Below are 72,089 nucleotides of genomic sequence, written 5' to 3'. Positions count from 1 at the left end.
TCTATGGAATTCCATTGCCAAACTAAGCACCGGAAGTTTCTCCGCGGTAAGACGAAGTGCCCAACTTGCGGGAATCTGTTCAACACCGTCTCGGCGAAGAGAGCCCACCAGCGGAGGCTCCGCCATTAGGAGCGCCGCGGTGACGCCGCACCTCCGCGCCGCCACATGCCGCGTCGCCCCCGTCCGCGTCCACATCGCGGCCGCGCTTTACGGCGTGAAGAAGGTGGCGGTGGCGGCGCCGGAGGAGGCAACGCCGACCCTGACCGCGACACCGACCTTCACCGCGCCACTTCGGGCACCGGAGAAGGAGCCGGAGATGCAGGAGAAGTTCCTGGAGGTCGCCAAGGACTACTTCAACCAGTTCAAGGAGGTACCCGCTCAGAACCACTGGATCTGCCTCAAGAACTACTTCAACCAGAAGTGCGGCTCGGTAATGTCGCTTGTGCAGTTGCGCCCACCCCTTTCCTCTTCTCGATATCCCATTCGGTTCGTGCGCGCTTGTGATTTCTCTTGCTCGGCGATTTCTTCTGGTTCGTAGCTGTTTGGTGGTGTACTACTTAGCGTGTTCTGCCTGCGGCCTGCCTGGTTGTGACAAATTTATTTGTGGCGTTTAATTAGTCTCGTGACCAGGGTTTTCGTCATGGTGATGCCATGCTAGTCTTTGTTTTTGTGTTGTATTTTCTGCTTGAATCGAGTTATTCATTGGATTGAATCCATCGCTAGTACATGGCTACAAGCATGTCACCAATTAGTAATGTTATTTTCGGTAAGCCATCAGAAAATCGTAGTGTCCTCTCGCGATTAGAAATTGCTAGATTTCGTTGGTAGTAGCATCTATTTCTCCACGTTCTCTTAATCGTGAATGGATGATGGTGAATAGGCGATTTAACATGTTCTGAAGTTAAAATCCTTTCTGTAATTTTAGCAAACATAGTGATGCTGTTCTGTTGGAATCCATTTCTGGTAGTATTGTAGCAGCGAGTTTTTTTGGATAGTGATCAGATATTGTTGGATGGTGATGGTGTGTTTGTTTCCTAGTTTTCTTTTGAGCTTGAACTGATCATGGTGTAATGGGGAATAGGGGATTTAGCAAGTTTGTGTGTTCAAGTCAGTCTGGTCAGCAAACATGGTGTTGGTAATGTGCAAAAGTTCCTGTTTATGCGGTTGGAATCCATCTCGGGCAACAGTGTAGCGACGTTCTACTGAAGTTACTTTTTGCACATCTCTTTTCTGCTTGAAGAGGGGAAGCATGTGGATTCTGAAGATGATTTGGTTGGTGATGCTAGTTATTTTCTGACTATTTATTCAGTCCATCATGTCCAGTTTTTCCCCCTGCATTAGTGTGTGCTGATTGATTTTGAATCTTGGTATGCAAGATTCCCCTGTCCTGTCGTGCCTATTGGTCCAACCATTATTTCCTTTCTTCTCATCAAGTCCTGAATAGATTTGGTCAGGATTAAGGGCTACTATGCCCAGTAGTAATCTAGCTGGGTTCTCTGCTCTTCAGAGTCTTGTCTTGGATTTTTGTAGTAATTCTGTTAGGCTGTGTTTAGTTCCAAAAAGTGCTACAGTAGCCATCATATTGAATCTTGCGATACGTGCATGGAATATTAAATGTAGATGAAAAAAAACTAATTACACAGTTTGGTTGGAAATCGCGAGACGAACGTTTTGAGACTAATTAGTCCATGATTGAACACTAATTGCAAATAAAAACAAAAGTGCTACAGTAGCCAAATTTCCAAATTTCGCGAACTAAACACGTACTTAGTGGTAAAGATGCAATCTAATACACATCGTTTGCATTATGCTGATTCCGATTGGGGTGGGCTTTTAGTAGGACCTTTCAGGTGGCTTGGATCTCAATAGCTAATCTGTTACGGCTTATAATGCATTTCTGTAGATATCAATCCTTCCCATTGTGCTGGTTCATGCTTTTAAGACCTTTCAGTTTCATGGCTTGGATTTGAGTAGGTAAAGTTGTTAATCCTTATTATGCATTTTCTGTAGATATGGTTTGCATTGTGCTGGTTCTTCGTAAGACCTTTCAGGCTCGTGGCTTAAATTTCAGTATCTAATCTGTTACTGCTTGTTATGCATTTCTAATAGACATCTTTTTTATTGAGATGCTTCCCCGATTATGATGTGTTTTAAGGCTAATCTCTTCTGCCTGTGCCATGTTGTAGGTGTTCGGCAAGCAGAAGGTCCACTGCATGAAGAAGGTGGCGGTGGCGGCGCCGGAGGAGGCCACGCCGACCCTAGCCGCGACACCGACCCTCACCGCACCATTGCAGGCACGGGATAAGGAGCTGGAGATGCAGGAGAAGTGCTACAAGAGAACGGTGGAGGAGGAGGCGACGTTCCTAGAGATAGCTAAGGACTACTTCAACCAGTTCAAGGAGATACCCGCTCTGAAGCACTAGATCTGCCTCAAGAACTACTTCAACCAGAAGTGCGGCTCGGTAATGTCGCTTGCGCCCACCCCTCTCCTCTTCTTGAAAGGACCTAGGATGCCGCCTAGAGGGGGGGTGAATAGGCGTTTCTGAAAATTAACACCTTTAAATGCGAAAATGATTAGAAAAGGAAGTTTCCAAAATGGAAACTCCAAATAAAGAGCAGTACACCCCTCACAAGTTAACCACAGAGTATACAAGGTATAAATAATGTATCTAGAAGCTATAACCCTGCAACACAAAGTTAGAACTGAAAATAAATATTTTCAGCACAGAGCTCTAATACTGGACGTGTCCGGTAGGTATACCGGACGTGTCCGGTATGCACGGTTTCTGCAGAACAGCCCCGAACTTGCTCCCTTCGATTTCTATCTTCAAACCAAACTGCAGGTATGTACTGGAGATGACAGTAAACACAGAGAACCTGCACAAGAGTTAGAGCAACACAAATATCGAATGAAATGCAAATTGAGACACGATATTTGTTTTACCGAAGTTCGGACTCGTTCGAGTCCTACTCTCCATTGAGAGGGCTGCGGGGGACCCAGCGAAGGTCAGCCCTAGAGGGTACCATGAAGGTCACTCTAGCCGGAGTCTTTTCCAACTCCTTTTCCTCCTTCCACTAAATGATTCCGAGGCGGCGGAATCGACCGTTACAAACTTTCTGTGGCACACCACAATCTCTCGGGTGCTCTCCGGCAACGCCTAACCGTCTAGGACCGAAGAGTTCAAGAGTAACAAATGCGAATCACGAGATTGACAATATGCACAAGTGCTCAAGTGGTGGCTTGCTCTCTTTTTCAAATTATCTCTTAACCCATAAATGGATTTTGCAATTTGTATCACACACTCACTAAGAGAGGGTTTAGGAGAGTTGGCAAGGCTCAAAAACATGTGTGTATGTTAGCAGAATCAGCAGCCTCCAAAGGTGGAGGCTTGGGGGTATTTATAGCCCCCTTGAAAAACTAGCCGTTTTATAGCCGTTGCCATACCGGACACGTCCGGTATGACTTACACTGCCCCAACGGTAAATAAGTTACAGTGAAGTTGTGAGGCATCGGAACTCCTGACTCACGTTAGAACTCCCGACAGTTGGAACTCCCGACTCACGTCGGAACTCCCGACCTTCAGCAATTTTGAAAACTATGTAACTGAGTTGAAGTTAGTGAGGTGTTGGAACTCCTGATGCATGCCGGAACTCCCGACCGTCAGAACACCTGACCCTCAAGGCAGTTGAAAACTAGCTGTTGGCTTCTGGTCATCCTGACCAGGACAGTGAACCCTCCAAGTAAGTTAAAGTGCGAGATGTCGGAACTCCCGACCCTTGCCGGGACTCCCGACCGTCGGAACTCCTGACCTACGTTGGAACTCTCGATGAACCAGCCCGAGAACAACAATTTTACAGCTGCTGGACAAATACCGGACACGTCCGGTATGAATACCGGACACGTCCGGTATTGCAAGAAATCAGTTAGCTCTTTTGTCTCTCAAATACTCAAAACTCACATGGGTTGGCTTGAACACTTATGAAACATTATCTATCAACATGATGCATCCCTCTTAATAGTACGGCATACCTATCAAACTCAAGATCAAAGGAAAAATGAATTTATACCACTTGAGTTGACCTCTTTTGAATTAATGCCGTCTCTTTCAATCTTCATCAAGTAAGGGTGCTAACATGTTGATATTGATCTTTTCACTTGAGCATAGCCATCTTGAGCATGTGACTTGATTCCATTCATCAAATTTGAATAATCCCAAATGTATCAAGTCACTTCCATCAAATACTTCATTATAGATTTGATCCTTCACATCAATATGACCATCTTAGCTTGATTAGTACCTCAACTAAATGCAAGTACTTTCTTCTTCACCCTAGCTAGGTTCTTCGGCCGCCAAGCCATCGCTTGCCCTTCACCCTTGCTTAGTACCTCGAAGCCTTTTTTTGCTATCTTCACCATCTCAAGCCATCAAGTCACATCTTGTGTTGAATCATCCATTCATATGTATTGTTACCTTTTTCATTTTAATTTAGCAAGCTCCAAATATGAGACCATTCCATATGCAATCCCTCATGTCTCATTAACTAATAATCACGAGCTTGCTTTCACATAGTACATGGAAATCCCACAATAAATAAGCCTTCACATGAATTCCATTTGCATTGTTGTCTTATGCTTGAACTAGATTGTTTATACAACAATACATCATTTTGGCTTTCATTAAGTACCTATGAGATAACCTATTACCTGTCCACACTTAGCAAACGGGTTAGTCCTTTAATCACGTTGTCATTCAATCATCCAAAACCCACTAAAGGGCTAGATGCACTTTCAATCTCCCCCTTTTTGGTGATTGATAACAACTTGATATAAGCTTACAAAATGATATAAATATTTAAACTTTTGGGTTCAATGATTTATGAGAGGCTCCCCCTTAATATGTGCTTAAGATTAGAATTCACAAAATGACCTAAAATGTCAATTGCACATACTAAAACATATAGGAGACTCGCCCTAAATCATTGCATCCGTGGGGTGCTTGTGTGTGTGACAAAGTGAAGCCGTGATGCATATGACAATATATATCACACAAGAATAAATAGAAAGGCATCACATCAAATATTTTCATTCTAGCATGCATAGTCCTTATGAAAATAAATATAACACATGTAATTCACACATAGCACTCACTACACATTTTTCTCAAGTCCACAAGCCACTAATATATAAATAAAGATCATGTCTCAAGAGATACATAGATAAAGCATAAGTCTCATCTCTCACATGATACAATCTATCTCAAATCCAAGATACATCAATGAAGCTCAAAAACAAGAAACTATAGCCTGCAGTACATATCTTCAGGTACAAAGATAAGCAAATGAAACTATCCTGAAGCTTTAATCAGTCTCTCTCCCCCTTTGTCATCTATCACCACAAAGATCCAATAATGACATACTAAGGACAAAGGGGCTACAAGCTGTCACGGAAAGCTGAGATCACTCATCATCATCATCATCTCGACCAGCATCCTCGTCATCTGAGCGTGAAACACCGGCTGGACGAGAACCACCCGCACCAGATGGGTCATAGCCACCAGAGCCATAGTAGCCACCACCACCAGTGAGGTCACTCCACTAGTCTGAAGCAAAGTCGTCTGCAGTGCTGGGACATGGCTGAGAGTGAGTAGGCACATGAGCCTGAAGTGGTAGAGTGTTAGGGTGCTCAGGTGCCTACTGCTGCTGTCTCTGAAGGAATTCAGCGTACACTCTATCGTATCTGGCCTACTGCTGCTCCTCAGTCTCAGGCTCACTAGCTGCCTCATCTGATACTGGAGACCTAGGTGGCTCAAGCTCAAGCCTAGAAGCAATTTGCTTCAAAGTCCGAGTATCCTTCCTCCTAGCCTCCCTCTCCTTCTGCTGCCGGGTCTGGATGTCCCGGCACATCCCAAATATGGAGCTAAAAAGCCTATGGATAGGCGAGGGAGGACTGCCACGGCGTGAAGTAGAACGTGAAGGAGCACGTGGTGGAGGTGAAGCTCCTACTGGTGCACCACTCTCAGGTGCATCTGCCTCTGGTGGTGCTGCTGCTATTCCTGGTCCTGCTGGAGGTAACCCTGTCTTAGGCAGATCTACAACAATCTTCAGGGCCTTGTGAATCTTATCATATTCGAACATGTGCCCTGTCACCTACTCAATCATATGCATGATATAAGGAGCAAAATCACAGCCCTTGAGGGGCATCTCTCCAACACTCCTGATCTCAGACCAAATAAAGTCAAATACGCTGAAAGGCCGAGCATCAGGTGCCATCCTATGGAGTAGGTTCCTAGAATAATCTGCAATGTTGCCCTTGTCTCCACCCTTGTAGTCAATAGTCTTCCTGAACATCCTGTCTAGGTATCTGTAGGTAGGGTGAAGACCTAGAACCTTCCCCACTGCTCCTCTCTCACCACCAGGAGGATACATATATGCGAGCTGCTCAGGAGGTAACACCTACTCAGTGTGGATCCTATCCCTCTGGAGGTCATCCTCTGAGAAGCCAAGCTGAGCGGTGAAAACATCATAATCAACACTATACCACTGGCCCTCAAGCATCTAGTGCATCCGCCTCTCATCCTCCTCAATGAACAGAGTAGCATAGAACTGAGCTACTACCTCTATGTTCCAGTCATGCTGGAACTCCATGATCTCATAAACTCCTGTGCTCTGGCAGATGGCAATGGCATGATCAACTGAGGCCTTCTGCAACTCTCTAATATATTGTCAGTCAATCCACTAAGACCTGGCAATCACTGGGTTCCTGGTGAGAATCACACTAGAGTAGAAGTCCAAGTGAAAGGCTATCTGGAAGCGGTGATCGTACTAAACCTTAGGTAAGCCCCTCAGATCAACCCTTCACTCATCTCTAGCTCTCTTGGTCATACCCTTTCCCCTGAAGTCAACTCTAGGAACATAAGAGGGCACATTGGGCAAACGTGTCTCAAGGAGACCATAATGCATCCCCTGACTAGGCTGGTGCTGAACTGGAGGAACTGGCTCCTCCTCCTCAATCTCCTGCTCCTCATCTGAGCTATTACCATCTGATCCTCTGTCGGTGCTCTTCCTCTTTCTTTCTTCTCTAGACTCCACTCTGAACTCATCAGTGTCAGTGTCAGAAGAGGAGCTCCCTGACCCCTCTGCATGCTGAGCTGCTGCACTAGAGGCAGCCCTGGTAGACCTCCTACTGGTCGGCTTGAAACCAGGATGCATTTCCTATCTTGCCTTCTTGTACTTTTCAAGTGCGGGATCATGCCTGTGCTTGGACCTTAGCTCCTGTCGTCCACTCATGGCTGCTGTCCTGTATCCAAAGATTTCCATAGAATTTTAGATACATGCCCATAGCTTATTCTTGAATTGTAATTAGACATAGATTCTTTTATCCAAGGTTTTACAATCACCTCAACACACCACTGTCACAAGGTTTGCAAAACGTAGATACAGAAGAAACTATGCCTAATATATAATTCTAAGATTGGATTGAATCAAAGGAAAGCAGAGGGTTTGCTCTGCTGGGCCATACTGGACACGTCCGGTAGCATACCGGACACGTCCGATATGGGCGTCCAGCAGCCCTAACCAGGGTTCCTGGATTCAAACTGTCATGGATCAATTCTAAACTTTGGGCATTGCTTCTATATCACCAATGTAGCATATTGCCCGAAGGAATTTCAAAATCATGCATTGACCATGTAGATCGGATGAGGTCCGTGATTAGGGTACCTTGTGAGGAGAGATGAGAAGGTGATGAGAAATCCAAGTCCCTGGACCTTCAATCTTGATGCAAGCCTTCTCCAATGCGATCTCCTTCTCTCCTTTTCCTTGGTGAAATCCTTGGTCACCCTAGGTGAGGAAGAAGGGCGTCGGCTAGTTGGTTGGGAAGAAGACAAGTCTGTTTGGGCCAAAGGGGTATGCTCAGTTTTATAGCCCCGCTCATACCGGACACGTCCGGTATACGCGGGCTGGCCCAATTTATTCCAAAATGTGTTTTCTCTCTTCTAATCCCCTTTTCTGTTATTTCTCAGTCCAAAAAGGTATATAATCTTGATCCATACTGAGTATCATCACTTTCCTTATCCAATGCCATAAAATTGATTTTCTCTTTTCCAAATATTTGGCATATACAAGATTTTGCTTACTTGAGAGAGATAGAGTGAGACATAGTAGATTGTGGACTTAAGAAAGCCATGTCATGTGTGATTAGCCAATCAAACAATCAAGGAGAGCTATAATCATCACATGACAAGGCTAGGGCACAAAGACCAAGATTCAAATATTTTTTCAAATTCACAGCACCTACATATGCTAGTTATGGGTTTTGAAAAATATCTCTCCTATGTCACACAAATGCACATTCTAACATACAAAGGGCCTTAGATGCACTTACAATGCATGTATGTAAACATATACCTTTGCCTTGAGCCCACAAGAATACCACTAAGAAGATATATAGCATGATAGTCTTTATGTTGACCTTAATTGTCAAATAATCATGCTAGTTACGAATTCAACTTTTCATCCAAAGGACTACAAAGAATGCTAGATAAATTTGTTAGTCCAAAAGGTGCAAAATAGAAATTTAGCTCCCCCTAAATAAGTGCTTCAAGTAATTTGAATGACTTTCAATAAGCACTTTATTCTATTAAGAATTTGGGAGTCAATTTTCCATTTTGACCATAAATCTAATAAAATTGCCATATTTACAAGTGAGTTCAAGAGATGTTCGTAATCCACTTAGTTTTGATAAATCACAAGCTTCTGAGTAAGTTAAGGATATATGAAAATATACGGATCAAAGACTCAGTTGTAATTCAAATTTTGTTTTGGTTGCTGCAAAACCGGACACGTCCGGTATGTATACCGGACACGTCTAGTATGTATACCGGACACGTCCGGAATACAAAGAATAGAAACACTTACTTTCTGTCCCTTGCCATACCGGACACATCCAGTAGGCATACCGGACACGTCCGGTAGGTGCAGGACAGACACAATTAATTTGCTGCTTGTGATTCTTTGTTTAGCTTTATTATTTATTGTATACTAGCATCTCAACAAATAAATTACTCTACTAGAGAGCGATCAAAAGCATCATATGGCAAAGTAAAATTCCTTTTAATTGAATCTAATTAGCCACTTTCATTATTTCACAAATATACCTATTTGTGAACTATAGAACACGAAATGAACAAAGTGACTATCCTAAAAGGTTTAGGTACTTGTTATCAATGGTGAGGATGAAATATATGATATGTTCATTGAATTATCTTCGGGTTAACCATATAAGGGATTATGATAAGAATTGGTTGATAGATTGAGTGAATATTGTCAAATTGCTTGCTCAATCACCCCGAATCCTTCATATCATCACCAAGTACCTACATCATTAACCTAAGCACACTTTGGTACCCTACTCTTGTTGGGTCCTTTTGAGTTAGTCAACAAGTGCTTAGGCACCCAAATGGCTTTAGCACTAGTTTGTGATGAACACATCACCTTACTAATGCTAACTCCATTTGTGGTCTTCCTAAGCATATCATGATAAACAAATGTGTTCGGCTTAGGTGAGTTACCATTTGGGCATTCATAGCTTAGATGCCCTTTTCTTTTACAAGCATAGCATATGCGGCCTTTGTTTGCTCTATGCTTGTTTTGCTTGTATGGACATCTATCAACCTTGTGTCCCATCTCATTGCATCCATAGCATCTTCTTGTTGCAACTTGGGCTTCCTTTCTTGCCTCTTTGTACATTGGGCATTTCTTGGTAGAAGCCTTTTGATTTGCGGCTTCAACCTTGTCGGCCCAACTCTTGTGTGGACACATGGCCCACTCATGTCCATACAATCCACAACCATAGCACATCCTTTTTCCATGTTTCTTGCTCTTGGTTGGGTTGGCCTTGCTTGAGATGTGATTCTTTTGTTGGGCTTTGGAGAGAGCAAGGTTTGAACCCTTCTCAAGCTTCTTCACCATGTTATCACGGTTATCTTGAGAAGGTTGTGCTTTCTCCTTACCCTTCAACCGAATCACATCTTTCTTTAATCTTTTCACCTCTTCTTTGAGCTCTATGTTTTCTATGAGATTTAGCTCAATCGAAGATTGGCTTACTTGAGGAGCACACTCATTAGTACAAGAAATATTTAATTGAGATGGTGTACTAGTGAGTGAATGTGTGAGAGGTTGAGAGAATTTTACCGATGTGATCACAACCTCATGAGCTACCTCAAGCATGAAGCTTGATTCTACTACTTCATCACGAGAGCACTTTAGATGAACATAGTTTGCTTGTAGCACATTATACTTGCTTGATAGTTCATCTAGCCTTGCCTTGAGCTCCAAGTTTTCCTTCTCTAGTTGTGAAACACTAGAAGAGGATTTAGTAACTAAAGCATGCTCAATTGACAATTTTTCATACCTTTCACTTAGAGCCTTTAGTTCTTCCATCTTGTAGATGAGAAACAATTCTTGCTTTTGAAGTGATTGCTCTTGCTTCTCAATCTCTTCTTCAAGCTCATCATTCTTTTCAACTATCTTCATGATGATGAACTTGTCTTTGTGATTGAGATGATCAAGGTTGTAGTTGTCTTCAACTTCAACATCATTCTCATCTTGATCATCTACTTGTGCTTTCTCCTTTTCTTGATCTTTCTTGTTACTCTTCTTCTTGCTTTTCTTGGCCATGAGACACAAGTGATGAGTATCATGAGATACTGAGGTTGACTCATCACTTGGTCGCCACCGGGCTTGAGTATCGTTGCAAACAGCTGCTTCTGCTACCTCGGCCATACCGGACATGTCCGGTAGGCATACCGGACACGTCCGGTATGTGCAGCCAGACAGCAGGTCATGCGCTGCTTGCACTTCTTGCTTCGGCTCGGCACTCTTGAGGTCTTGTGAGGCTTCTTTGTTGTATGAAGACACAATGGACATACTGTCCATTGACTTGATCCGTCCAAATGAGATGAGCACTCTCCGGAGGTGGTTGTCCATTAAAGATTGCCTCATCTTGAACCTCTACACTCAATGTACTCAAAATAATATTAATAGCTTGAGCATTGAGTTGCACGCATATCTCTTCCTCTTTTGACAAATTTTTGTAGTTGCTCCAATCAACTATAGAAAGAGGTATGCTTGCATCCACAATATGCTCAACAAAAGGACTAATATCTCTAAAAGCATTGAGTACATGTATTGACCAAGTTAGAAAGTTTGAACCATCATTTTGGAGAAGCACCGGCTCCAACTTGATAGGCGTCGACATCCTTTTCTCACGGCGGTGAAGCTTTAGGTGAGAACCTTGCTCTGATACCAATTGAAAGGACCTAGGATGCCGCCTAGAGGGGGGGTGAATAGGCGTTTCTGAAAATTAACACCTTTAAATGCAGAAATGATTAGAAAAGGAAGTTTCCAAAATGGAAACTCCAAATAAAGAGTAGTACCACCCCTCACAAGTTAACCACGGAGTATACAAGGTATAAATAATGTATCTAGAAGCTATAACCCTGCAACACAAAGTTAGAACTGAAAATAAATATTTTTAGCACAGAGCTCTTATACCGGACGTGTCCGGTAGGTATACCGGACATGTCCGGTATGCATGGTTTCTGCAGAACAGCCCCGAACTTGCTCCCTTCGATTTCTATCTTCAAACCAAACTGCAGGTATGTACTGGAGATGACAGGAAACACAGAGAACCTACACAAGAGTTAGAGCAACACAAATATCGAATGAAATGCAAATTGAGACACGATATTTGTTTTACCAAAGTTCGGACTCGTTCGAGTCCTACTCTCTGTTGAGGGGGCTGCGAGCGACCCAGCGAAGGTCAGACCTAGAGGGTACCACGAAGGTCACTCTAGTCGGAGTCTTTTCCAACTCCTTTTCCTCCTTCCACTAAATGATTCCGAGGCGGCGGAATCGACCGTTACAAACTTTCCGTGGCACACCAAAATCTCTCGGGTGCTCTCTGGTGATGCCTAACCGTCTAGGACCGAAGAGTCCAAGAGTAACAAATGCGAATCATGAGATTGACAATATGCACAAGTGCTCAATTGGTGGCTTGCTCTCTTTTTCAAATTGTCTCTTAACCCACAAATGGATTTTGCAATTTGTATGACACACTCACTAAGAGAGGGTTTAGGAGAGTTGGCAAGGCTCAAAAACGTGTGTGTATGTTAGCAGAATCAGCAGCCTCCAAAGGTGGAGGCTTGGGGGTATTTATAGCCTCCTTGAAAAACTAGTTGTTTTATAGCCATTGCCATACCGGACACGTCCGGTATGACTTACACTACCCCAACGGTAAATAAGTTACAGTGAAATTGTGAGGCATCGGAACTCCCAACTCACGTCGGAACTCCCGGCAGTCGAAACTCCTGACCTTCAGCAATTTTGAAAACTATGTAACTGAGTTGAAGTTAGTGAGGTGTCGGAACTCCCGACGCATGCCGGAACTCCCCACCATCCGAACTCCCGACTTACGTCGGAACTCCCGACCCTCAAGGCAGTTGAAAACTAGCCGTTGGCTTCTGGTCATCCATACCGGACATGTCCGGTATGACCAGGACAGTGAACCCTCCAAGTAAGTTAAAGTGCGAGACGTCAGAACTCCCAACCCTTGCCGGGACTCCCGACCGTCGGAACTCCCGACAAACCAGCCCGAGAACAACAATTTTACAGCTGCTGGACAAATACCGGACACGTCCGGTATTGCGGAACCAGCAAGAAATCAGTTAGCTCTTTTGTCTTTCAAATACTCAAAACTCACATGGGTTGGCTTGAACACTTATGAAATATTATCTATCAACATGATGCATCTCTCTTAATAGTATGACATACCTATGAAACTCAAGATCAAAGGAAAAATGAATTTATACCACTTGAGTTGACCTCTTTTGAATTAATGCCGTCTCTTTCAATCTTCATCAAGTAAGGGTGCTAACATGTTGATATTGATCTTTTCACTTGAGCATAGCCATCTTGAGCATGTGACTTGATTCCATTCATCAAATTTGAATAATCCCAAATGTATCAAGTCACTTTCATCAAATACTTCATTATAGATTTGATCCTTCACATCAATATGACCATCTTAGCTTGATTAGTACCTCAACTAAATGCAAGTACTTTCTTTTTCACCCTAGCTAGGTTCTTCGGCCGCCAAGCCATCGCTTGCCCTTCACCCTTGCTTAGTACCTCGAAGCCTTTCCTTGCTATCTTCACCATCTCAAGCCATCAAGTCACATCTTGTGTTGAATCATCCATTCATATGTATTGTTACCTTTTTCATTTTAATTTAGCAAGCTTCAAATATGAGACCATTCCATATGCAATCCCTCATGTCTCATTAACTAATAATCACGAGCTTGCTTTCACATAGTACATGGAAATCCCACAATAAATAAGCCTTCACATGAATTCCATTTGCATTGTTGTCTTGTGCTTGAACTAGATTGTTTATACAACAACACATCATTTTGGCTTTCATTAAGTACCTGTGAGATAACCTATTACCTGTCCACACTTAGCAAACGAGTTAGTCCTTTAATCACGTTGTCATTCAATCATCCAAAACCCACTAAAGGGCTAGATGCACTTTCACTTCTCGATATCCCGTTCTGTTCGATGATGTGCGCTCATGATTTCTCTTGCTTGGCGATTTCTTCTGGTTCGTAGCTATTTGGTGGTGTACTACTTGCATGCTCTACCTGCGGCCTGCCTGGATGCGACAAATTTGTTGCAGCATTTAATTAGTCTGGTGATCAGGGTTTTCATCATGGTGATGCCATGCTAGTCTTTGTTTTTGGGAGGGCTACAAGTATGGCAACAATTAGTAATGTTATTTTCGGTAAGTGACCAGAAAATCATCGTGTTCTCATGCGATCTGAATTTGCCAGATCGTTGGTAGTAGCATCTATTTTTCCATGTTCTCTGAACCGCGAATAGATGATGGTGAATAGGCGAGTTAACATGTTCTGATGTTCAAATCCTTTCTTTAATTTTAGCAACCATGGTGATGCTGTTCTGTTGGAATCCATTTCTGGTAGTATTGTAGTTGCGAGGTTTTTTGGACAGTGATCAGATATTGGATGGTGATGCTGTGTTTTTTTCCTAGTTTTCTTTTGAGCTTGAACTGATCATGGTGTAATGGGGAATAGGGGACTTAGCAAGTTTGTGTGTTCAAGTCAGTCTATTCAGCAGACTTAGTGTTGGTAATGTGCAAAATTTCCTGTTTGTGAGGTTGGAATCCATCTCAGGCAATAGTGTGGCAACGTTCTACTGAAGTTACTTTTTGCACCTCTCTTTTCTGCTTGAAGAGGGGAAGCATGTGGATTCTGGTGATGCTAGTTATTTTCTGACCATTTATTCAGTCCATCATGTCCAGTGTTTTCCCCCTGCATTAGTAGACACTGTTTGCATTATGCTGGTTCCGATTGTTATGTGCTTTCAGGATCTTTTAGGCTTGTGGCTTGGATTTCAATAGCTGATTTGTTATGTCTTTTTATGCATTTCTATAGATATCAATCGTTTCCGTTGTGCTGGTTCATGGTTTTAAGGCCTTTCAATCTCGTGGCTTGGATTTCAGTAGCTAAAGTTGTTACTGGTTGTTATGCATTTTCTGTAGATATGGTTTGCATTGTGTTGGCTCCTCCTCGTAAGACCTTTCGGGCTTGTGGCTTAAATTTCAGTAGCTAATCTGTTACTGCTTGTTATACATTTCTAATAGACATCATTTTTATTGAGCTGCTTCCCTGATTATGCTTATGATGTGTTTTAAGGCTAATCTCTTCTGCTTGTGCCATGTTGTAGGTGTTTGGCAAGCAGAAGCTTGAGCCTGTGGTGAAGGATGAAACTCGGAGGTGGTGGCGAAGCCAGGAACAACAACAGTTGAATCTCATTGAAGGGGTTCTGATGGTCTATTCGTCTTGCAGCAGTTTAATCTCACTGAATGGGTTCTGATCATCGTGGGGAAACAAAATGTAAATAATCTTTCTATGCTCTCCACTGGCGCAGACTTCGAGACTACTTTGGTCTCCACAGGAACTAGTAGTATGATAGTATTATGTCACGCTAGTTGTCGTGGTAGTGGTTTGGGAATGGTTGGTCCAGTAATTCGTCATGAACCTTCTATGTTTCTGCTTCAAGTTCTTAGAATATGAACCTCGATCCATGCCTGAAATTGAATCGTTACAGCAACCATTTGCCATGATATCATACTTTTTGGTTACTATTTTTTGATCTTTAGTCCCTGTGTTCCATCTTTTCATTGAGCTACAATGACCCTTGATTCCAAGGGCTGAGTATTCCTGTTATGATTGTTGAATGATGATTAGCACTGGCTTGGTCGCTCCATAATCTGGTTCTGAAAGTCTACCTAGCAACCTTAACTCTCTTTTACCATTGATGAGTAAAAATATTCAGCAAACAATCACTTTTACAGTAACCATCAGTTGCATCACTGGGTTGATGCCGTTGATGCAACTTGCAACTGCTAACAAACCTGCAACATTAGCTTTTTTTTAGCAGAACCTGCAACATTTGGTAATAATTGTCCAATCGTTGACTAATTAAGCTCAAAACGTTCGTCTCGCAAAGTACAACCAAACTGTGCAATTAGTTTTTAATTTCGTCAACATTTAGTACTCTATGCATGTACCGCAAATTTGATGTGACGAGGAATCCTTTTTTTGCATAGTGCCAAAGTTTGGATTTTGGGGTAACTAAACAAGGGCTAGAGTAGTGTTTAGGCCCAAACGTAACACCATTGCACCACAGTGGTCCGTGGATGGTTCTAGAATTTCGAAATCCTTCCGCCCCTGCCCTGGTCGTGTCGTGCGTGACGTGGACACGTGGTCTTTCCTTCTTTCCCACGCTACAAGAAAGAAAACCAGAGGCGCCCCCGTTCCGCCTTCCCCAAATCATTTTGTTTCCCACGGCGCAAGAAAGAATAAACAAGACAACAAGCTCAGCTTGAGGGCTCCTCTCCCATTCCAATTGCCAATTCACCATCCACCGCCACGCCAGCTACCTGGCCATCGCTCTCTGGCAAGCGGTGGCGGCAGCCCGCTGCGCCCAAAAAGCCCCCCCTGCAGCAGCTTCCACCCCCCTGCCTGGCCCGGACACGCAGGCACATGCAAATACCTTTTTGCCCCCAAAGTCTACCCTTAACATGCGTTCATCTGCCCCCGTTTGCCCAGCCCACTCTCACTTTCTCAATCTTTCATTCACCAACCACTTAGGTAACACGCGTCCATGATCTGGATGGGCACCTTAATGAACTTGGGCTCACGCCTGAGTAGCCGAAATAGCATCTCCCCTTGCTCCAGCGGCGTGAGTGCCTTCCCCGGCCCGTCGATGGGCAGCACCTTGTTGGTCCTATCCTCATCGTAGATACAGTCGACAATGAAGGAGGCATGGTCCTCCTCGTTGATGAGCTTGCGGGCACAGAGCATGTCATCGCCGAACTTGATGTATGGCTGGTTGTTCTTGGCGATGTTGACCTGGCCACCGAGGTTCTTGAAAAATACCGTGGAGCGATGTTGGGCCCCTACTTTAGGGTCCTTTGTGCATTATGTATTAGTCATTGGATCAATAGCTTATATGCACAATTCGAACAATATTGATATAAAAACCATACTTTTTATTCCTAGAGGGGAAAACACATTACAAAGTTTATATTTACATAGTTGGGCCATAGGCCTTAAGATATATATTAGAGTTTTATCACAGCGGTCATACGTCGTTGTGGCTTCATTCCTACAGGCAACTTGGAGTGTGGATGTAAACCTTAGACTTATTCCTATATCTCAATCCTAACGCAGTTCCTTTGGAGTAGTCATACGGCTCCATCTTCATGTACACGTCCATTGTCCTTTTCCTTGCGTAACTTGGATAATTCCATTGTCATTATATGCTCCTGTAGCTTTCTTCCTAAAAACATAGAATGGAGAGGATTGAGTACACAGAGTACTCAGCAAGCCCTAACTTTGGGTAAAGTGGGGTGAATGGCGAAGGCTATGTGGAGGTGGTTTATGGTGGTGGAGTTGTATTTGGTGAGAGAGGGTGGAGGTGGTTTGAGTAGTATTTGGCTAGAGTTGAGTGGTATATAAATGAGAGGTTGGGCCCTAGGAGAGTATTAGTCATTCTCGCTAGTTCCCGGGGTTTATGTTGTAACTTACCAGATTAGTGGGTTCCAACTTACCAGATTATCACAATTTTCTTTCATAAAACATCTAATCATTTGAATCTCATCCCAGCGATTGCCCATTCCAAGGACGTGGATGTTCGAATAGATTTGATACACTCTGCAGAGGTTGTACAAATTTTTCCACAAGATATGCACAGTCCGACACCATCGTTATGGCTTAGATAGGCCTAACGAGACCCCGTACCCTGATGGAATGACCTCAGGCATCCATACAATACTACCACGGCTTCTCAGGGGTTGGAAATACACAAGCTTAAGATGATAACAGATCATTCAATTCAAATATTCGGATGATACCACATCATCTGATCGATAACAAAGGGGGCTCGAACACAGCCAAAACAAGTGCTTTACATGGAAGATCACTTAGCATCCATGCCAACCAGACCACGGAAGATCACCCAGCTTCCGTGTCATCTCCTGATAGTCTGTTGCCAACACCGGCCTCCTAGTAATAATTGTACTCCTACCTAACATGGTGTGAGATCAAGTCTGCCCATATAGACATGTAGTTGTACGAGTTTCTAGCTAGGTGAGATGGCAAATGAATCGGTCCTTATATGACCGAAGCGAGTATCTCCCAACAGGAATTCTCACTAGGTGATCCTGCCAAGGTAATCCATACCACGTGAATTACCCCTCACTCGTTCCCATCATAAATTGGTTTTAGTTTACTAGTTTTCATTAACCACAAGGTTCATGTCCTTTGCTCATCATATCGTAAGGTTCATATCATATCACAAATACTCATTATCGTATATCATATATGCTCATTCCATAATTATTCATCATATATCACATAAGCTCTCAGTATTGATTCTCATAAGAATATCATGAATTATGTTTATTAAATATTTAATGGAAAGTGGGAGGTGGTTGGTTTTAAGGTGGAGGTGGTGGAATAGGATATTGGTGGAAAGGTGGAAGGGAGAAGTGTGTGGGTATGGTAATTTATGTGGAGGGGATGGGACAGGGGGTGTTAGGACTTGCCTCCGCTTGCTGGCGCGTACATCCATGTTTCTATGGGTCGATTCTTCTTATTCCTATGACTGCGCTCCGCGATCCCATCGGGCTCTTTCTATGTCTTCGAGTTACATTGTCTAGTTTCGTCAAATAAAGGAACATTTCAAGCAACACATGCAAGGCAATCTCAATCATTCATGGGGTCAGTCCTAGATGGGTTGGCTCCAATTGGTTGATCGGTTTACTTCTAAGTTTATCTTTATTATGTCAATTTGAAGTAAGGGTTGGATAGAGAGACTCCTTCCAACAAGGTGTGGCTTTTACTAGTTAGGTTAGAGTGGTGTGGTTATAACCGGATCATATTATTAGGTTTCACTATTATGTGAACCTGAAAGAGAAAACCTAACCAAGTCATCGTAACGACCTGTCTGACTCCTACAGATCCACCGGGGTTTAGTAGGTTATTTAGACAGGTTCATGTATATGTATTCATATACATGAAGGTGGGGTTAAGTGGTTAGGTACGTGTATATGCATTCATATACTCATACAGAGGGGGTAGGCTTAGCAAGCTTAGGTTAACGTGGGTGGTAGCTAATGTTAGCGACACATACATATATCCATAAGTATATGCCTTGGTTTAATTAAGATGAAAAGGTGGGTTTGAGGTTAGTAATACATAGGCATGACAACGCTTACACTAGTAGAGAACAGACCTTTGATCCTCGGCCAAAATGGGCTCTAGTCCCGGAATTTTTTGCCCCCGGGACTAGAAATACCTTTAGTCCCGGTTGGTGGCTCCAACCGGGACTAAAGGTCCCTGCCCAACGGCTACTGTGCCAGACAGAGGTGGCAGGGACCTTTAGTCCCGGTTGGAGCCACCAACCGGGACTAAAGGTATACTTTTACTCCCGGTTTGTGGCTCCAACCAGGAGTAAAGGTCTACTCCCGGGTCGTGGCTGCGCCCGGGGTTGGAAAGTTACCTTTAGTCCCGATTGGATCTATCAACCGGGACTAAATGTTCTCCCTTTATAAATCGGCCGTCTCCTCCTTCCTCCCCGAGCCCGAGCTCAGCACATTTTGAAGCTCACTGCAGTAGTGTTCTTGCTTCCTCCCTCCCTCCATTGTTCCTCCATCCATTCTTCGATTCCTCCGTCGATTCTTCAGTTGTAAAGGTTACCAATCTCATACTCTCATTTTTTACCATTTTCTTATGCCATTTTATTCACTATATATATTTATGGTTCTTTATTGTGGTTTTTTTTCATTTGTAAGCAATTTGAGCTCAAAATCACTTTAAGCTTGCATATTTACATGAAAGAAGGTTAAAGTATATATAAATATAAAGTTAGAAAATAGTTAGAAAATTATAGCAAATCCTTACTAGTTGAACTTGCGGACCGTGTTCAGGTCGGCGAGGATGTTCTCTGCCGAGCGGTAACGGACGTCAAGGAGGAGCTTTGATTCTACGAGGGAGAGCGATAACGGTCGTGGAAGACCGTGTTCCCTTCCTCGTAGAATCGGAGCTCTTCCTTGACCAAGTACGGTGCCGTCCGGTGGAGAAATCCTCGCCGAGCTGATCACGTAAGCAAGGTCAACTAGTACGGATGGTTATTTATTCACATGTCCCGATATCGTCGTAGTAGTCTGTCAATCACCGTACCTAAACGTAGTATATATAAATAAAAACTTAGAAAATAGTTAGAAAATTATAGAAAATCCGTACTAGTTGAACTTGCGGACCGTGTTCAGCTCGGCAAGCATGTTCTCTGTCGAGCGGTAACGGACATCAAGGAGGAGCTTTGATTCTACGAGGGAGAGCGACAACGGTCGTGGGAGACCGTGTTCCCTTCCTCATAGAATCGGAGCTCTTCCTTGACCAAGTACGGTGCTGTCCGGTGGAGAAATGCTCGCCGAGATGATCACGTAAGCAAGGTCAACTAGTACGGATGGTTATTTATTCACACGTCCCGATATCGTCGTAGTAGTCTGTTATGTGTGTACATTCCCATTCTTCTGTTAATTTGCGGAAATATCATATGAATTACTTACCTGCCGCAGTAAAAGACGAGAACACAATGACCATTAAAAATATCATTGTTTAGAGATCTAGATAATTTTATAGTTTGTTAATTTTATTTGTTTATAAAAGAAGAAATTTATAGTGTTTAAAAAATGAGTATAGAGAGTAGATGGCAACTGCTTCCGGGTCCTCGGCCTCTCATGGGTTTCCAAAGCGACTTAGGCCGGGCCTTCCTCTCATTCCATGCGGCAAGTGTCGTGATGAGATGAAGATTGTGATGGAGTACCGAGTGAAGAAGGAGGGTCCCAACAAGGATCGTATCTTCTACAAGTGTCCGGATCGCAATGTGAGTTATTTTATCGTATTTAATGATTATGGTTAGTTTATACCTATTTTCATGATGGTTGTGATTAAAGTTCTAGTTTTTTGTTTTAATTTCAGTGGGATGGCAGTGGACGATGTTCAGGCTTCTACTGGGAGGAAGAGTATGTTGAACTCGTGCAAAAATATCTTGCACAACAGGCAGATACGGCGGCTAATGAGGCAGTGATCCATCCGAAGAAGCCCAAAGATGTTGCACAATCGGGGGATTTGTCTGTTTTAGTTGAGATTGGTCGCGAAATCCTTGTGCTCCTAAAATGTATTTTAGCTTTAGTTCTTTTAGTGGTAGTTGGGATTGTCTACATTGTAGCGATGCTTTCATAAATTTGTATCTTTTGTGGTGGCACGCATGTTGTATAAATAATTAATTATGATCTAGGTTTTAATATGATATTTATGTCATGTAATGCAGATGAGCCGTCATTGGATGTATAATGCTGATCGCCGCTCACAAGAGTTCATTGACGGCGTGCATTCTTTATTACGTGCGGCCGAGACAAACAAACGCGACGGTTTCATGTGCTGCCCATGTGCCATATGTAAGAATACGGTGGAATATCCTTGCTCAAGAACTCTTCATTCACACTTGTTCAAGTCGGGTTTCATGCCAAACTATATTTGTTGGACAAAGCACGGAGAAACCGGTGTTGTAATGGAAGAAGATGAAGAAGAACAATGGGACGACAATGATATTATTCCTGATGGTGCGTGCTTCAATGATACTGCAATGGGAGAAGCTGAAGAATCGGTAGCCGCAGAAGATGAGCCGGCTGATGATCTTTGTCAGGTCATTCGTGATGCACAAAGAGAATGTGAAAGTGAAAAGGAGAAGATCAAGTTCGAGCGGATGCTAGAAGATCACAAGAAATTGTTGTACCCAACTTGTGATGCAGGGCAGAAAAAGTTGGGAACCACACTAGAATTGCTGCAATGGAAGGCAAAGAATGGTGTATCTGACAAGGGATTTGGAGAGTTACTAAAAATCCAAAAGAAGATGCTTCCGAAGTACAATGAATTGCCCGCCACTACCTACGAAGCAAAACAAGTTGTCTGTCCTATGGGGCTAGAAATAGAGAAGATACATGCATGTCCTAATGACTGCATCCTATACCATGGCAAAGAGTACGAGAAATTGGATGCATGCCCGGTATGCCATGCGTCGCGGTATAAGATCAGGCGAGATGACCCTGGTGATGTTGAGGGCGAACGTCCACGTAAGAAAATCCCTGCCAAGGTTATGTGGTATGCTCCTATAATACCACGCTTGAAACGTCTGTTCAGAAACAAAGAACATGCAAAATTGTTACGATGGCACAAAGAAGACCGTAAGGTAGACAATATGTTGAGACACCCTGCTGATGGGTCCCAGTGGAGAGCAATCGATAGAGAATTCCCGGAGTTTGCAAATGACGCAAGAAACTTAAGGTTTGCTTTAAGTACAGATGGTATCAATCCTTTTGGAGAGCAGAACAGTAGTCATAGCACTTGGCCTGTTACTCTAAGTATCTACAACATTCCTCCTTGGTTATGCATGAAGCGGAAGTTCATTATGATGCCTGTGCTCATCCAAGGCCCGAAGCAACCTGGCAATGACATTGATGTGTACCTGAGACCACTTATTGATGAACTTCTCATTTTGTGGAATAAAGAAGGTGTACGTGTGTGGGATGAGTACAAACAGGAACACTTTGATCTGCGAGCATTGTTGTTCGTAACAATCAATGATTGGCCTGCTCTAAGTAATCTTTCAGGACAGTCAAACAAGGGATATAATGCATGCACACACTGCTTCGGTGATATTAGAGGTGTATTCTTGAAAAAATGTCGAAAGGTCGTGTACCTTGGCCATCGTCGATTTCTTCCTGCAAATCACCCCGTAAGAAAGAAAGGTAAGCATTTTAAAGGGAAAGCAGACCACCTGACCAAGCCTCGCAACCAAACCGGTGAGGATGTACTCGATATGGTCAATGATGTGAAAGTCGTCTTTGGAAAAGGACGTGGAAGCCAACCTATTCCGAAAGACGCTAACGGTCACGCACCCATGTGGAAGAAAAAGTCCATATTTTGGGACCTACCCTATTGGCAAGTCCTGGAGGTCCGTAGCTCGATCGACGTGATGCACCTGACGAAGAATCTTTGTGTGAACCTGCTAGGCTTTATGGGTGTGTATGGAAAGCCTAAGGACACATTTGAAGCACGACAGGACCTGCGTTGTTTGAGAGAAAGAGACAACCTGCATCCAGAGAAGACAGATGATGGACGCCATTACTTACGTCCTGCTAGCTACACTCTAAGCAAAGAGGAGAAGGAAATCATGTTTGAATGCTTAAACAACATCAAGGTACCATCTGGATTCTCCTCGAATATAAAGGGTATTATAAATGTGACAGAGAAGAAATTCTGTAACTTAAAGTCCCATGACTGTCACGTTCTCATGACGCAATTACTTCCAGTTGCCTTAAGAGGAATTCTACCTCCAAATGTACGTCTAGCCACCGTAAAGCTATGTGCATTCCTCAATGCAATTTCTCAGAAGGCAATTGATCCAACTGATCTAGCTAAACTACAGAATGATGTGGTTCAATGTCTCGTCAGCTTTGAGTTAGTGTTCCCTCCTTCCTTCTTTGATATTATGACACACCTCCTAGTTCACCTAGTCAAGGAGATTTTCACTCTCGGTCCTGTGTTCCTACACAACATGTTCCCCTTAGAGAGATTCATGGGAGTCCTAAAGAAATATGTTCACAACCGTGCTCGCCCAGAAGGAAGCATCGCCAAGGGCTATGGAACAGAAGAGGTCATTGAGTTCTGTGTTGACTTTATTCCCGACCTTGACTCGATTGGTGTTCCTGAATCGAGACATGAGGGGAGACTAAGCGGAAAGGGGACACTAGGGAGGAAAACATATATTGGTACGGATGATGATTATTTCAATAAAGCGCACTACACAGTTCTACAGAACTCCTCTTTGGTAGATCCGTATATTGAGACACACAAGGATCTCTTACGATCCGAGTTTCCAGGGAAGACTGAAGCTTGGATTACGCATAAGCACATGGAAACTTTCGGCGGTTGGTTGCGAAAAAAATGTCAAGGTGATGAGAGCATCCATGAGCAACTGTATTTATTGGCTATGCAACCATCATGGCATATCGTCACATACAAAGGGTACGAGATAAATGGGAACATATTCTACACAGTAGCCCAAGATAAAAGGAGTACCAACCAAAACAGTGGTGTCCGCATAGATGCCACAGACCCGAATGGGAATAAGCAGACATATTATGGACGCATAGATGAAATATGGGAACTAGAATATGCACCTACTTTGAAGATCCCATTGTTCAAGTGCCAATGGGTCAAGGTGACCGGAGGCGGAGTAACAGTAGACAACGAGTATGGAATGACAACAGTAGACCTTAGTAATATTGGGTACAAAGACGAACCATTCGTCCTTGCCAAGGATTGGAATCAGGTGTTCTATGTCAATGATATGTCTACCAAACCAAAAAGAGGGAAAAACGATAATGACTCAACCAAAGAGCCAAAGCGCCACATAGTTCTTTCAGGGAAAAGAGTCATCGTGGGAATTGAGGACAAGTCGGACATGTCAGAAGAATATGAAAAGGATGACCGAATTCCGCCCTTCAAAGTGAACAAAGACCCTAGCATCTTGGTAAATGATGAGGACACTCCATGGTTACGAAGCGATCATAACCAAGGGACATACGTAAAGAAGAAGTTCACTGCTGTGCCCACTTGATGATATAGTGATTTAATATAGTGTGTGTTTGAGATATTATGTAATAATTGTGAATTCAGATGTTTATTATGTCATATTTCAAATTAAATCAATGTTTGATTTGGTGGGATTTCTCTCTCAAAAAGGTAAATTAGGATACTGAGTGATGAAAAATTAAAATATTAACGTTAAAATGATGTGAAAACAAATTTCCTGTCCAAAACCAATAATTTTAATAATTTTAATTAAACACTACATTTTTGCATTAACGAAATAATAAATATTAGTTACATTATGTTTTATAATTCTAACAAAAATAAAAAAAGTTAGGTTATCGATTTTTCCTATGTGCAATAAACAAAAATAAAATTCATATTTTTAACAAAATAATTTTATGCCTTTTATTTAATTTACTATGTATTTAATAAAAACTATTGCATTTCTATTGTATTTAACAAGACTATTGCTTAAAACAGGAGGGAAACGAAACTGCAGGCCACCTTTACTCCCGGGTGGGAAGCCCACCCGGGAGTAAAGGTGGGCTGCAGTTTCGTGGCCCGCCAAAAAAAAGCCTTTACTCCCGGTGCGTGTTACCAACCGGGAGTAAAGGTATACCTTTACTCCCGGTTGGTAACACGCACCGGGAGTAAAGGCACCTTTACTCCCGGTTGGTAATACGCACCGGGAGTAAAGGGTTTTTACTCCCGGTTGGTGGCTGGCACCGGGAGTAATTCTCCTCTGCTATATAACCTCCAGCGCCTGGCAGATCGATCTGCTCGTCTTCTTCCTCGTCGAACACCGCCGCCCTCTTCTTCGACCTCGCGCCGCGTCCGTTCGCCTTCCGTGACACCGGCGCCGCCGTCTTCTTCCTCGTGCGGCCTCCACCGCGCGCGCCCGTGCCCCTCCTCCGCGCTTGCCCGTGGCCCTCCACCGCGCCCTCCTCCGCGCCCGAGGCCCTCCACCGCGCGTTGCCCCACCGCGCCGGCCCTCGAGGCCCTCCAGTACGTACACTGCCGAGCTTCGAGGTGATATATTCGTCGATCTCTTTGTACATTCGTCCGAGCCCTCCACTGCCGAGTTATAGATCACGTCGAAAACTACAACTTTGGTGTAAGCCATGTGTCAACGGTCGAGGTCGATTGAAAATTCCAAATTTTGAATCACAAAATCTGTAGAAACTAAAAATGAATATTTGGAACTCTAAATGATTTTAAATAAAAACATATCTTAAGGCAAGTTTTGAATATTTGGAACTCTAAATGACAAGTATAATTAAGGATCACCAATGAAATTACTTTAGAAATTAATTAGATCGATGTAAATCCATGGCTTGTATAATAAACACGCTATATATTATTTGGAAACAACGCTACGAACCATCCGCTAATGATCCAGCCCATCAACCGCCATATATTCATCACTATATGATATGCCATTATTTCAAGATGCAGTTTCAATAGAAGAATTTTTTCTATCTTCATAGATCAATGTTTGTTAACGAAATTTTATCCAAATATATTCATGTAGGGTCTTTTTTTTTGAAGGATTTGTTGTAGGATATATAATGGTCAAATAGGAACTCAATTTTGATACCCAGTTTATAAACTAAGCGTTTTTTAGTTTATCAAAAATATCACATGTTTCTTCATTTGTGAACTTTGAATATACAGATATAATATATTAATGTTGCTAAAGTAATATGAGCATTACATATTTTTTTCCGGGAAGACTATCTTCAAACTTTATATCATAGCATCAGAGATCGCCTGTAGAAGAAGAAAATAAATTCTTATCATTTCGGAAATAGTAATGGTTATATGAGCAATAAGACACATATACTTACATTTCATAATGACTTATACTTATATTATTAACATAGAATTTTCTCATATGATGAATGACTACATGGTTGATCACATGGTACATAGGATCACAACATCACGCACCGACACCGCCCCGGCCCGCCTCACGTCGTCGTCGTCGTCAGCACGCCGGCCCGCCTCACGTCATCGTCGTCAGCACACCGGCCACCGCGCCGACACGTATATATACGTCATTTGTATTCATATGCATTTCGTCCATGCGTTTCTATGTATACGGCGGAGCACCGCCGCCCTCGTTCACCCATGTGTACAGACATATATACGGCGGAGTGGAGCACCGCCACTCTTGTCACACCGCCCTTTCTCGTGCCCTAATTCGCCCTAGTACCGACGTAGTTCGTCCTAGTGTGGCGAATTGCGTCCGTGATCGAGGGGCAAGATTTAATAATGCATATTGTTTGTAGATTTTACGCATGTAATAAGCAAAGATTTGACGTACTATATATTGGTTTTGTTTTTTGAAGCTAGATGGCCGACCCGAGAAATATGGATGAGGAGGAGTTGATGATGAATTTGATCAACACTGGCACTCAAGTTGCCGGCGATGATGGTGCTAAAAATAACGTGCAAGAGGATGTAGATGACGGGAGTCAGTACTTAGCTCTTGAACAAAATGAGCAACAACATATTGGCCAAGTATATATTTTTTATTATTAGCTATATATATATTATCATATGTCTTATGTGTGCTCATGACATTAAAAATAATGTTTATGTTTTGTAGCCCTCTGGATCGACATCAACAACTACAACGAAGAGTAAAAATGTTCGAGGTCCCAAAAAGCCATTGGAGGGTCGCTTCATCATCTCGGAGTTCAATGTGGATACAGGAGAACCGGGGGGGCCGAATAAAATGAAATTTGTGCACCACTGTGGTTACCTTGTACGGGACCGGCTCCCGATTAGTACCCGTGAATGGAAGAAGAAGACCAATGCTCCTCATATCAGTTTTGTCTCCGATCGTGACAAGGCGTTAATTTGGAATGATGTCTTGGTACATTTCACGCTCCAAACAGATGATTATGATGATATAATAGATGGTGATGAATTGAAGGAGCGAGTTAGGGATTGGGCAATGAAGAAGATGGCCACCCAGTTTCAGACTTGGAAGAAACACCTATACACGACGTATGTCAAGAAGAACATAGCACCAGATTTTACTGTCCCAGGCCCGATCTCAAAGCAGAGGCCCTATTGGGATGAGTTTGTACAGTACAAGACTTCAGAAGAGGGTGTGAGTCGGGTGATAAAGAACCAACGTAATGCCCAACAGAAGACATACCACCATACCTTGGGATCAGGTGGCTACCCGACTGCCATTAAGAAGTGGAACAAAATGGAAGCAGACCTTCTTGCCAAGGGTATCTGACCAGAATCACTCGAGTGGGGAGAACGTGCAAAGAATTGGTTTTTTGCTCATGGGGGAACACTAGACCAGGAGACAGGGAAGTGCGTTTATGGCGCAAGACTGCAAGAAGCAGCAGAAAGATTGTTTTATGCTCAGAGAGCTACTGCTAGTGGTGCGTTCAGGCCCAACAGAGAGAAGGATGAGCTGACATACGCCATCGGGACTATTGAACATGGTGGTCGAACTAGAGGCAAAGGAAGTGTCTCGTGGGAGCATGGATTCCCTCAGGACAGACCTTCCTACAGAAGTCGCCAGAGAAAGAAGGAAGAAGAGGCACACCGGCTCCAGAGGTTGGAGGAAGCGGTGCGTGAAGCACAGGAGCGGGAAAAAAACCTTGAAGCGAGAATGCAGGAGGAAATCAAAAGGCAAGTGCAAATAGCAGTGAGTGCAAGCAAGCAGGCATCAGAGCCAGGAATCAACATTAGCCAATCTGTTCAGTTGAAAAGCAGCTGCGCTTCCACGGAGATACCAAATCAAGGGGACATAGGACTGCGCTTCCCTGTGGATGACGTCACTGAACCTTGTACAACGTGTGAGCTACACATTCCGAAGGAGAATTCCACAATCAAGGTGGCTATCGGTCTTGTTAATCCTATCGACCGAACCAAGACACCAAGGATTCATGGGAATATAATCCAAGAAGGATATGCCACCATCTCGGTAGATAAAGCTGAAAAAGGTTTTAGTGATTTGCCTCTTGACATTCCTGGAGGTGATGGCGAGAAGACTCTAGGAGAAGCGGAGAAGACATTCATTCTATGGCGCAAGCGCTACATCATCATTCCAGGGATGTCGGCTCCACCTCCTTCTGAACTACCTCACCATAGGTACGTGCGGATGAAAACACTACATCATTAATTTGTATTGGCTTAAATAATTAACAATCTGCTCATAATAATATGTCATTCCTTTTTTTGTAGCAGATCCTCCCCCAACCTAAATCCAATTGTTCAATCGCCAGATCATCATAGTGCTCTGTACGATGACATTGTGTTGGAAGACGAGGCTGCATCCACACCCTCTCCAAGGAGGTCTCCAACGCCACAGCCGCCACCTCCAAGGAGGTCTCCAACGCCGCTGCCAACACCTCCAAGGAGGTCTCCAACGCCGCTGCCAACACCTCCAAGGAGGTCTCCAACGCCTCCCCCGCCCCCGCCTACCAAGAAGCCTAGCAAGAGGCCAGCCCCTCAAACGAAGAATCAGTCCCCGCCTGCAAAGAAAGCCACCGTGAAACCAAGGGCTATTCCCAAAATAATATCTGAAGAGAAGGAAGAAGGAACTGATGCATATAAAAAAGACATGTCTAGATTCTATGACAAACTTAAAATGAATCAAGAAGCAAGGAGAAACCCAGAGAAACCGTACTTCTTCGTAGCTCCGGATATTTTAAGAAAAAAGGTGACTTCTTACCAGCATCAACAGCGGGAATCTCGTAAGCCGTCCAAATCAACGTTATCAGACTATGACCGCACTCTCACCAAGTCAATTGAGGCGGCACAGAAAAAGAAGCGGGCAGGGAAAGGAGTTGCCCAACTCGGACAACAAGTGCACCAATCAATCCCCCCGCTAGTTGTTGGTAATGAATATGGTTCGAATTTAGGATTAATGCATCAGGCAAACATACCTCCGGATGTCGATTTGGATCACCTTGGTGAATTTCTTGATGAGACTGGTCTCGACCTTTACCAGATGTTTGGTGATGGAAACATTGAGAGTGCGGCGGAGGTTGATATTTGGAAGAAAAAATTTGTACTAGGCCAGAGTCTATACAACCCTCAAGCCTTATCTGATCTGGGGACGCAAATGTACCTGCTAAACAAGTGGTACATGCAGGCGTCTACCAGTGGAGACTTCTGCGTTGGTGTCAGAATTAGAGACGAACAGTGGTTCCGTGGCGATGATGTTATGTATGTTGACTTTGCAGAATTTCATCAACTATGCCACCTTACCTCTCTGGACAAAGTTATCATTAGCTGCTATTACCTGTAAGTAATAATTCTTTCGATCTATTATTAAACTCATCATATGTGTGTATATGCATATAAATTATCCTAACAAGTACTATATATATGCAGATTTACAATGACAGAGCTCAAAAAGGAAGGCTGCAATGAAATTGGTTTTGTTGATCCCCATATAGTATTCAAAGACCCAATTACTCCAATGACTAATTGGAAGTCTGAGTCAGAGAGTAACCTCATGAACTTCTTAGTGAACCAACGCCACAAGAAGGATATACTCTTTCCCTATAACTTCAAGTGAGTGTTAATCATGTCGATCATAGCCTTAATGGCTCATATGTTGATTCTAGTTAATTAATGAGTGTTATGCGTTATATCCTATAAACACATGCAGCAATCACTGGATATTGATGGACATCGATCTGGTGAAAAGTCACTTGATAATCTATGACTCGATGAGAAAACCACAACAAGACTACCAAGATATGATAGATATTATCCAGAGGTAATTTCGGGATCTCTAGCAACTATATATACACACAAACATGATGATTAACTATATCTGATGACGTGGCAAATTTTTTATTGGGCAGTGTTTGGAAAACCTTTATTGAGAAGCAACACATGGAAAAATGCAAAGCGCCACTGAATGTAATCCCATTGAAAGTAAGTCCCCTGAATCGCATCATCTTTATTAATTAAACATATAGCTTTCACCGGATCACCAGATTGGATGACAAATCTTTTTCTCGTAAAGTGGTGTCTGAGGCAGGAACAGGGGAACAACTACTGTGGTTACTATGTTTGCAAGTTTATCAAGGTGCTCTCCCAAAGAACTCCTACAGAGAGACTCAAAGTACGTTAAAAATACACTATATATTCATTTAATTATTATTATTGATTGTGTTACTATGTCTTTATATATATATGTACATATATTAATTTATTTTCCTTTAATTCAAACCTGTAGACTCGATGGTTGGAGGAAAAGGTCATACGGCAAGACCAAATCAAAGCAATTCAAGAGTCTATAGCCGGATTTTTTAATGAGCAAGTCATCGATTCCAAGGGCGAGTTCTACTTCGACCCAACACTGCCATTGAAGCCAAGCTAGAGGATGAGAAGAAACTTGTTATGTCACAACAACTATAATGCAATCTTTTGTAATATATGCACATGAAATAATATAATGTAAAATACACATATGCATGCATGCATGTAAATATATATATGATGCATGCATATATATATATATATATATATATATATATATATATATATATATATATTTCTATGCTTGAATTGTGTGATTTAATACGTTCATTGTGCTTGAACCGAAACATACTATATGCGCATATAAATGTATAATTAGCAGCGTACAATACGACTTCGAAAACCTATTTTGAAAAGAAAACAAAAAAATGAAAAGAAAAGAAAAAAGAAAAAAACCTTTAGTCCCGGTTCGTATTACCAACCGGGACTAAAGGTGCCGGCCATCGTGGCATGTCAGGAGGCACCTTTAGTCCCGGTTGGTGTTACCCACCGGGACTAAAGGTCCTCCTTTAGTCCCGGTTCCTGACCCGGGACTAAAGGACCCCCCCTTTAGTCCCGGATGCTTGCTCCCGGGTGGGGAACCGGGACTAGAGGGGGTTCCCCACCGGGAGTAAAGCTCGGTTCTCTACCAGTGTTAGTACACATATATGTGCGCGTATATATATATACTCACCAGGCATGCCTATGCATGAGTGCTATCTATTATGCTATGTGTGTGTATATTCGAGTATTTACGTACGTGTTAAAGTGTACGCGTATACGCGAATATATGGTGCTAACAGGCGTTAGTGGATGGGTGTAAATATGGGTTATTGTTAATATAAATGAAACAGAAAACAAACAACTAGAATTTAAATGGGCACCAAATGATAGAGCAAAGGATATGAATAGACAGGGCTTGATTTTTGAGGATTTTTGGTGGAAGAATCATGGGATTTGGATTTAGGGTGGAAGAGATATGATTTATCAAAGATTTAATATGAGACGATATTTGGAATATATTTTGGAAATTATTTCTGGAAATTAGGGTAATGAAAATGATTTGGAAAGGCTTGGGTAGGTTCTGGGGTGTACCTAGTTTATTTAGGAATTTTCTGTGTAGGTAAAATGGAATTTAGCCTCTCTGTGTACACTCTCGGGGTGTACCTAGCATTTTTTCCAGCACAGGGGCTGACCTATCGTCCCCAGTCGGATGCGGGCCTGGCCTGGCACTGTTGTGTGAACCTGGTCCGCACTATGCCGTGCACCCGTTCTCTTTTCCATTGGTCTATGTGAACCGTGTCCATGTAAAATGGGGGAGAGTGGATGTGGGTTTGCTATGGCTGCCGTGTGGGGCCCGAGCGGTGACGTGGTGCCTCTCCATTGGCCAAAGCGACGTGGCCAGGTAATCGACTTCGGATGCCGCGGCCGTCCTCATCCATTCGGAAGATGGAGAGGAGAGAGAGAGGGCGGGAGAGGGAGAGCAGAGCAATCAGAGATGGAGAGACAGACCAGAGAGAGAGAGAGAGAGAGAGATAGCAGATGGAGAGAGAAGGAGAGAGCAGAGCGGCGGCGGGGGCAGGGAGAGCAGAGCGGCAGCGTCGTGGCGCTCGGCCTTAGCGCGGAGTCGCTCGGGAGGCAGGGCGGGCGTAGCCTTATCACCGGCGGCGTTGGGCTCCAGAACTCGGCGCGCCCGGCGAGCTCGAGTGGCTGGAAGAGGAAGTAAAAGGACCGAGCTCTTCAGGCCACGGCGAGTCCACCGGCCGGCTATTTATAGCCGAGATGAGGCGATGGTAGTGGAGATATTTTGGGCAGCCATGGTAGAGGAAGGCGGTGGCGGCAAAATATCTCGGCGGTCGTGCTTCACGTGCTCGGATGTGGTGGCAGCGGGGTGTCGCGAAGGTTCGGAGGGGAGGACAGGTGGTTCCTTTTAGGATAGTTAGGCCCAATGGTCTAACTGGGCCCTGTTCTCGTGCCCTGATCGGGGGCGCCCAATCCTACATGGTTGGTGGGCCCCCGTCGCACAGCGCTATAAAGAAAGGTGGGGGCCGGGGCTCGCAGTACGAGGTTCACCGCGCCGCCAGTCACCCCACCGACATCCTAACCTAGACCCGATCAAAAGAAGGGGCGCTGCCAGCGACAGGAAGCACCACCGACGCCGGCAACACCATCGAGATGCACACGCCGCCGCCGAGGACGCCACAACGCCGACTCCCTCTCCACCAAACGTCGCTGCCGGCGCGCAGATGGCGTCCATCAACAAAGCCCCGGCCGGAGCTTCAACAACTACGGCATTCGATGGTTTGCTACCTATCACCTCTCTCTCTCTCTATGTGAAACCCGAACATCTATTACTACAATGCTAAGTATCCCGATCCGATGAATATGCCTAAACCGAAAGCTAACAATGGTACCAAAGCCGTGGTTCAACAAGAAATCAGATCGGGAAAGTGAATCCGACCGATCTGATGCGGATCGGGAAAGAAAATAGAAAACCGAACCCTAAGACCTAACCCTAATTCCCCAAATCAAATCTGAAGAAGGGATTGAAGAAGGGAAAAGGGGAGGGTCGGATTCCGAGAACCCTAGACGCAAATCCGAAAGAGAGAAAAAGGGGAAAAAGAAAGAAGAAGGGTCGAACCCTAACCCTAATCCCAGTTTTTCCATTCGGATGAACGAAAAGAAAGAAATAAAAAGCAAAGAAAACGAATCGGCAAGAACAAACCCTAACCCGAATCAGCAAGAACAAACCCTAAACCTAACCCTAGTTTTTTCCCCATTCGGATAAACCCAAAAAGAACAACTCAAAGAAAGAAAGGTTAAAGTAGGGGTAGGGTTAGGGTGCGTCGGATGAACTTTCACCGGCGCGGAAGAAGAAGAGCCGAACCGGTTTTTCGCCGGTGCAGGAGAAGAAGCGCCGATTCGGCTCGCTGCTCGCTGGGCTCAGCCAAGGGGCACCGCGGCTAGGCCACTCGACGGCGGCGTGCTCACCTGTTGGGGAGCACGCGCGTCGGTGAGGGGGCCGGCGACGGCGCCATGGGAGTGCCCGTTCCTTCGCTCTCGGTCACTTGGTTGCGCTGCGACTGAGAAAGGAGAAGAGAGAGAGCAGTGAGGCGAAGAGAGAGAGAGACCGAATGAAATGACCTAGGGTTTGCTCGATCGGGCGCGGCATTGCGGGTTTTATACTCGGCGAAACGTGCGCCTGGCCGTCGGATCGAGACGGACGCTCGAGATGCGCTGGGCCAAATCGAGGCCCAGGCGGGAGTGCGCTGCCGAGGCGCTTTGCCAGCCCAGGCCCAGGTTGCGGCCTAGGTGCGGCCTGGGCGAGCGCTCGGACGCTGGGCCGTCTTGGGCCGCTGCAGCGCGCGATGCTGGCCGGGCCGCGCTGCTAGGCCGAGCCGGTTTTTCAGCGCGGTTTGGGCCGCGCTGGGCTGAAAATGAAAGAAGAAGAAAAATTTTTCTTATTATTTTCCAGGAGCAATGTGAAATGCATATTTTGATGAATTTGAATGATTTTGATACAATTTTCTGTGCAAATTTTATCCAACGATATTTTGCTCAGAAAACAATGAATTTTTTAGTGCTTCTGGAAAATAATAATATGAAAGATTATTAAAGTTTCCGCTGTGCATGATAATTATTGTTCTCTTTGATTAAATTTGAACCAACGTGATAATTTAATTTTAAGAGAAATGAATTTTTGATAATTTTGATGCGATTATGATATTGTTATTTTCTGACCAACGTTGTTAATAACAATATTATAATTTTTGATCCATGAGAAATTGTGCATTAATTTTACTTCTGCCCAACGGTGATGTAAAATGTTTGCATGGATGAATTATAAGTTTTAATTTGACCAACGTTGAGTTAAAGCATGGAATTTTATGTATAAATGTTTCTTACTTACTCTGGTATGATTTCAGGAGGCAAATGCATTGTGAACATTGCCAACATCCCGACACTCAACGGAACCCATCACCGTGTGTGGCAGGAGAAATATGAATTGGAACTTACGTTGGGAGAGGTCGATTTTGCCATCACCTCACCGTGTCCTACTGAGCCAGAGGACCCGGTGAGAGGTGACAATGAATCTGACGCTAATTTCGCTTCTCGAAAGCGTGATCATGCTGAAATAAGAATGAAATATGACCTTGAACATAGGCAATGGACTCTCTCTAACCGCAAGTGCCTATTGGTAGCCAAAGCCACCATAGAAGAACAGATAAGGGGCTCAATCCCTGAATGTGCTACTGTTAAAGAATATCTTGAGAAAATCAAGAGTCAGTTTACTGGGTCTACCAAGGCCATAGCAAGTTCACTGATTAAGAAGCTTGTGAATGAGAAATTCACTGGTGGTAGCATAAGAGAGCACATTTTGAAGATGAACACTACGGCATCCAAGCTAAAAGAAATAAATTTGAAGGAGGAGGATTTCCTGATTCATTTGATTTTTGCTTCTTTGCCAAAAGAATATGACACCTTCATTGTGAACTATAATATGCAGCCTGAAAGATGGGGCATAGAAAGACTCATCTCAATGTGTGCTCAAGAAGAGGAGAGGATAAAGTCCTCATAAGGTGAATCTGCTCATTTTGTGAAGGACAACAAAAGAAAGAACTTTAATGGCAAGAATTCTAAACCACAAGGGAAACCTAAGTGGGATAAGACCTCTTCCTCCAGTTCACAGGGAAAGAAACCCCAGGATTCTGAGAATCAGCAGTATGGTGGAGCTGAAAAAGATCAGTGCAAGCACTGCTTCAAGAAGAGACACTACAAGAGGGATTATCCAGACTTCCTGAAATCTCTGCTAAAGAAAGGTGATGAATTTATTACATTTGTAGATGAATCCCTGTATTTATGTTATGATAAATCCACTTGGTGGATTGATTCAGGAGCAACTACTCATGTTGCAAATTCTTTACAGGGGTTAAGTGGGACGAGAACCTTGCAAAGAGGAGAAAGAACGATTAAAGGTGCAAATGGACTGCAAGCCAATGTTGAAGCCATTGGAGATTTTTCTTTAGAATTGAATAATGGTTTTGTACTTAGACTAAAAGAAGTACTTTATATTCCCTCTTTGCGTAGAAATTTGATAAGTGTTTTGAAACTTGATGATGATGGAATTGATTGCCATTTTGGTGATGGCAAGTGTAAGATACTGGTTAATAATAAATGTGTTGGTCTTGCCTTCCGACAAGACAAGCTTTATTTATTATCTCTTGCTGAGAATGCGAACAATGTATGTGATGAGAATGTGAATGATTCCCCATCTACGGATGTAACTAAGAAGCGGAAGAGAATTGATACTGTCTCTTCGAAATTATGGCATTGTCGCTCGGGCCATATTTCGAGGGGAAGAATGGAACGATTGGTTAAGGAATCAATTCTCCCGCACTTAGAATTTTCAGATTTAGAGCAATGTATTGATTGCATCAAAGGAAAATATGTCAAGAAAATTAAGAAAGATGCCAAACGAAGCATAGGAATTTTAGAAATAATCCACACAGATATATGTGGTCCTTTTCCTGTGAAAAGTGTGGATGGTTATGATTCATTTATAACATTCATAGACGACTACTCTCGTTATGGCAATATTTATCCAATTAAAGAAAGATCGGAAGCATTGGATAAATTCAAAATATTTAAAGCTGAAGTTGAAAATCAGCACAATAAGAAAATCAAGGTAGTACGATCAGACCGAGGTGGAGAGTACTATGGGCGACATACCCCATATGGCCAAATTCCTGGACCATTCGCAAGGTTCCTACAGGAAAATGGCATAGTTGCTCAGTACTCCACACCGGGGGAGCCTCAACAGAATGGAGTGGCTGAAAGACGTAACCGTACCTTAATGGATATGGTAAGAAGCATGATGAATTACTCCACATTACCGATTAGTTTATGGATGGAGGCACTGAAAACCGCCATTCACATACTTAATCGAGTACCAAGTAAATCGGTGCCTAAAACACTGTATGAATTATGGACAGGAAGGGAACCCTCACTTAACCATTTGCGTGTGTGGGGCTGTCCAGCTGAGGCAAAAGTGTTTAACCCAAACATAGGAAAGTTAGACTCCAAGACAGTCAGCTGCCATTTTATTGGCTATCCAGGAAGATCGAAAGGATATCGCTTCTATTGTCCTGACAGACATACGAAGATTATAGAAACAAGACACGCTGTGTTCTTGGAGGATAACATGATCAGGGGGAGCATGGTAGCACGAGAAATCAGCCTACAGGAGAAGCGGGTACATGTACCCACTCCAATGGTTGAAGAACCATTCTTCACGCTACCTGCTGCTGTTGCACCGACAGTGCAGGACACTGTAGTGCCAACACCTGTTGCAAGTTCTCCCATGGTGACAATGAATGAACATGAGGAGCCTATCCTTGAGGAACCTATAGAACCAAATGTTGCACATGAGAAAGAACAACAACAGCCAAATATGGAACAAGTGCCGGAGGCACCTAGAAGGTCTCAAAGAATAAGAAGATCAGCTATTACTGATGACTATGAAGTTTATGAAACAAAAGAATGTCAGATGGGGGATGATCCCACCTCATTTGAAGAAGCCATGAGAAGCGACCACTCATCAAAGTGGCTTAAGGCCATGGAAGATGAATTGAAATCAATGAGTACCAATAAAGTTTGGGACTTAGAAAATATTCCTAAAGGAGCCAAAATAGTAGGCTGTAAATGGGTCTATAAAACGAAATATGACTCCCAAGGGAATATAGAAAGATTTAAAGCATGACTTGTGATGAAAGGCTTCACGCAAAGAGAATGGATTGATAACAATGAGACGTTTTCTCCAGTCTCATGTAAAGATTCCTTTAGAATTATAATGGCACTTGTAGCCCACTATGATTTGGAGTTACATCAAATGGATGTAAAGACGACTTTCCTAAATGGGGATTTGGAAGAAAATGTTTATATGGCACAACCGAAAGGTATTGTTGTAAAAGGAAAGGAAAATATGGGATGCCGCCTGAAGAAATCAATCTACGGATTGAAGCAAGCTTCAAGACAGTGGTATTTGAAGTTTGATAGAACGATAAAAGGTTTTGGGTTTGAAGAAAATATTGAGGACAATTGCGTTTATGCAAAGTTCAGGAATAGAAAGTACATATTCCTAATTTTGTATGTGGATGATATCTTGCTTGCTAGTAGTGATATCAATCTACTAATGGAAACGAAGAAATTCTTGTCCTCAAACTTTGATATGAAAGATCTCGGTGAGGCCTCGTTCGTTTTGGGAATAGAGATTCACCGAGATAGGAGAAAAGGGGTTATAGGATTATCGCAAAAGGCATACATAGAAAAGGTCCTAAAGAAATTTAGTATGCATGCGTGCAGTCCTTCACCTGCTCCTATAGTCAATGGCGATAGATTTGGGGAACATCAGTGTCCCAAGAACCAATATGAAATTAACCGAATGAAAGCGGTACCGTATGCTTCAGCTGTTGGAAGTTTACAATATGCTCAAGTGTGTACACGCCCTGACTTAGCTTTTGTTACCGGGTTACTTGGCAGATATCAAAAGAATCCAGGAATTGAACATTGGAAATTAGTGAAGAAAGTCCTGCGTTATTTGTAGGGTACGAAAGGCCTCATGCTTACGTATAGAAGATCTGATACCCTGCAGATAGAGGGGTATTCAGATTCTGATTATGCGGGAGATGAAAGAAAATCCACGTCAGGATATGTATTTACTCTCGCAGGAGGGGCTATATCGTGGAAAAGCTCCAAACAAACCATAACTACATCCTCGACAATGTATGCCGAGTTTGTAGCATGCTATGAGGCAAAGGGGCAGGTGAATTGGCTGAAGAAATTCATACCCGGATTGAAAGTGATTGATGATATAAATGAACCACTGAGATTGTATTGTGATAACAATCCAGCGGTACAGTACGCTCACAACAATAGGTCAAGTGGTGCTGCCAAACACATTGACATAAAGTACTATGTTGTGAAAGATAAAGTTCGGGATCATATAATAAATCTTGAGCATATAAGTACAGAGAAAATGCTCGCGGATCCGCTCACAAAGGGCTTATCACCCAACATGTTCAGAGAACACGTAGCCGGCATGGGTTTAAGGGAAAGCCTATGATTCCCGAACATACGAAGGGCCCAAAGAAAGTTTACATTTCAAAATGGAGAAGTGTATTGTGGTTGTTAGTCTAACGGCACTAATTGCTGTGACGATGGGACAGTTCTATGCACTAATCTGTGATAAAATAGGATGGAAGCAAGAAAAATATGAATTGAAAGTTTTGAGTATGAAATTAAAGAATGAAGAATAGATGAGAGATCAAGGGGGAGAATGTTAGGATTGATCTCCGACCAGTTAGACCCAACGGCCTAACTGGGCCTTGTTCTCGCGCCCTGATCGGGGGCGCCCAACCCTACATGGTTGGTGGGCCCCCGTCGCACAGCGCTATAAAGGAAAGGTGGGGGCCAGGGTTCGCAATACGAGGTTCACCGCGCCACCAGTCACCCCATCGACATCCTAACCCTAGACCCGATCGAAAGAAGGGGCGCTGCCAGCGACGGGAAGCACCACCGACGCCGGCAACGCCACCGAGACACACACGCCGCCGCCGAGGACGCCACAGCGCCGACTCCCTCTCCACCGAATGTCACTGCCGGCGCGCAGATGGCGTCCGTCAATGAAACCCCGGCCGGAGCTTCAACAACTACGGCATTCGATGGTTTGCTACCTATCACCTCTCTCTCTCTCTCTCTCTCTGTGTGAAACCCGAACATCTATTACTACAATGCTAAGTATCCCGATCCGACGAATATGCCTAAACCGAAAGCTAACAGTTCCTGCACCCTTATCTTCTCCAGCGTCGGGACGAGATGGTGGCGGGCTCGAGGCGGCGCATAACGACGCTTGATTTCCGTCGCTGCCTCCTGGGAAGACGAAGCTGACAGTTGGGTCCCGCACGTCTGTGGGGGAAGGTCGGCTGACAGCCGGGGACGCGCTGTCTATGAGAATAGAGAAAGGGAGGCGGGCGCTCCTGCTGGGCCTGAGTCGCCGATGCCGGCCCAGGCGGGGAAGGGAAGAGGAGTGGGCCGCTGCGCCAGAAAGGAGGGGAGTCGCCGCTGCGCCTGGCCTCGTTGGGCCGAAGGCCCGGCGCTGGCCCATGCGAGGAAAAGGGCAAAAGAGAAGAGGCAGGAGGCGGGCCGCTTCACGGGCCAGGAGGAAGGGAGAGAGGGATTGAGCCCGCTGACCATTTTCCTTTTATGATTCAATTTACATTTTTCCCCGAATTAAACTAGGCCTTATTTGAGTTGGATTCAAGTTTGAATTTTAAGATGATTTGATGCTAAATGGTTTGGGATAAATCAAGGATGGTTTTTGTGGAGATATTCAAGGGAAATGATCAAGGAGTTTTGGAGAGAAGCCCTGTTCGGCTTACCCCATATTCGACTTGTTCAGCTTCTTTTTTCAGCCGGAACAGTGTTTTTCTCTCACACCAATTCAGCCGGAATAGTGTTTTTTAGCCAGTTTCAGCCAAGTTTCAGACCAGCGAACGGGGCCAGAAAGTCAAGGAGAAGTACTTTGCGCCAATAATAAATTCTAGGGCACACAAACATATAATCAATCAAACAAGCATTTCAAACATTCAAACATAAATGCACATGATGCGTTTTGATGCAAGACTTTTTGGTAAAGATTTTTAAAAGGGTTTGTGGAGATATATCTTCAAATAATTTTTGTAGAAAATAAATAGTTAAGGTTTTAATTTGTTGTAAATTTTGAAAAGTTCAATTTTTTAGTGGTTTTTATTATGATGTAAAACACGGGGTGTTACAAGCGCATGGTGCTGTAGGTGAAGGCAGGGTCCTGCACGGCCTCCGCGGTCAGCTCCTCCTTGAACTTGAGCTTGGCGCGCTGGAACTCGAGGAGCGACTTCTGGATGCAGACGGCGGAGAGGAGCATAAAGTGGGCGGCCCTAAGCCCACGCGCGGCCTGGAGCGTGGCACGATACTCGACGCGCCATGAGTCCTACACGCTGTTGCCATAGCTGGCGAGGTAGCGAACCGTGGTGTGGATGGGCCCGTGTGGGGCTAGGTCCGCGAGCAGCACGGTCGGGTCAGTGACATCAAAGAAGACGACACGGGGGGGGGGGGTAAGGTCCGTGATGACGTCGTCGGGGGAGTTGCGGCCGCCGATGCCGCTCCAAGATGGGCCCATGGTGAGCACGCGGTGGCCCCGGTGGAGGATCTCTTGGACGTGGTAGCAGTCAATGTAGATCTCTTGGACGTGGTAGCAGTCAATGTAGCCTATGGAGCCTATGATGAGGATCATGGTCACTGAGGCCGGCTGCGCATGGAAGGGCTATGTTGCCGGAGTAGGCGCGGGCGGTGAGGCCGTGGAGGATTCGAGGAGTGGGCCTCGACGGCGGGGAAGAGAGTATTTGTGCGTGCCTGTGTGTCAGGGCCAGGCCAAGTTCCACACTAGCGGGTGAAGTGGCGTGCCACGTAAGTGAAAAATGATAAAAACGCAGGGGAGTTACTATTTTCGAAGGCAATTTTGTATTTACCCATCTAAAGCTGGTAATCGAAGAGGTGGTCTCCCTCTTTTTTTTCCGACCGTACCATGTGGTACGTATTTCATTAGAAGGAAGTAGAGTTTTCAAACTTACAACATGAGGTGTCCTCCCTCTCGGTGGCAATTATTTAAAAATCCCTGTCAGTAAGCTACCTATCTCCGTGGAAGATTTGCATTGCTGCGCGCTCGCGAACAAATCACCCAGCAAGTGCCAGCACGTCAAGCTTGACCGCGCAGCAAGCATCTTGCACCGATAAGAGCAGCAAGTCAGCACGAGAGGACAGTCGCACAGTGCTCGCTCACCATGTGCTGAACTGCTGATCGAGTTCACAACTTCACACTAGCTAGCTCCGTGACCCTGCCCGACCATGGCCGTCGGTTTCGCCGTCGTCAGCCCCGAAGGCGGGGAGGACGCACGTCAGTACGACGGCAGGGTCACCGCGTTCGTGGCGTTGTCGTGCGTCACGGCGGCCATGGGCGGCGCCATCTTCGGCTACGACATCAGCACGGCGGGCGGCGTGTCGTCCATGGACGCGTTCCTGCGGGAGTTCTTCCCCGACGTGTACCGTCGGATGAAGCGCGCCGCGGGCGTCAGCAACTACTGCAAGTTCGATAGCCAGCTGCTGACGCTCTTCACGTCGTCGCTCTACATCACCGGCCTCCTCACTGCGGTGCTCCTCGCATCGTGGCTCACCGCGCGGTGCGGGCGCCGCCCGTCCATGGTCTTCGGCGGCGTCGCGTACCTCGCGGGCGCCGCGGTCAGCGGCGGCGCCGTGAACGTGTTCATGGCCATCCTCGGCAGGGCGCTGCTCGGCGTTGGCCTGGGCTTCGCCAACCAGGTATATGATATGTCTATCCATATGAATTTGTTCTTAGAATGTCATGAAAAACAAAAAATTGCGCAGCAACATTTTCCAGGCGGTAACATGACAAATCGACATGAAAAAATAATTCTTTTAACATTTTGCAGGCTGTGCCGTTGTACCTGTCTGAGATGGCCCCGGCACGTTACCGAGGGATGTTCAGCAACGGCTTCCAGTTCAGCCTCTGTCTTGGAGCTCTCCTCGCGACGGTCGTCAACTACGGCGCCGAGAAGATCACAGGGGGCTGGGGCTGGAGGCTGTCGTTGGGCCTGGCCGGCGTCCCTGCAGCGCTGCTCACCGTCGGCGCCATCTTCCTGCCGGAGACGCCCAACAGCCTCGTCCAGCAAGGCAGAGACCACGGGAAGGTGAGGGCGTTGCTGCAGAAGATCAGAGGAACCGACGCCGTCGACCAAGAGTTGGATGACATCGTCGCTGCCAACGCGATGGCGCAGCAGTGCGACAACGGCTGGCGACTGATCCTGAGGAACCGGCGGTACCGCCCGCAGCTGGCCATGGCCATCCTGATACCGTCGTTCACGCAGCTGACGGGGATCAACGCCATCGGGTTCTACGCGCCGGTGCTGCTGCGCAGCATCGGCATGGGCGAGAGCGCGTCCCTCCTCTCGACCATCGTCCTGGTCGTCGTCTCCTCCGCCGCGACGTTCACCTCCCTGTTCGCGGCCGACCTCTTCGGACGGCGGACGCTGCTCCTGGCCGGCGGCGCGCAAATGCTCGTCTGCGAGGTCCTCATCGGCGCCATCATGGCCGCGAAGCTCGGCGACGAGGGCGGCCTCAGCAGGGCGTACGCGCTAGCCCTCCTCCTGCTCATCGGCCTCTACTCCGCGGGCTTCGGCTGCTCCTGGGGCCCGCTGAGCTGGCTGGTGCCCAGCGAGATCTTCCCGCTGGAGGTCCGGTCGGCCGGGCAGAGCATCACCGTGGCGTCGGGCTTCGTGTTCACCATCTTGGTCGCGCAGTACTTCCTCGCCATGCTCTGCCGCCTCAAGGCGTGGCTCTTTTTCTTCTTCGCCGGGTGGATCGTGGCCATGACGGCGTTCGTGTACCTCTTCTTGCCGGAGACCAAGGGGCTGCCCATCGAGCACATTGACAAGGTGTGGGCCAAGCACTGGTTCTGGAAGAAGGTTATAGGAGACCGTGAAGATGAGGCAAGTGCCAAGCTGTAAAGAAATGTACGTAGCATTCAGCTACGTACATTTGAAGCATTCAACTTCAATTCAGCCATGATTTGTTTCTCAGACAAGAATATTCAAAGTCTGATCATTTGGAAGATCTTTAGCAGTTGGAGTACTATACATTTTACAGTTCATTTGAAGCTCTTTATATTGATAGTTTAGTGAATGAAATTACGGGCATGTTTAGGAGAGCTCCAAATAAAAAAAAGATTCAGATCACTAGATCCACCATGAAGCAGCTCCACCATGGAGCTAGTCTCCCAGTAAACTGTCTTGTACAGCTCCAGCTCTGAGTTTCCTCCCCTCTAACTCACTGCCACCTGGGCCCGCTCGTCAGCTCTTCATCCCCTCTTTCCTCCTCTTCCTACATATCTGAGCAGAGCACATCAGACCGGGCAACATCCACACGGCGTGGTCACGTGCGTGGACGATGGAGCGGCGCGCATAGACGACGGCGAGGCTGGGGCCATGCGTGACGGGAGCTGGGCTCGTGCGCTCGGAGCTCGTGGCGTTCTTGGGGCGCGACATTTGAGGCCGGCCATGGTGGGGGCGACGCCGGTCTCGGTGGGGGTGGTGGCGGCGGGCACGGGTCTCGCTGGCCACAGTGGAGGCGAGGCCGGTCGCGGTAGGGGTGAGGGCAGTTGAGGTAGGGCGGGTCTCGCCGGCCGGGGTGGGGGCAGCCGAGCGCTGGCATGGGCACGGTGGTAGGCGTGCGCCACGTCCGGACGTGGAGGTTAGATGTGGGCGGCAGAGCGGCACGCGGCGAAGGTAGGGATGGGCGTCTCTGGTCGGCGATGGGAGAAGAAGAAAGAACGCCATCCTGTACTTTTGTTTAATCAGTGGCAGTGCTAGATAATTTTCTCTAATTCTTTCAAACTTGTGTTTTCAGAGTGCTCTTTGTGGTGCTCGATAAAATTCCATAGATCTGCTCCTAAATCCATGGATTTCGAGCTACACTATGGTCTATCTGCGTAGATCTAAAAGTGTTTGGCTTGAAAAAATAAATCTAAAGCTATCTTTGTGTATCTAGAGTTGCAACAATGTCTAGGTGAAGAGAGTATCTTCTTCCCATTACGCACAATACATGGAAAACGATGAATTGTGGATAATTTAAGGTTCTGTTTGGATGCACCTAACTAAATTTTAGCTAGCTAAAATTGCAAGACTAAACTTTAGCCAGCTAAAAGTTCTCCTAGCTAAATTTTAGCTAGGGTGTTTGGATGCTTCAGCTAGCTGAGTTGAAATAGCTAAACTCAGTTAAATTTTAGCTGGTCTTTTAGTTAGGACGTTTGGATACTAGCAGCTAAATTTAGCTAGCTAAAATTTAGTTAGTACATCCAAACAAGTGCTAAGTATGGAGCAATAAGAACTCCTCACTTTTCAGATATCTTTGATGTGGACAACAATGACGTGAACATGGTTAAATGGTGTAAACTCTTGCGACTAATAAGTCAAGAGCCGCCATGGAAAATTCATACCAAAACGCATATAAAGAAACAAGATGCAGACGGCCGGCACATGCTTTGCAAAGCTCCAAAAGGGCACATCACATCGAAGCTTGACCGGATGGCAACAGCAGCCAGCAACAGCTGGTCAACACAACACCAACAGCATGGCCACACCAAGGTTCACTGACCAAGCTCTCACCTTCAGCTAAGCTAACCGCCGCAGTGGCGAACCATGGCTGTCGGTCTCGTCGATGCTGGCGGCAGCGATGGTCGTCAGTACGGCGGGAGGATCACCGTGTTCGTGGCGCTGTCCTGCGTCACCGCGGCCATGGGCGGCGCCATCTTTGGCTACGACCTCAGAATCTCTGGTACGAATACGACCTCAGAATTTCAGATTCATGTCCCAGAAACAACTTGAAAAGTCGTTATGAACAACTGGAAATATCATCAAGTTTTGGTTTCCGAAGTGCCGATCGATTACAGGATGTTTTGCACAGCACAGGTGGCGTGTCATCCATGGGGTCGTTCCTGGAGGAGTTCTTCCCGGACGTGTACCGGCGGATGAAGGGCGACGTGCACGTCAGCAACTACTGCAAGTTTGACAGCCAGCTTCTGACGCTCTTCACGTCGTCGCTCTACATCGCCGGCCTGCTCACCGCGATGCTGCTCTCGTCGTGGGTCACGGCCAGGCGAGGGCGCCGCCCGTCCATGATCATCGGCGCGGCGGCGTTCCTCGCCGGCGCCGTGGTCAGTGGCGGCGCCGTCAACGTGTACATGGCCATGGGCAGGGCGCTCCTCGGAGTGGGCCTCGGGTTCGCCAATCAGGTCAGAGTCGCCGACTACAAATTCCCCTGAATCTGATGACGAAATTTGGTGATCCTGCAATATCCAGCCCTGCTGAAATTTTGCAGGCAGTGCTTTTGTACCTGTCTGAAATGGCCCCAGCACGATACCGAGGAGCATTCAGCAACGGGTTCCAGCACAGCCTGTGCCTCGGCTCCCTCGCCGCGAACATCATCAACTACGGCGCGGAGAAGATCACCGGCGGCTGGGGCTGGAGGCTCTCGCTGGGACTGGCTGGCGTCCCCGCCGCGCTCTTCACGCTGGGAGCCGTCTTCCTGCCGGAGACGCCCAACAGCCTGGTGCAGCAGGGTGAGGACCGTGGGAGAGTGCGAGCGCTGCTGCAGAAGATCAGAGGCACGGACGCCGCCGCCGCCGTCGACGCGGAGCTGGACGACATCGTCGCGGCGAACAGCGCGGCGGCACTGGGCGGCAGCAGCGGCGGCCTGCGGCTCATCCTTTCGCGGCGCAGGTACCGGCCGCAGCTAGCGGTCGCCGTGTTGATGCCGGCGTTCACGCAGCTCAACGGGATCAACGCCATCGGGTTCTACGCGCCGGTGCTGCTCCGCACGGTGGGCATGGGCGAGAGCCTGGCGCTGCTCTCCACGGTCGTCACGGTGGTCATCTACACGGCGTCGACGGTCGTGTTCATGTTCGTCATCGACCGGTTCGGCCGCCGCACGCTGCTCATCGCCGGCAGCCTCCAGATGAAGGTCTCCGAGGTCCTGATCGTCGCCGTCATGGCCGCCAAGCTGGGCGACGAGGGCGGAATGGCACGCGGCTACGCGGCGGCGCTGTTCGTCCTCATCGGCGTGTACGTGGCGGGGTACAGCTGGTCCTGGGTCCCCATGACGTGGCTGGTGCCCATCGAGATTTTCCCGCTGGAGATCCGGTCGGCGGGGCAGAGCATCACGGTGGCGTCCGGGTTCGTGTTCACCATATTCATCGCGCAGGGGTTCCTTGCCATGCTGTGCCGGATGAGGGCCTGGCTCTTCTTCTTTGCGGGGTGGATCGTCGTGATGACGGGCTTCGTGTACTTGTTCTTGCCGGAGACGAAGGGGATGCCCATTGAGCAGATTGGGAAGGTGTGGAGGGAGCACTGGTTTTGGGGCAGGGTTGTGGGGTCAGATGAATCGCAGGTGACTGATAAGCTGTGAAAAGAACTGAGATAAGAACGTTCAGTAATTAAAGGGTTCAAACATGAAAATTTTAATAGCTCAGTCTTGTGACAACATCTCAATCTATCGTCTTGCACTACTATAAAAATGATTTTAGAAAACAACTCTTGATTTACAGAGACGGATAAAAAACGTCCATGTCTCCTAAAACACACCATTATTTTCGGAGACGGTTAACCCATTTATGAAGACACTAAAAAATTACAGTATTCGAAAATAAGTTAATAGAGGATGGCCCCTGAAGAGGTTAGTCCTAGACCTCTTAAAATAAGGCACGTCTCTGTTAAAGCTCAACTCACCTGTCCCATCTTAGCATCTCAGTAATAAAATGGTTGCAACCATTGCCCACTCATTTCTCTCCCACCTAACCAGCCATCGCAGGTCCTCCATATCTCCAACGCTGCCTCCCTCTCTCACCCGCAGTCTCCTCCCCATTCTCTCTCTCCCCTCTATTCACTGCCCCTTCCCTTCCCTACCTTTTCCTCTTCGCCTCCTTCGTGCTGTGGATATAGAGGAGGCTTGGCTGAGGGCGAGCCACGGCGGTGCGTCTCATGCCCGGCCAAGGGTGAGGTGTGGAGGTGGCTTGGCAAAGGGTGAACTGCAGCAGCGCGGATTAGGAGGTGACCCGGCCAAGGGCGAGACGAGGTAGCCTGCATGGTAGGGATCTAGAGATGGCCTATATATAGTTGAGGGCGAGTTAAGGCGCGGTGGTGTGGCACATATCTGTAGGAGGCCTAGCTGAGGACTTGTTGAGGTGCAACAGTGAGGCACGACCTAGGGAGAGGTGACGGGTGGCACCCGTGCTGGTAGGTCTGGAACATGCTTACAGAGGTATATCATGTGTGCATGCTTTGTCAGGGCACTAGTGAAAACCCTAGTTTGGTTTTGGATAATTGATGAAACCTATGCACTAACTTTTATCATGAGATGTAATATGAGCTAGGTTGGTGCAATCTAAGTTGAGGAGCATGGTGGCACTATAATGGTGATATTGATCACATAAAATGATGAAGATGACAACATGTGATGATGATCAAGTGCTCTACCTGGAAAAGAAGAAAGAGAAAAACACAACCCTATGGAGCTCAAGGTAAATGTATAAATAGGGGTTTTGTTTCGGTGATCAAGACACTCTAGAGAGTGTGATCACATTTAGGGTAAATGGTCGTACTATTAAGAGGGGTTCTTAACTAGACAATTTAGTCATCTAGTGCCACTAGGTGTTGGACTTCATGCATTGCATTTAGGCCTAGTGCACAATGGAGAGCAAGCGAAAATATTTATTAAAAATATTTGAGAAATGCTAACTTGACTCTAACATGTTTTGGGAAAACACTTTGAGGGTTAGCAACGCTTACAAAGGAGTGTTAGACTGCATGTGGATCGAATCGAGAATAAAAAAGGCAGCTAACGAAGGTTTTTGCCTCGGGTTGGTCACCACCCTGGGTGCAGCGGTGCACCGCCCTGGCCTGTCCGATAGCCGGCTGGCCGGGGCCAAGAGACACTGGTGCTGGGGCTGGCATCGCTACCCCTAGGGCGGTGCCCACCTGGATGTGGCTGAGAGTAGCAAGTTGAAGGGCGGGCACCGGTGTGTCCGGTGTACACCGCTAGGTGCATGGCGGTGCACCGCCATGGTCACCGCCATGGGTGTGGCGCAAGCGAAGGCGGTCACCGCCATGGGTGCGGCAGTGCACCGCCCTATTTTTTGGGAGACTCGGTTTTCTGGGGCACGACTGTGTGGTCACCGCCACCCTGTCTGGTGCGCCAACGGCTAGTTTGCAGCCGTTGGAATTTGACCGTTGGAGGGCACCACCACCCTGTCCGGTGCCAGGCACCGCCATGTCCAGTGCCCTCACAGGAACAGCTCCAAGGGGCATAACGTCTCTATTTGCTTGTGTGGATATAAATAGAGGGTGTGGCCGGCCTTGGCCATTCTTTTGGCACCTCTTACACTTGTGCACATCCTTTGGAAGCTGAGAAACACACTCCACTCACTTGTTCACTTGATTTCATCATCTTGAGTGAGTTTGGAGAGCCTCTAGTGCACTGCATTGAGTTGCATCATTGTCGGGGACCTAATACCGGGGTGCCCCAGAAGGTGGAACCAATAACCACCGAACGTAAAAAACTTCTGGATGCATAAGGGCGCCATTTCATCCCTTGTTCGAGTGATAGGAGTTTGGTTCTGCCTCGCCCAATGCCTTTGGGAGATGACTCTGCCTCGCCCGAGGGCTCAAGGTTAATCTCCATCTCACCCGACGCCATTGGGACAGGCTCGGTCTCGCCCGAGGGCCAAGGGATAAACTCCGTCTCGCCCGACGCCTTGAGGGCGGGCTCGGTCTCGCCCAAGGGCTGAGGGATAGATTCCGCCTCGCTCGACACCGGAGGGGCGAGGTCGGTCTCACCCGAGAGATAGGAATTAGTCTCCGTTTCGCCCGACGGCAAGGAACGAGTCTCACCCTGCTCCATATCTAAAGATTGGATTCATCCTACCTGACAACATCTCCCCATTCCCTCAAGATGATAAGTACAGGGCATGACAAGACGTTCGGGTCAACCATGGCTCCAAGGACCATACCCTGCGCCCTGGCAGGAAAAGTACTGCCAGGGGATGACAGGATAGGTGCTTTAGACCCTTTCGGGCGCCGCAGAGCCCGAAAGGTTGTACGGGTGCATGTTCCTCGCCCTATAGAGTTGTAGGCGCTGCCTTTAGCCCTGGGACACGTAACCCGATGAAGGTATACGACAACTGCTACACTCCAGAAAAGGACTTAATATCTCCACGCACGACGGACATTCCGTCACCACGCTATGGACCCGAGGGAGCGGCACCCGCTTCCCGACCCCTCAGGTCCACCAAGTCAGAAGGCCTTGACCACGTCGTCGCTCCGGACCCCGACCCCTCGTCCCTCCAATGAAGACTCATGGGATCCCAAAGGCGTGCGGAGCAAGGCTGGGAGAGGCCAATAAGTCAAAACCACTGCACCTACCGTCCAATGCTATTCAGAGTTGGGTGGATCTGACGGAGATCTTCGTGGGCAACTTCCAGGGCACGTACAAACGCCCTGGAAACCCATGGGACCTCAAGAACTGCCGCTAGAAGACCGATGAAACCCTTCGCGGGTACATTCGGCTCTTCTCTAGATAGTGCAACGAGCTCCCTAACGTCGCCAACGCCGACGTGATAGGAGCCTTTCTGTCTAGAACAACCTGTGAATCCCTGGTCCACAAGTTAGGACGTAGAGGCCCGCAAACTACCAAGGAACTCCTGGACATCGCCACCAGTCATGCCTCTAGAGAGGAGGTGGTCGGAGCCATCTTTGATCGCTCCGACGGAAAGATGAGGCGGGACGAGGATGCTGGCGAAGGAGCCTCCAACCGTCCTGCCAAAAAGAAAAATAAGAAGCAATGGCGCGACAACTCGCTCGTGGCCGCTGCCGACCGTAAAGGTGGCCGGAAGCCCACGGAAGGCACTCCGAACCACTTCGAGAAAATGCTCGAGGGGCCATGCCCAAACCACGCCTTCCCGGCCAAGCATCTATACAAGGATTGCGGCCTCATGCGCAAGTACTTGGCCGGGGTCCTCAACAAAGGGGAGCAGGGGAAGGAACCTGTTCCCACCACAGACGACGCAGAGGAGAAGGACGATGCCTTCCCAACGCCGACCGGCGCCCTCATGATCTTTGAAGGATCAACGGTCTACGACTCCAAGCGTCGCCAGAAGCTCGCACGCCGCGAGGTCTATACCGCCGGACCAGCCACGCCAGCCTTCCTCCGGTGGTCAGAATCTGTCATAACCTTCGATCGGATCGACCATCCGGATGCCATCCCACACCCGAGAAGGTACCCGCTTGTCGTCGATCCGATCGTCGGTCCAAAGCGGCTCACCAAAGTACTGATGGATGGGGGTAGCGGCCTCAACATCATGTACGCCAAAACACTCGACGAGATGGGCGTCGACCGAACGAACCTCCATCCCATCCGAGCACCTTTCCATGGTGTTGTGCCTAGGAGGCAAGCCGTACCACTAGGGCAGATCGACCTGCCCGTCACTTTTGGGGATCGGTCCAACTACTGGACTGAGACCCTCACCTTCGATGTAGTGGGGTTCCCGGGCACTTTCCACGCCATCCTAGGGCAACCATGCTACGCGAAGTTCATGGCCATTCCCAATTATACGTACCTAAAGCTGAAGATGCCGGGCCCCCACGGGGTCATCACCATCGGCACCTCCTTCCAGCGCGCTTACGAGTGCGAGGTCGAATGCTGCGGACACGCATCCACAGTCATCACCTCCGAAGAGCTCGCCACCCTTAGGGAGAAGGTCATCGAAGAGGCACCCGACGCAAAGAAATCAACCAGGTCGTTCGAATCGGCAGAAGGCTCCAGGGAGGTCCTCTTGGATCCCAGCAGCTCCGAGGGCAAAAAAGTCCGTATCGGGACCACGCTCTCCTCCGAATAGGAAAGCGCGCTCATCGACTTCCTCTGTGCCAACAAAGACATCTTTGCGTGGAGACCCTCGGATATGCCGGGCATCCCGAGGGAGGTCACCGAGCATACTCTCCAGATCCTCCCGGGCTCCAAGCCGGTGAAGCAACGCCTGTGCCGCTTCGACGAGGAGAAACGCAGGGCCATCGGCGAAGAGATAGCCAAACTACTAGCCGCAGGATTCATTAAGGAAGTATACCACCCAGAGTGGTTAGCAAATCCTATTCTTGTCCGAAAGAAGAGCGGGAAATGGAGAATGTGTGTCGATTATACTGGTCTCAACAAAGCGTGTCCAAAGGATCCATTTCCTTTACCACGAATATACCAAATAGTCGATTCCACCTCGGGGTGCGAAACCCTCTGCTTCCTTGATGCATACTTTGGCTACCATCAAATCACGATGAAAGAGTCCGACCAGCTCGCGACATCTTTTATCACCCCCTTCGGATCGTTTTGCTACGTTTCAATGCCATTCGGTCTGAAAAATGCTGGGGCAACGTACCAGCGCTGTATGCTCAATTGCTTCGGAGACCTCATCGGGCGAACCATTGAGGCCTATGTCAATGACATCGTAGTCAAAACCGAATGAGCTAACCACCTGGTCGCCGACCTTGAGCAAACCTTTGCGAAACTCCGGGCAAACGGCATCAAACTCAATCCTGAAAAATGTGTTTTCGGGGTCCCGAGAGGCATGCTGCTCGGCTTCATTGTCTCCGAGCGTGGCATCGAAGCCAACCCGAAGAAGATATCAGCCATTACAAGGATGGGCCCGATCCAAAACATAAAGGGGGTTCAGCGGATCACAGGGTGCCTCACCACCCTCAGCCGATTCATTTCGCGCCTCGGCAAACGAGGACTCCCCCTTTATCGGCTCCTAAAGAAAGCTGACTGCTTTGAGTGGACGACCGAGGCTCAGGAGGCGCTTGACATGGTTAAGCGATTTCTAACTAAACCACCGGTCTTAGTTTCTCCATGCAATGGAGAATCCCTCCTACTGTATATATCGGCCACCACCCAAGTGGCTAGCTCCTCCTTAGTAGTAGAGCGAGAGGAAGAGGGGCATGCCTTCAAGGTGCAGCGCCCTGTGTATTTCATCAACAAGGTGTTATCCGACTCCAAAACCCGCTACTCCCAAATCCAGAAACTACTCTACGCCGTCCTCATCACCAAAAGGAAGCTACGCCACTATTTTGAGTCACATCCCATGATAGTAGTGACGTCATTCCCCCTCGACGAGGTAGTCCATAGCCATGATGCTATGGGAAGAACCGCAAAGTGGGCACTCGAGCTGATGGATTAGGGCATTTCTTATGCCCCCCGAACAGCGATCAAATCTCAGGTACTGGCTGACTTCATCGCGGAGTGGACCGAGGTCCAAATGCCACCAGCAGCCGTCGATCAAGAGTACTGGACAATGTACTTTGATGGATCGCTGATGAAGAAGGGCGCCGGAGCAGGACTAGTCTTTGTATCTCCCCTCGGGGTCCACATGAGGTACATGGTTCGGCTCCATTTCCCCTCATCAAACAATACTGCAGAATACGAAGCACTCATCAACGGCCTACGAATCGACATCGAGCTGGGCATCCGACGCCTCGACGTCAGGGGCGACTCTCAGCTGGTCGTCCACCAGGTCATGAAAGAGTCATGCTGCCATGATGCCAAGATGGAGGCATACTGTCAAGAAGTCCGACGGCTAGAGGACAAATTCGACGGCCTCGAACTCAATCACATCCCCAGGCGCCTCAACGAAGTGGCCAACACACTTGCAAAAGCAGCATCCGGCCGAGAGCTAGTCCCAACAGGCGTCTTTGCCAGTGATCAACACAAACCCTCGGTACGCTATGTGGGGTCAGAACAAGCCGACGATGGCCCTTCTAGTCCGACCCCCGGGGCCAATCCACCGACTGCTCTGCCCGACCCCGAGGTCATGGAGCTTGAAGAGGACCTAGCAGTGGAGTCCGACCCTCCCAATGACTGGATAACGCTTTACCTCAACTACTTCCTTCACGACATGCTACCGGCAGACAAGACGAAAGCCCGACGGCTCGCACGACGCGCCAAGTCCTTTGTTCTTGTAGAGGGTGAACTCTACAAACGAAGTCACATCGGAATTCTGCAACTCTGTATCCCTGGCGAACAGGGAAAACTCCTGCTGGGCGACATCCACGGTGGAGTCTGCGGTCATCACGCCGCACCAAGAACCTTGGTTGGGAATGCATTCTGACAAGGTTTCTACTGGCCCACCGCAGTAGCCAATGCCGAGCAAATTGTACACACCTGCGAAGGGTGCCAGTACTACGCTCGACAAACACACCTCCTGGCCTAGGCTCTCTAGATGATCCCCATCACGTGGCCCTTCGTGGTCTGGGGGCTCGACCTAGTTGGGCCACTCAAAAAGGCGCCCGGGGGCTTTACCCACCTGCTTGTCACCATAGACAAGTTTACAAAATGGATTGAAGCTTGACCAATATCCACGATCAAATCCGAACAAGCCGTGCTGTTCTTCCTCGACATCGTCCATCGCTTTGGAGTACCGAACTCCATCATCACGGACAACGGCACGCAGTTCACCGGTAGGAAATTCGTTCGATTCTATGATGAACAACACATCCGGATCGATTGGGTAGCCGTCGCACACCCCCGGACGAACGGGCAGGTCAAGCGTGCAAACGGCATGCTTCATCAAGGCCTCAAACCTAGAATTTTCAACCGATTGAACAAATTCGGCACACGCTGGATAGCTGAGCTCCCGGCCGTGCTCTAGAGCCTAAGGACAACTCCTAGCCGGGCCACCGGCTACACACCTTTCTTCATGGTCTATGGTTCTGAGGCTGTTCTCCCAATGGACCTCGACTATAGAGCACCAAGAATCAGAGCATACGACGAACAGGGGGCTGAAGCATCTCACTAAGACGCCATGGACCAGCTAGATGAAGCCCGCGACATCGCCCTCCTCCGTTCGGCTAAGTACCAGCAGGCGCTGCGACGGTACCACAGCCGACAGGTGCGGGGTCGAGCCTTCAACGTCGGAGACCTCGTCCTCCGTCTTGTGTAGAGCAACAAGGACTGCCACAAACTCTCCCCACCCTGGGAAGGGCCCTACGTCATCATAGAAGTACTTTGCCCAGGCGCCTACTAGTTGAAAACCATCAACGGCGAGGTCTTCACCAACGCCTGGAACATCGAGCAGCTACGTCATTTCTATCCTTAAAATAAGCTTACACTTCTTCCTTATCAGATTTTGTCATAGCAAAACCCCGATCCTTAGTGACTTCCAACCCCTGCAAATCACGAGGGGACAGACCTCACTCGGGGGCTGGCATGTGATCATAACATATGACATATGTAATACAAGTATTACGCTTGCAAAAAACTCCCGTGTTATACTTACAAACATTCTCTAAGTTTTCCATTCGCCTCATAAACGAGTCCCAAGGGCTAAGATTTTGGGAACCAATTCTGAATACAACTGGTAGGACTGCGAGACACCCACGCCCCAGTGGCTGCAACCTCTTTGCTCACCAGTTCAATCAGAATTAGTTCACCCACGTTCCTAGCTTCTTATGACTTAGACCATGAGAAGGGTCAGAAAGCACTAAAATCATTCCTACAGAAAGGAGAAAGATAAAAAATTTCTTGCCATAAGCAAAGGATATAATTTTGTTCATTTTTTGCACAAATTCGTTACTTACAAAGCGATTTCATTACAAAAAGGAACAATATACTTATAAATTCAGAGGACTGTTTACTCGGGGGCTTCCCCACAAAGTTATTTCATTACAGTCTCTGCTTAGCTCTACTACAAGTACTACTGCGGTCGCCGCGCCACGCTCTCCATCGGCGACGCCTGGGGCATGTACATGGGCTAGCTCATCTACTGTGGTCACCGCGCCACACTCTCCATCGGCGACGCCCGGGGCGTGTACACGGGCCAGCTTGTCTACTACGGTCGCCGTGCCACGCTCTCCATTGGCGACATCCCGATATTCCACCGCTTCGCTGGATCCTCGAAGGTGCCACCATCTGCGACGCCTCCACCGGAGCATCCGGGGACTACACCATCGTCGTCAGCCGCAACCCCAATAGCGACGCCTCCACTGGAGCGTCCGGGGACTACGCCATCGTCGTCAGCCGCAACCTCGACAGCGACGCCACCGCCAGGGCATCTGGGGACTACGCCATCATCCCCAGCCATAACCCTGACAACGGCGTATGGGCAGGAAACGCCTCCCGCCAAAGGAGGAGCACAGCGGACGACGGCGCGGTCGACGACGTACGACGCCCACCGGTGCCTCTTCTCCTTCGGCAGTAGCGACTCCTCAGCAAGGGCAGCACACACCATCTCATCTACATTGGATAACCTCCAGCTCAACATCACGCACTAGACTCGTGAGCAAATTTGTGAGTTCTCTCTCTCTCTCTCTCTAGCATCACTCTTCCTCACTCAGGAACTGCTGCGACGCACGGATGTGTTCAGCGGAAAGGAAGAAGAAGGAGAGATAGCGGCTCGGAGGCAGAAGAGGAGGTGGGATGAGAACTCCTCTCCCCCTCCCTATTTAAAGAGGAGGTGTGGTAGCTAAGGAAAGGCGAAAGTTTGGACGAAAAACCCTCTCCCTTCCCCTCTTTAAATACGGAATCAATGCTGATTGATATCTAAGGGGACACATCAGAACTGACGGGACGCACCCCGGTCGACGAGGCGTCCCTCTTTGGTCAAACTGAGCACTGCCTATGTATGGCCCGCTACTGACCCACTCTGGACGTGGCAATTAAGGTGCCCACATAGGCAGATAGCCCTTCACCTCCCCATGTAGGACCACGGACGATCCAACGACAGGACCTTTTAGATCTCCTAGGCCGGCTGTTCGGCCCAGAAGACACGATGAACGAACGTCCAAAGAAAGATAAGCATCTCAGCTTTCTTACTTTATGCATTAAAATTCATTCACGAGCTTCCGACCCCGTCAAACGGCGGGGACACGAACATCACTCGGGGGCTGCCGAGGATGACTACCAGTCTAGACATCCTCTTCACCTGACCCCTCCGTATGCTTGAAACTAGGAGTACGAAATATGGGCATAGAACTTTGAGTAAAACTGAATGAACTGGCAGACCCTACGCCTCGGTGGCTACGGTGTTTCTGTTCACCAGAAAAACCATGCTCAAACGCCCCTCGTGTCTCCGACTTCAACATCTGCCTTCTCAAGAAGGGTTCAGAGGGGTCCACCTACAGAGTCTCTCCCAAAGGAGAAGCTGTCAGGTTTCCCAAGTTAATTAAACGGCTCGGATCGCCACCGAGATACGAAAAACAAAGAATAGCAATTCTTATGCAGGTTACTCCAACCTCATCGCGAATATCAGGGTCCGAACCCTGCGTGGACACATTTGGTAGGAGCTTTTCGTCACTCATACCGCCACGATAACGTTACCGACCCCGCCTTCATTTCGATTATATTATACATATGCAAAACATCCCAACGTTTCATGTTGCATCACGAAACGGCCGTCGCCTCATTCGATATAGGCCACCACAGGCCAAGGTTCGAAGGTCGGTCCGCGAAGGGCTCGAGGCCGCCTCATGCCAAACAGAGCCAGGGAGAAATAACCGAGACAAGCCCCAGTGGCCTTGCCCGACTCCGCTCAGAAGCGGACAGGGACGTCTCGACCTTTTCTCGTTCGATTTTAACCTCGAGCCAAACCCACAGAATCTCCATCGAGGAGAGGCCATCGGGCCGCCGAAGCCTATCGAACGGCTCGGGCATCTGTTGGGAGGTGGGTTAAGAAGTAGTGGAGTGCCACCAGAGGGCTCTGCCGACCCCATCAGCAAATGATGGACCCGGATTCCACACGAACGTACCCGTTAGTGAGCTCGTTGAGCGCGATACTCGAGCCGTTGAGGCAAGTGTCGTTCACTCAGCCCCTCCGATTGCGAAAAACAAGGACGGGGTAACACACAAATAACGGCCAACCCCTATTAGACCCTAACAAGGCTTGGGGGCTCGAGCCAATCAATACAGGGACACAGGTTTGAAGGCCCCACCTTACCGAGCCCATAGAATCCCCAGTTGGGGATCTTTGTTGGAAGACAGGGCGGGGAATATTACGATGCCATCCATGGACTTCGTCGACCCTGTCATCAAAACCACAGTTCTGATCTCCAGTAACCCCCGACCCCAGCAAATGCGGGGGGTCGGACCTTACTCGGGGGCTGGTTAAGGTACGGCTACCTCCTTTCTTTCTTTCCAAACAATCTCCTCACATCATTCACAAAACCAAAACAAAATTTAGGGGAACAGATTGGTAAGATCGTAAAAAATCAAACAAAACAAAATTATGACGCAAAATCATGAAAAAGCGTCCAGACTCGAAAAATACCGACACTTGTCCACATATTACATATAAGTTGTTCTCAAAATTGTTCGACTAATTACTCCCACGGAGGGAGAACCATCTCTTTCAGATTGTCTACCAGGTTTTTCGCAAGGGGAGCAACCATCTCCTCCATTTCCTCCAGCTCTTCATCCTCGTAGGTGGACGGGAAGCCTTCACTCATCACCTTCAGGTTGATTTCCTTCTCATAATGAGCGTGGGCGACGGTGAAGGCCTGGGTAATCCCGGTGTGAAAGGCACTCTCCTCAAGCTGGCCCACCCGAGCCGTGATACCTGCGACACGAGCCGCGAGCGGGCTGGTCTCCACCGGCTCCGTCACATTCAGGGCATTAAGGACCACCCTGACCGCAGCTTGTAGAAGATCGTGCTCATCGCTCTCAACCTAAAGGGCCCTTCGTGCATAGGCAGCCTCTTTTTCCAGCTTGACGAAGATGTTTTCAGCACTCAACCTTCGGTTCACCGCGTCACCGAGCTCCGCCCGGAGAGAGCGGACCACCTCGACGTCCTCGTCCACCTTCTGCTAGAGGGCCGTGGCCCTACTCTCGGCCTCCTGCCGGAGTTCCCGCTCCATCTCCAGCTCCTTCAGGACTTCGCCGGCCTTCTCATTGGCCATGGCATTCCTCTGCAGCAGCTCGTCTCACTCTTTTTGGAGCCTAGCAATCTCCTCCCCATCTAGCTTAGACCTCGCCGACAGATCCTCGAACATCCCGTGGGCCTCCTCCGTGTCCTGACACGCCTGGGCCTCCCGCTCCTAGGCGGTAGCAAGCTGGGCAGCCATGTCTGCTCGCAGCCGGGCCTCCTCAGAGAGGCGATCCCACTCCGCCTTCTGCTCGCGGAGGAATTGGGATTTATTCCAGCTATGAGCAACCAGAACCTGAAGAGGAAGAAGACTGGTATCAGAAATGCGAAAACACAAAAACATGCGAAGAAAGAAGAAAGCCCAGAAAATACCTGAGTAGTAGGGATAACGATCTCACGGAGGGCTCCTCTAGCCTGGTCCAGGGCGTTCAGCATGGTCGAGATCCCGATGTCAAGACCCTCTCGCACCATGCTCTTGGAATGATCATCGAGCGAGAAAAGAGCCGACGTCGGGTCCTGAGCGGCCATCCACTGGAGCGGTGGCTCCCCCCACGCAGGGGAGCGGCTTCCTCCCGACAAAGGGGCCGGGGGCGGCTCCCTCCTGACCCTGTGCGGCACCACCGCCACACTCGAGGACCCTCCTCCGTCTGGGCCGCTTCGAGCGCCACGGGCAGATCCACCTAGGCCCCTGGTGGCGTGGATTGCACTACGCCCTCGGGCGCCACCACGACCACGCCCGGCTGATCCTGGCTTGGCGCGGTCACGACCACCTCCACCGGCGGTATGCGGCCCTCGGCCGACTGTTCCACGTCCGCCATGGAGGAGGCCGCTCGCTTAGTAACCTCCGTGGGCGTGGGAGCCACCATGGGCGCCGTCGGGTCGGCCAACGCGGCCCCAACGTCGGCACCACTCCTGCCCAAAACGGGGGTGACTCCAGGCGACCCCATCTGTCCCGCTTGAAGGGCGAGACTCTTCTTGGGTGCCAGCCCTAGGGGGTGACCCATCCGCAAGAACCTGCACAAAGGTCATAACCATTAAGTCAAAATAGAAATGGAAAAAGGATGAAAACAGGGGAATCAGCAGCTTACGTTGATGTCCTCAGCCGGCGGAAGTGTTTTGGGGACGGATCCCTAGATCCCTGCCCCGACTCATCTGGGCGGGACCGTTTCAAGCCTGCCCCCTACTCCGGGGCAGGGGGGTTCATCTCGTCGGGCGCGGCACCGGAGTCGCTCCACTCCATCGTCTCGTCGGGCGCGGCACCAGAGCCGCCCCCCTCCATCGTCTCACGGGGCGCGGCACCGGAGCCGCTCCTCTCCATTGTCTCATCGGGCGTGGCATCGGAGCTGTACCCCTCCATCGTCTCATGGGGTGCAGCACCAGAGCTGCTCTCCTCCATCATTGCCTCGGGGTTGGCGGCAGGAAGCCCGCCCTCCCCCGTCCACTGGTCCTCGGCTGGCATGCCGTGCGAAGCGGCAGACTCGCCGGCCTCCATTGACCTCATCGATTCACTTCCCTCCGCGTGGAAAGGGAAGGGCCCCTGCACGGATGGGTGGCCACTTGTCAGCTTGTCCTCGTCCTCTAGGATGCCCCAATCCACGCCGACGGCTACCTCGTCGTCGTCGTCATCATCATCGTCATCGTTGTTGTCCTCACTGCTCATGTCCTCTCCCCGATCCCGTGCCTCCTGCTTCAGTCATTTCGCCTTCTTCATCTCTTCCCTTGCTTTCTTATCCCGCTCAGCCGCGAGTCGATTCGCTGCCACCATGACCTTGTCCTTTGGTAGTGGAACCGGACTGTCCTTGAAGACCAGCCCCCTCGGCTGGTCCCAACATCATAAAGCAAATGTTAAAAAATGGAGATCTAGGAAAAAGAAAAGAGCACGGGAGAAGAGGGCTTACGAATTCAAAGAATCCAGGCTCCAGCCGCATTGGGGGGTGTCCGGGCACCGGATACACAATGTCGAGGACCCTGCCTGCAGAATCCTTCATTGGCTCCATCGCCTCCTTGATGCGCTGCGCCACTTTCGAGTAAGGGAGCACCTCGTCAATGAGCACCGTCCCCTTGAACGATATCCCAGGCATCATCCGATGTAGGGGAAGCACACGCGCCATCAGGGGCGCCACCCTCCTCGCATGGTAGGCACCGATAATCCCCGTCCCCTGTACACCTGATCCTTTAGGGCTTGGAGGGCGGAAAGAAGGTCGGAGATGTGTTTCTTGTCTTTGGACTGGACGCCCCAGCCCCACGACTTCGGAATGTCCACAATAAGACGTCCAGTATACTTCGGTAGGGTGGCACTCACATCATCCCTAACATAAAACCACTGCGAGTGCCATCTCTTGTTGGATGTCGCCAGATGCATGTATGGGTAACCCCTCGACCGGGTATGGCGCAGATGAATGCTGGCACATCCCATCGGTGCATTCACATCTTTCCCCCCAATCTTCCTCTTTGACAAACTAATGTTAAAGAAATATCGCCACAGATCAAAATGGGGATCGATCCCCAGGAAACCCTCGCACAGGGCAACAAACGCTGCCATGTGTTGAATCCCATTGGGAGTTAGATGCTACAGCTCTACCTCATAGTAATCCAGTAGCCCCCGAAGGAATCTATGCGCGGGTACCCCGAATCCCCGCTCATGGAAGATGGCAAAAGAGACAACATACCCTTCAGGCGGCACCGGCTCACCCTCATCGCCAAGTAGCAGCCACTCCTAGATGGCGGATAGTGGGCGGAGAAGGCCACGACGAACGAGGCCCTCCAGATGCCAGGAGGTGATGCTTGATCTGCCCCACAACTCCATTAAAGCAGTAGGGGGGAGGGTAGGCGCGAGCTTGACAATGACTGCAACACGAACGCAAGCCGGTCGATGGTGGCGATGCGGGCACAGGAGGCTGGGACGATTGGCGGCGGATGTTTCAGAACGCAAAGGCAGGGGAGCGAAATACGAAACCTTGGGGGCGAACCTCGTGGTTTTATAGGGGGCGACGGACGCGAGAAGGGCAACCGTCCGCCTCGATCTCTGGGCCTGCCACGCGCGCCACCGCGTCACGTCGCAGGACACACGCCCGCAATCCCTATCCTCTCACCCCAAAAATCTCAGCGGACGGTTCGCCTTCCCCAGGCGAATCCAGACTCTCTACCCACCTAGGAAATGCAAGCCACAAAGGCCTGTTCTTTTTTCTTTGGCCCACCTAGGGCCTAGAAGCTCGCCGGCCGGCCCAACTAAGGAAGGATCCGCAAACGATCCAAAATCAAGGGCAGAAGCACCAGTTAGGTCAGCCCCGAATCAGTTCCCAGCGAACAGGATGCCACGACCCACTCAGAAAAACATCCAGTTGATAAAAAACTAAGTCCTTCAGCCTTACCCGCGAAGGGACCGATACAACCCCCCGGGCGACTCTACTCGAATCACCCGGGGGCTCGGGGGCTACACCCATCGGGTGCGCTCGCGCGCACCCTCTGGCAAAGTAACTTCGACGAAGTCAAAAAACACCCTCTAGGCAGTTCTACTCGAATCACCTAGAGGCTCGGGGGCTACTGTCGGGGACCTAACACCGGGGTGCCCCAGAAGGTGGAACCAATAACCACTGAACGTAAAAAACTTCTGGACGCATAAAGGCGCCATTTCATCCCTTGTTCGAGTGACAAGAGTTTGGTTCCGCCTCGTCCAATGCCTTTGGGAGATGACTCTGCCTTGCCCGAGGGCTCAAGGTTAATCTCTGTCTCGCCCGACGCCATTGGGATAGGCTAGGTCTCGCCCGAGGGCCAAGGGATAAACTCCGTCTCGCCCGACGCCTTGAGGGCGGGCTCAGTCTCACCCAAGGGCTGAGGGATAGATTCCTCCTCGCCCGATCCCGGAGGGGCGAGGTCGGTCTAACCCGAGAGATAGGAATTGGTCTCCGTTTCGCCCGACGGCAAGGAACGAGTCTCACCCTACTCCATATCTAAAGATTGGATTCATCCTACCTGACAACTTCTCCCCATTCCCTCAAGATAATAAGTACAGGGCATGACAAGACGTTCGGGTCAACCATGGCTCCAAGGACCATACCCTGCGCCCTGGCAGGAAAAGTACTGCCAGGGGATGATAGGACAGGTGCTTTAGACCCTTCCGGGCGCTGCAGAGCCCGAAAGGTTGTACGGGTGCGTGTTCCTCACCATGTAGAGTTGTAGGCGCCGCCTTCAGCCCTGGGACACATAATCCGATGAAGGTATACGACAACCGCTACACTCCAGAAAAGGACTTAATATCTCCACGCACGACGGACATTCCGTCACCACGCTATGGACCCGAGGGAGCAGCACCCGCTTCCCGACCCCTCAGGTCCGCCAAGTCAGAAGGCCTTGACCACGTCGTCGCTCCGGACCCCGACCCCTCGTCCCTTCGACGAAGACTCACGGGATCCAAAAGGCGTGCGGAGCAAGGCTGGGAGAGGCCAATAAGTCAAAACCACTGTACTACAGCCCACACCCTGCGCAGGGCAGCATTCTGTAATCAACCTGACATTCTACAGAGACATCAACAGTATTGTAGGCGCTTATCTTCCTTCGTACTCATCAAAATGAAGAACGAAGCCAGGTATACATGAGCCACAAGACTAACTAGAGTATACATCCTAAACTCTCGCCCTTGTAAAAGCCACCCCCTTCCTCTATAAAAGGGGATGCGCTTCCTCCATCAGACGACGGACTCTTGAGACCGAACAATACGACACTCAGATACACACTGTCAAGTGGCTTCGAACCTCTTGACCTTCCTTCAACCCTTCCATCAGAGACTTGGGACCAGTCCCTCTCTCGATCGTTTGTACCCCTTACTACAAACCGTTCACGGTGCTAATAACACGAGCAGCAACAAACTGGACGTAGGGACTTTCGGCCCGAACCAGTATAAATCTTGTGTTCTTTAGCGCACCATCCGAGCCTAACACGCATTACTATAAATTTACTTGCCGGTGCTTGTACGAAACACCGACAATCATCTTGTGGCACTAGGTGAAAGCTTTGGGCTGGTTGTGAGCTTGTTACTCTTGGTGTTTGCTGACACCTAGATGGCCCGGTGTTTGGAGGATTGTTGAGCGGAGTTGGTGATTGTCTCTGGCCTCAATCGATTACTTGTGAGGGGTCTTGTGCCTTCCTTGGCCTGATCTACATGTTTGATATTTATAATTTTTTATTTAAAGTCACCTAGAGTCTCAAATATGTGTTTGAAATTCACATGTTCTAAGACTCAATTTTTTGAAATTTTCAAACTATCTTTGATGGACATACATCCTATACCAAAGTTGTAGTACTTCACAAGATTTAAAACTTTATAGTTAAATTTTTTTTCATTTGATTTCATTTAGTAGCTAAAATATCCAATATAAGATTACGAAATATTGATATAAAAAGATACCATGTTATATATAGACATGAATGAGTGTGCGGTGTAGTGGTAGAGATGTGGTAGTGTTGAGCGCTAGGTTGTGAGTTTGATTCTCTAAAGTGACAACATTTTTTGGTTTTCTAGGTTTAGGCGGGCATTTTAAAACGCCCCCTCGGTTAATCCCATTAACCGTGCCCGCCTCTATTAATTAATTAACCAAGGGCAAAGAAACCTTCATTTTTAACCGTGACCTTTTGACGGAGGCGGTTGCAACGCCTGCCTCAGAAAAGATTTGTGTGGTAATGTTTATCCCAAGATTCATGTGCTTGCTGGCACACTAGTCCTCGTTGTGTCGACCATTTACTTAGTGAATCGCGAGCTAATTGTCACCACGCCAAGCCCTTCACTAGGTCGCCGCAAGAACCTACTCAAAGTGAGGGTAACTCAATGTGACACAAGCAATCCACTAGAGTACCTTTTGGCTCTCCGCCGAGGAAAGGTCAAGAACCCCTCGTAACCGGAATGGCCACAAACAAGCTCCAACTCGTGCCAATCACTGTTCCAAGCTGTCTAGGTGGCGGCAACCACCAAGAGTAATAAGAAAAATGCAGCTCCAACAATCCCCAAGCGCCAATAGATGCAATCACTGAAGCAAATGCACTTTGGATCACTCCCAATCTCACTATAATGATGAATCAATGGAGGAGATGAGTGGAAGGTGTTTGCTTTAGCTCACAAGGATATATCATTGATGAAAATTTGCAAGAAAGAGTGAGCCCAAGCCGTCCCTCTTTTATTCATAGAGCCCCATAAGAGCTCCTAGCCGTTACACTGTCAAAGGGGGGTATGGACCCTAGCTCCAGACCCTGGTCCGGATCATCTACAGCAGGGTCCAGACCCCTGGATTTTGTCACGTGTTCACATGATTCAATGTTAGCCGTCGATCTTCAATGGTCATTAAAATGACACCGAACAGCCTTGGTCCGGACTGTACCAACACTAGCTCGTTTGGACCAATCCAGTAAAGATCCAGAGAGGGAATTTCTATCTGGACCCGATCCTCCCTGGGCAACTGGACCATCCCAGGGTCTGGCCCTTCCTCTACGCCAATCAGACGACGCCATGATGCCCTTCGCGCCCGCGCTGCTCGACTAGACCCACACAGGCCAGGGTCTGGAGCGCACCTTGCTAGAGACCGGAGTGCCTCCATGCCGTGCTGCTCTTGCCTCCGAGCAATCCGATCCCCTCGCCGATGGTCCTGAGTGCCCATGTGCCAGGGTCCGACGATGCCTGGCCGCGCGCCTGCTGCGATCGCTGGTTGATCGGACCCGGCGAGTTCGAGTCTGGACCAGTGCAGCGACGCGAACCGGAGCGAGCGCAAGCGCCCCTCTGCTCTCTATCTCCTTAGCGCCAGTGACCGAAGGACTTCGCCTCCTGGGTCTGGACGCGCCAAAGACCAGGGTCTGGTCTAGCAATTGCTCCTCCTTTTCTATTCCTACAAACTCAAACACTTCCCCCTTGTTACCAATTTGCTAACCACAAAGTGTATAACCCATGCGCACGTGTGTTAGCATTTTTTCAAGTATTTTCAAGGGTTAATTGTTATCACACTAGGTCCTAATGCATATGTAATTATGACTTCACCTAGTGGTACTTGATAATCGCTTAGCCAAGATTTTCCTCTCTTAATAGTACGGCTATCGATCCTAAACACACTCACACCCTCTATGGTGTCTTGAGTGCCAAAACAGAAACCTATTTGATACCTTTGCCTTGATTTTCTTGGTTTTTTGTTTTTGTCTTTCTTCTTTTCTAAGTTGGAGCACTTGATCCTCTCTTTTGGTCATCACCATCACCTTGATCACCATCTACTAGCTGCATTGCTTGGATGTACCAACCTAGCTCAAATGAAACTCATGGCAAAGGTTAGTACCTAGGTTTCATCAATTAGTCAAAACCAAACTAGGGCTTTCAGTGATGCCATGAGGACTTGTGGTGGTGGGAACCTTGGTTGACATGGCATCACGAAATCGTAGGAAAATAGGCTAGTGGGTTTCTCCTATTTAGGTATAGTAGATAGTAGATTAAACTGTGCATGTATGAACATGATGATGATGTGGCGGCATGAGGACTTGTGGTGGTGGAACCCTTGGATGACGTGGCTTCACGAAATCATAGGAAAATAGGCTAGTGGGGATCTCCTATTTACGTATAGTAGATAAGATATGGCTAGATGGACAAGAATCCCACAAAGGGTGAATTAGAAGCTATCTTTAGGCTTTGCTAGTGTGTATGGGTGTTGACTACAATAAATAGGACCTTTTACGACGTTTTTCCCCTGACTACAGAGTAATTTGTCATTAAATCATTCGGTTTACGACGTTTTACTTGTGCGGATGATATGTAGCGACAAAAAAATTTGTTCGTCATTGAGACCAAATAGAGTTCGTCGTAAACTAAATTTGTCTTATATTGTGACAATTAATAAAGTGTCGTAACAGACCAATCGACAAACATTGTAAAATATAATAACATTTTTGGATCACTTTATTTACATTTTTTTTCAAAACAAGTCTAGCCTATCTTTATTTATCGGCCTTTGAATTCTATATTTTACAAATTTTGATGTGGTCCAGTAGCAATGGCTGCACATGAAGAAAGAAAAGAACTAAAAAGAGTTGCAACCAAAGGCGCATGAACATGAGACCTCTTATATAGTTCAACGAAAACTAACTCTACCACTAAATAGAAAAACAATTCATTGAATGAAAGTGACTCTACCAGTGAGCCACAAATATGTTTTGTACAAATATATAAATGACAAGCAATCTTTTGTACAAACTTGTAGTCTATTAGGAACAAAGTCATTTTTTAGCAGCTTCTCACCACGTAATGGCATTTTTTTAGAGGAAAAGGTAACAACACCATTATGGCACCAATATTTGGCACTTGGCAGTAGGCGCTAAGATTGGAGGCATTCTGGCGCTTCCGAGCCAAAAAATTAAACTGAAATGACTATTCCGTCTATATATGGTTCGTCAGCATTTATCACCACATTAAGGTTAAATTGGTAAAATCATCGATGCAATATGTATCTCACAAAGTTACAAGACCCCAAATCCTTCCCATCCCCCAGCTGACCGCCTAACCCGCTCACACCCATGCACGCCTTTCCCCAATCCCCCAACAACCTCTCTTCTTCCTCCCGCCCGCCTAAGCTGAAATCCCCCAAATCCGCGAACCCAACGCCCGCCTCCCCCAAAACCCTAGCGGACCGTATGGATGATGCCGCCACCGCTGCCGAGGAGGCGACTGCTGTGTGCAAGCGGGACACGAGGGTGCCGTGCTCGAGGATGTGCGGCCGCGGGAGAGAGAAATAAAAAAGGGAAGAGAAAAAACAAAACAAATAAAAGAACAAGAAAATGCCACTAATATGATTCCTGTCATGAAAAGAGACTTTTTTCAGGCTTTTCTTGGCACAAAATCATTAAAGACAGTATCGAGATTAGTAGTGTCCATGACATTTCTCAATTCAGAAAAAAAGTCTCCTTGTATGGCTTCCTCTATTTTTCTATAAAAAGATATATGACTGTAACACCCTGAATTTTGGCCATAATTTAAAAAAAATCACTAAAAATCTGAACTTTTTAAAACTTTCCATAAAACAGATAATCATAATTCAAATGGAAATTATTTTAACCTACCTAGGAATTATTTTAACATAAATAAATCCACCTAGAATAAAAACTACCTGTGTGTCAAATGCTTGAGTGCTTGCTGCTTGCTTGACTTGCTTGAACATATGGTGGTACACTTTTCCAAAAAGGTCACACTCAAATTTGAATACAAATTCAAATAAAAAACCTCATTACAAAAATTCTTGGAAAAAAGAAAAAAGAAAATAGGAATAGGAAAAGAGCATTGGACTCATTCACCCTCCCTCGGCCCACAGCAGCTCGCCTCCTCCCCCTCTCTCTTCCCTGCACTGGGCCAGCAGCGGTGCCAGTCTGGCCCGCAAGCGCGCCCGCTCCCTTCTCTCTTCTCCCTCACTCCTTGATGGGCCGGCCCAGCCAAGCTTAACACCCGTTGCTTCTCTTCCTCTCCTCTCATCCCCTTCCACTGACGTGTGGGGCCCGATGTCAGGGCCATCGTCTACCTCCAGCCAGTGATGCGAATATCGTGTTGCTGTGGCTGCCTCGGCCACACCGCCCCGCTCGGCCCTGGCATCGGGCGGATAAGATCGAGGACCGCCTCCAGAACCTTCCTGGCCCCACCGTGCCTTCTCTCTTCTTTTCTTTCTCCCTCTACACCGCCATGGCCACACGACAGCTAGACCTCCATCGACCGTTGCCGCCATGGATAAGGATGAGGCCTTCTGACATGCGCGGGGATAAGGCCGCACTGTGCCGAACCGCCATAGCAATTTGAGCATGCCGGCGGTGGAAACATCCCAATGGTCGGGAGATATTTCTCGCCACTAGCACCGCCATGGCCGGCCTATAAATAGGCCCAGCTAGGGGCGCTATGGCCTCACCACCACCACCACTAGCTCCGCCGTGAGCTAGAACACCTCATCTCCCCCTCCATTCCTCCTATCCTCCTCTCTATAGAGTGCTAGGGTAGTTTCCCCCAAATCGGGCGCCGCCATTGGCATCGGAGCCACCCTCCGCTTTCTTCTTCTCTACTGTGTTTCAGGCCGATTAGGGAAGCAGGTGTGCCCTTTACTCCCTCCTCTACCTTTTCCTCCATTCCGTTTCCCCTATTTTCATCTATATTGCGCTGCTACCGAGCCGCCACGGTCGCTGGCTATCGCCGACGAGGCTCGGCTAGGCTCTACACCACCTCTATCACATTCACTACACACCCACGCTCTTGTACATGTATTAAAGTAGCTAGGACAGGCTCCTACACCACTGCACACAACAAGGCGCTGTTGTTGAAGCTCTAGCGAGCCGCCACGGTCACCTCGAGCATCCACCGCCACCGGCAACCCTGTCTAGGGCTACAGCTTGGCCTCCCGAGCACTGTCCACCCCTTTGTGTCTCACTTCAAGGCTTGAAGTCGCCGACATAATGAGCTCCGGCGATCTCGCGCCTCCACCCTTTGTTCTCACGACACACCGGACGCCGCTGTCCGGCTGCCGTCTCCCTCTCCCCATCCTCTCTCTGTCAAGTGGGCCCAAGGCCATAACACCGTCGCCCTCAGTGTTAGTCAAAGGGGCCACGCTGGCCCACATGTCAGCAGCTCCCATCGCCGACACCCTGGCCCCACCTGTCACACACGCCACACATAGCACACAACATAGGAAATTGCTAGGTACCCCCGGTTAGTGTACACAAATGATTAAAAACCCAATTTCCTAGCTTAGAAAAATTCCTAGAAAATTTGTAAATAAACTAGATGCACCCAGGAATCTACCTATATAATTTTCACCTATTTTCCATAGACCAAAATATACCCATAAACTCTATTGAGTTCTCAAACTATAATTAAACTTCTAAAAATCATAACTCTCTAACCCTATCTCCATTTCTCGTGAAACCACTTTTAAAAATCTTCTAAAAAACTCTATCTATTCCACCTAGTACTACCCTATATTTCTATTCTTGTTTTTTATGTTTGTTTTGTGGTTTGCGGTAGTCTTATTATTAGCATCGACCAACAGAGGACAGTGAGTACCAAGAGAGTGAAGACCCAGACTATATAGAAGATCTAGAAGGAGACAACAATGAAGGCAAGTCCTAGCTCCCCCTTCCACCACCACCAACTTGCTAACCTCCACCACAAACCCTCCACTCTCCATCTCCAGTAATTAATTAATAAGCCCAACTTATATTATTTATCCTTCCATTATAAATACATGGATTATGATGAATCATGAGCTCGATTATTAGAATGTGAACATTGGTACTTTATGAGCTATATAATATGGATGAACCTAAATGTGAACTATAACTTGGTAAACCTAAAACTTAATCTGACTTGGGGTAGTGAGGGGTAACTTATGTGGTATAAGTTACTTAACAGGATCGCCTAGTGATGGTTCCGGTTGGGAGATACTCGCCTTGGTCACATAAGGACTGGTTCATAGGCTATCTCGCCTAGTGACGAGATCCTAACATATAGGTATATTAAGCCTCTGGTCCAATGGTTCCCGAACAAAAAAGACCCCCTAACTGACCCCTTCAAGATTGACGAGGGGCTCAGGGGCTATGCCCATTGGGCATGCTCGCGCGCACCCTCTGGCAAAGAGACCCGGTTCAGCCTGACTCGATCGCAGCTTCCGTCTGAGGCTCGGGGGCTTCCCCAAGCTCTGGGCTCCCGATCTATGGCATCTTCGGTCTTGGCCCTTGGCTCCTACTTGGATAACGATGCCAGCCAAGGCCTGGGCACAAGAAGACAAGCCCTAGGTTACCGATGCCTAGGGGCTCCCTGGCGACGCTCCCAAGGCGTGCCCCTGCCAACTGCTCCTCCGACAGGGTCACGTCCGGGGCGTGACACAAGAAGGCAAAGCTTCCCATGGCCTTCGGGGGCTCGAGGCTTCCAGGCCAGCACGTCAGCCCTGGGAGCCGACCTCCTTTGCCACCAAGAAGACTCTAGAATGTCTCACCCTCAGTGGCCAGTCTAAGATGACACCACTTGACACGTAGAGTGTTAGAATAGAGCAGTCGGATGACGCCCAGGCTTCTTTGGCTCCAAGACACCTTGATAGTCCACAGCGCACCACTACAAGACCTTCCTAGACTCCGGTGCACGTAGACAATAGAGTAGAAACCCCAAACCGCATTGTACCCAATCTATCTTGTTATATAAGGGATAAGGTCAGACCAAGAGGGTGGAGGATCCTGATTTGAGCTCCATTCCATTCCATCCGCCTTCGCTCTACACCGAGAGCAAGGCAACATGGAGAGAGGGGCACCGAGAGCCTCTCCTCCACCACATCCCACCGTCTCCTTCCTCTCCGATGAGGGGAGACTCCACCAGCGGCGAGGCAACCTTAGGATTAGCACCAAGCTAACCCCCTACCAAACTCTTCTTCCTTTACACTCTGTTGTAACCCCCTAGATTTTGGGTTCTCTTGTGTATAAGGATCATCAACTGTTGGTCATAGGGACCAAATTGGCCCAAACCAGGATAAACCGTTGCATCTTCTCTGCGTGATTCTTGTGTTCTTGAGTCTAGCCGAGCCACCGGAGACCCTGTACTCTGACACCGACTCGAACAACATGCTTGCCGTGGTTTCAACCTCACGACAGCTAGCACACCAAGTAGGGGGTAGCGTCAAGTGCAATTCTGGCTCTAGGGTGGCCAGAGCCACCCACCTTGTCGCCGGAGCGAGCGGCACCGCCCTAGATGGCAGTGTCTGCTTCCCCGACGAGTTCTCCGTCGTGGCCGATGCCTTCACTCCAAGCCAGGTCCTCAACTTTGGGAGCCTGGCCTACATTGTTGACTGCTACAGCAAGCTTCGTCCGCTCCACAGGGCTACACCAATGGGCAACGAGCCCCTGGTGTCGTCCCCTCCACTAGGACTCTTGGGAGCAGTTCTCGAGGTTCTAGCTCGCTAGATCCAGTGTGGTCTCGGCCCAAACACCACTGTGTCAGACCACTGCCAGATGTTCTACATGCTAGCCAATGTCCACCACCAGATCACCACCAGTCAAGTGCTCCCGCCACCTAATCGTTTCTGGTATTACCTCCCGGACCTGCCTTTCGGGATACAGAATGTAGCAGCGTCCTTCCAGCTCGAGCTAGAGCACCTCATCAGTCGCGAGGCGCTACGAAGCATCATCCTCTCCAGCACAGTAGGAACTGACGTCCCCTCGCTCCGCACCTTCCTTGAGGTCCTCTTGGGGAATGGACTAGAGTACAACTCCGATGACATCGACTACTGTGCCTCGCCGTGCATGTGCTACCACATCTATAGTGAGGCTTAGCTTGAGGAAGCACCTAGGCTCATGCCGTCAGACCAGAGTCCCAGGAGCCATGTTGCCTACCGAGAAGGCAAACCGCTTGCGTGCTCGGTAGGTGGACTTAGAGGCCGCTGAGACAGAGCTCAAGCATCAAAGGCCGAACTTTGCACGGCAGCAAACCGCGCACCCTCTCGGCGATGACGACGACACCCACACGGGGGCTCCTAGTGGCTTTTGCTTCCCCCATGCGATGTACCCCTGAGCGATGGGGTGGGGCCTCGCCCCAAATCACTTTGGCCCCCTGGCGTTCGGGGCAGCGATCCAGGTAGCCCCTACCCCAGGCATTTTCAGCCACCGACGCACATCTCCAAGTACGACGGTGAGACGAGCCTAGACCATTGACTAGAGGACTACCGCCTTGCCATGAAGGCTGGGGGGTCAGATGATGACTTCGCCATCTAGTACCTTTTTCTGCTTCTATCAAGCTCAACCAGAGCTTGGCTCGAGCAACTCGAGCCCGACAGCATCCGCTGCTGGGGCGATATCAATGCGGTCTTCATTGACCACTTTTAGGGCACCTACACCTGTCTAGGGAACTCCTAGGATCTCCATAACTACAAGCAGAGGGCCAATGAGAACCTCTAGGAGTAAATTCAGAG

At 48.0% G+C, this 72,089-nt stretch overlaps 2 protein-coding genes and 1 pseudogene across 3 annotated transcripts; 2 read left to right on the top strand and 1 right to left on the bottom strand.

Moving 5' to 3' along the window:
* Nucleotides 1-16,217: 16,217 nt before the first annotated feature.
* On the bottom strand, nt 16,218-40,923 carry LOC136480113 (divinyl chlorophyllide a 8-vinyl-reductase, chloroplastic-like; annotated as a pseudogene).
* A 545-nt stretch (nt 40,924-41,468) lies between these two features.
* Nucleotides 41,469-43,380, top strand: LOC136482192 (hexose carrier protein HEX6-like). The gene is made up of 2 exons (XM_066479426.1): nt 41,469-42,005; nt 42,137-43,380. The coding sequence occupies exons 1-2, from the start codon at nt 41,535-41,537 to the stop codon at nt 43,208-43,210; spliced, it is 1,545 nt and encodes a 514-aa protein (XP_066335523.1). The 5' UTR covers nt 41,469-41,534; the 3' UTR covers nt 43,211-43,380.
* Nucleotides 43,381-44,867: 1,487 nt separating this feature from the next.
* Nucleotides 44,868-46,712, top strand: LOC136482191 (hexose carrier protein HEX6-like). Of its 2 annotated transcripts, none has more exons than XM_066479424.1 (3): nt 44,868-45,035; nt 45,170-45,492; nt 45,579-46,712. In XM_066479424.1, the coding sequence occupies exons 1-3, from the start codon at nt 44,900-44,902 to the stop codon at nt 46,662-46,664; spliced, it is 1,545 nt and encodes a 514-aa protein (XP_066335521.1). In that variant the 5' UTR covers nt 44,868-44,899; the 3' UTR covers nt 46,665-46,712. The 2 variants fall into 2 exon arrangements, with proteins under 2 accessions (XP_066335521.1, XP_066335522.1); XM_066479425.1 differs by having other exon boundaries at nt 45,029-45,035; nt 45,135-45,492.
* Nucleotides 46,713-72,089: the final 25,377 nt, after the last annotated feature.

This window comes from Miscanthus floridulus, chromosome 9 (assembly GCF_019320115.1).
Source record: "Miscanthus floridulus cultivar M001 chromosome 9, ASM1932011v1, whole genome shotgun sequence".
In the NCBI taxonomy this organism is placed as follows: Eukaryota; Viridiplantae; Streptophyta; class Magnoliopsida; order Poales; family Poaceae; genus Miscanthus; species Miscanthus floridulus.
The sequence above is the reverse complement of the archived record's forward strand: the minus strand, read 5'-3'. Positions and strand labels throughout refer to the sequence as shown.

Excerpts from the sequence above, each read along its gene's own strand:
- LOC136482192 (XM_066479426.1), top strand. The coding sequence starts at position 41,535 with ATGGCCGTCGGTTTCGCCGTCGTCAGCCCCGAAGGCGGGGAGGACGCA. Across the intron at positions 42,006-42,136 it reads GCCTGGGCTTCGCCAACCAG|GCTGTGCCGTTGTACCTGTC; the intron begins GTATATGATATG and ends AACATTTTGCAG.
- LOC136482191 (XM_066479424.1), top strand. The coding sequence starts at position 44,900 with ATGGCTGTCGGTCTCGTCGATGCTGGCGGCAGCGATGGTCGTCAGTAC. Across the intron at positions 45,036-45,169 it reads CTACGACCTCAGAATCTCTG|GTGGCGTGTCATCCATGGGG; the intron begins GTACGAATACGA and ends TGCACAGCACAG. Across the intron at positions 45,493-45,578 it reads GCCTCGGGTTCGCCAATCAG|GCAGTGCTTTTGTACCTGTC; the intron begins GTCAGAGTCGCC and ends GAAATTTTGCAG.